Source organism: Mauremys reevesii, linkage group 12 (assembly GCF_016161935.1).
Source record: "Mauremys reevesii isolate NIE-2019 linkage group 12, ASM1616193v1, whole genome shotgun sequence".
In the NCBI taxonomy this organism is placed as follows: domain Eukaryota; kingdom Metazoa; phylum Chordata; order Testudines; family Geoemydidae; genus Mauremys; species Mauremys reevesii.
Window position 1 is genome coordinate 46,489,402 of NC_052634.1, and position 69,840 is coordinate 46,559,241.

General features: G+C 54.2%; 9 non-coding genes across 9 annotated transcripts; 4 read left to right on the forward strand and 5 right to left on the reverse strand.

The window, feature by feature from the left end:
* Positions 1 to 12,246: 12,246 nt before the first annotated feature.
* Positions 12,247 to 12,319, reverse strand: TRNAK-CUU. The gene has a single exon. It is a non-coding gene; the product is annotated as a tRNA-Lys (tRNA).
* A 10,433-nt stretch (positions 12,320 to 22,752) lies between these two features.
* On the reverse strand, positions 22,753 to 22,834 carry TRNAS-AGA. The gene has a single exon. It is a non-coding gene; the product is annotated as a tRNA-Ser (tRNA).
* Positions 22,835 to 44,956: 22,122 nt separating this feature from the next.
* On the reverse strand, positions 44,957 to 45,028 carry TRNAC-GCA. Its single transcript has one exon. It is a non-coding gene; the product is annotated as a tRNA-Cys (tRNA).
* Positions 45,029 to 51,003: 5,975 nt separating this feature from the next.
* LOC120375975 lies at positions 51,004 to 51,119 on the forward strand. The gene has a single exon (XR_005586903.1). It is a non-coding gene; the product is annotated as a U5 spliceosomal RNA (small nuclear RNA).
* A 1,914-nt stretch (positions 51,120 to 53,033) lies between these two features.
* On the reverse strand, positions 53,034 to 53,195 carry LOC120376207. The gene has a single exon (XR_005587112.1). It is a non-coding gene; the product is annotated as a U1 spliceosomal RNA (small nuclear RNA).
* A 3,667-nt stretch (positions 53,196 to 56,862) lies between these two features.
* Positions 56,863 to 56,978, forward strand: LOC120375999. Its single transcript, XR_005586926.1, has one exon. It is a non-coding gene; the product is annotated as a U5 spliceosomal RNA (small nuclear RNA).
* A 1,938-nt stretch (positions 56,979 to 58,916) lies between these two features.
* LOC120376180 lies at positions 58,917 to 59,080 on the reverse strand. The gene has a single exon (XR_005587087.1). It is a non-coding gene; the product is annotated as a U1 spliceosomal RNA (small nuclear RNA).
* Positions 59,081 to 59,834: 754 nt separating this feature from the next.
* Positions 59,835 to 60,020, forward strand: LOC120376449. Its single transcript, XR_005587326.1, has one exon. It is a non-coding gene; the product is annotated as a U2 spliceosomal RNA (small nuclear RNA).
* Positions 60,021 to 62,352: 2,332 nt separating this feature from the next.
* Positions 62,353 to 62,546, forward strand: LOC120376524. Its single transcript, XR_005587385.1, has one exon. It is a non-coding gene; the product is annotated as a U2 spliceosomal RNA (small nuclear RNA).
* The last annotated feature ends 7,294 nt before the right edge of the window (positions 62,547 to 69,840 follow it).

Here is a 69,840-nt window from a genome sequence, read left to right on the forward strand (position 1 = left end):
TACAGAGGTATTGCCCAGGTGAGGGACTGGCTAAAACACAGGCCTTGCTGTGAGCAGGATTCGAACCTGTGGCTGGGAACCCTATTGGATTTTAGCTCCAACACCTTAACCACTCAGCCATCAGCACAAAACTGCCCCCATGCCAGAGAAACTGCTAAAGAATCACAATGTCCAGGCTTGAAGTCATCTGAACTACAGAATTCCCACCACAAACCTGGCTCCCAAAGCACAGGGGGGATTTGGGGTTTGTTCTGTTTGCTTAGCCATGTCCAGTAGCTCATGCTCCAATACGTCTGTTAGTCTATAAGGTGCCACAGGACTCTTTGCTGCTTTTACAGATCCAGACTAACACGGCTACCCCTCTGATACTCTTAGTGACACCCTCCGATGGATCCCCATCCTCCACTCGCCGTGAGGTAGGTAGGAGCGGATCATTATTATCCCTACTTGAAAGAGGGAGAAGTTAAGGCTGAGAAAGGAGAATTGACTTGTCTTAGGTCACACAGCCAGCCAGTGGCAGAGTTGGGAATAGGACCCAAGAGCCCGGATTTTCAAACTAACCATCAGAACTTGAATTTCACACATTGAATGACCTGAATAAAGTGCTCTCAGATGAGCTCCACACCAACAACAGTGCACAGTAATTATTCAGCAAGTATTTGAGGAGAACTGCAATGTTAGAGAGAATCATGAACTGCTCAGAGACCATTAATGCAGCGAAGCAGCAAAATTTGTCAAACATATAACAGGTTATGACTTATTTCCTTGGTCTTAAAAGAGAACAACAAGGACCTGAGTCTCCTCCCTGTCAATAACCCCCTGCTCAGCCAATCAGGGTAGAGACTGAGGACGGGAGGCTAAGGGTTCTCACCAGAGAGCCCAAAGGATGGCCCAGGTCACTGATGGGGATCACTGCCCAAGCACTATTTCAGCCCCACATTTTGGGTGGACCTCCCACAGTGGGAGCTGCAGAGCACTCCCCTGAGACACACACACAGCTCCTGGTGTTGGGAGGAGAACAGGTGAAAGGACAAAAGAAGCAAGAGACAAAGAGAAAGGAGGAAGGGATGGATGGAGGAAAAGGTGAAACAAAAAGGACAAACCCTAATGACCCTAGTGGTTCTAAGGGACAAAATCCCAGGTGTGGAATAAAATTCTGCCTCTTAAGCTAATGTTTTCCATGCCTAAAATTCAACTGTCACCAGATGGACCAGACTGAACAGGTTTCAAACCTTGAGGAGGTTCTTATCTTCTAAACAGGGATGGTTGTTTTCTAGTAAAATCAGGAAAAGGGAAGGAGAAAACTCGAAAGAGGTTCCTCCTGGCGCTCACGTCCGTGAACCCGAATACTCTCTCAGTCCTCAAAGAGAGACCTCGAGAAGGAGACTTGCTGAAGCAAAGCCACAGGGGTCTCTGAGGTTTCCCTGGCCTCTCACCCCTGTCCTGCCTGGCTGATGTCAGCATCTCTCTGTGAGGTCACCACCTCCCCACCACCTTTGACCAATAGTCTGAGGTCCTGCAAAAAGCCTTTGTGATGTCACTGCCACACCCCTCCCTTGCTGTGCTAATGTCCTGCCCCTGGCCAGGCACTTTGGAGGTTTGAGCTACTCCCTGTGGATCACCCCATTCAAGGAGCGTTCGTTCTAGGAAGCAAGCCGGCTAGACAGGAAAACATCAGACACTGCTCCCAATGCTACACTCAGTTTTTCAGAAATTAGTCAACTTTATGGCCAGAAGAGACCATTAGAGCATCTAACCTGACTCCCTGCATATCACAGGCCTCCTGTATGACACAAGATCTACTTTTGGGGCAAACACATTCCAGAAAGGCATCTAGTCTTCATTAAATGACATCAGGAGATGATGAATCCACCACTTTCCTTGGTAGCTTCTTCCTGTGGTGAATCATCCTCGCTGTTGAATATTTGCGTCTTATTTGTAATATGAATTTGTGTTTTTTCACCTTCCAGCCACTGGGTCTTGTTGTGCCTTTCTCTCCTAGATTCAAGAGCCCTTTAATACCCCATCTTTTCTCTCCATTAAGGCCCTTCAACACTTCAGTGAAGTCACCTTTCAATCTTCTTTTGATAAGCTAAACAGGTTGAGCTTGTTCAATAGCTCACTAGAAGGCATTTTTCTCCATCCCTCAGAACATTTATTGGCTCTTTGGTTATCAGACTCCTGAACTGCAGCTGGATGTGGTTCTTGTTCTTCTGCACAGCACAGCTCCTGGAGAAGAGGGATCTGCAAATGTACATTCATATGATACCTTTGTTTAATTGATGAAAACATAAACTAGACACTTAGAGGATTGGAACTGATTTCAGCTGATGGACAGCTTCGCTAGGTTTTTATGCATTTGGACAGTGAAATGTTAAGTGTTTATATACATATCAAGGACCCCAGTATAGCGGAGCTCCTGAACATAATGGAGAATGGAAATGTACCCTTAGAGTCCATCTCTCCTGGGATAAAGATGGCAGCAGGGCTGGCCTTGGTCTTCTGACTTGGGCTCATGGAGCTAAAGCTGAGGGGCTAAAAACTGTGGTGCTGATATTTGTGTTCACGCTGAAGCCTGGGTTCAGAAACCCTCATGGGGCCTCAGAGGTTGGGCTCAAGCCCATATGTCTGCACTGTAATTTTATAGAGGTTGGGAGGGAGTTTAGTAAGTGGAAATGGTAAAACCGCATTGATGGGAGTGGAACACTGACCTATCAGCTCTTAACACCCAAACTTTCAGTAATTCTATTATCAGTACCTGTGAGTGTAATTTAAACCATAGGTCTATCTAGCTCTGAATCTTGTCTTCCGACAGTAGCCAATACCAGGTGCCCCAAAAGCCACTATCCACAGCACCACTGGGAGTTGAACCCAGAATCTCCTGTTTACAGAACAGGTGTTTTAATTAGCTAAGCCACAATGCTTGATGTTACTTAAAACATCGTGTCTGCCCACACCTGACTCTCTGCCAATCCCCACTGGGCCCTGACAAGTGTTGTTCGTGTTTGGATTCTGTAAAGCAGAGGAGCAGGTGAAGTTTTGCTCCCATGGTTTGTGTGTGATTCTTTGGACAGGTCTACACTACCAAATTAGATTGGAGTAATTACATTACTTAGGCTGACAATGCAGTTATATGAACCTAATCCCTGTGTACATAGCAACTCAGCTGTCAGAACTTTCTGGAGCTATGAAAGGGGAGGGACCCAACCTCTGTAACAGGAATGCAGGGCAGGTGAGTTCACGGCAGGCATGGTGGGATACTGGTGGAGGCCCGTTATGGTGATATAATGACCAGCAGCATTTACACTGACAATTTGTCACTTTAAGTTTGCTGAACAAAGCTCTAGGCCTCTCGTCAAGGTGGTTTTATTTTGTCACCAAAACAGAGCAGTTTTGTCGCCAGAAGTGGTATTGCAGTGTGTGCACCAGCTACAAGCTGCCGACCGAGGGAGCGTTGTGTGTTTTTCACACACCTGAGCAATATAATGATGCTGAAATAACTTTGTAGTGCAGACCTGGCCAAAGATTCAGTCACACACACACACACACACACACACACACACACCTTGCAAGGAAAATGTCACCTGCTCCTCTGCTTTGCAGAATCCAAACACAAGCAAAGCTTTTCAGGCCCCAGTGGGGATGGCAGGGAGTCAGGTGTGGGCAAACACTGTATTTTAGCTACTCACAGGCGCCATGGTTTAGCTGGCTATAGTACTTGCTTTGTAAACAGGAGATCCTGGGTTCAACTCCTCATGGTGCCTTGTTGAGTAACTGTTGGGCTACCTGGTATTGGCTACTGTGGGAGGACAAAACATAGAGCTAGATGGGCCTTTGGTTCAGCCCAGTATGGCTCTTTAAATTATACTCACAAGGCACTGATAACAGAATTACTGAAATGTTGAGAATTAAGAGCTGATAGGTCAGTGGCCCAGCCTGTCACAGATGACCCCCCCTCCTCTGGGACAGGGGCAAGTCTGAGCTCTCACACCAAATGGCTCATTGTGGCTGCCAGAACCTGTGGGCAGCTCATCTAGTTTGCACTGAGGGTTGAGTTCTGCTTTGTGCACTGTGTGTGTGAATGAAAATCCTAGACTGCCCTTTGAAATAACGAAAACAGCAGGATGTGTTATTGTCCCTGCCCCAAAGCAGACAGAGCAATGGAGAAATGCCATTGAGTCCAGGGTAATACTCCACTGTCGTTCTACCTTTTTTGCTTGCTAAACTCCCTCCCAACCTTGAGGGCTCCCAGAGCCCGGTATTGAGCCTGAGCCGAGATGTCTACACTGCAAATTTACCACCCCACGGCCCTAGCCTGGGAGCCTGCACTGGCACAGGACAGCCGTGGGTGTTTCATTGCAGTGTGGACATAACCCAGCATTATGTCTACACTGCCATTAACACACCCAAGTCACTATTCTCAAACCCTGGTTTAGTTGATTCAGGCTTGTGGGGCTTGTGCTGCAGGGTTATAAAATTACAGTGTAGACACTTGGGCTTGAGCCCAGCCTCCAAGACCCCGCGAGGGGTGAGGGTCTCTGAGCCTGGGCTCCAGTCTGAGCCCCAGGAGCCCAAATCAGATCATCCAGGCCAGCCGGGCCAGTGGGATTTTATCACAGTCTAGATGCCCTCTCAGGGTATGTCTACACTGCAATGTAAGCCCAGAGTTAGCAGAAGTCATGTCAGCAGCCCCAACACATAAACTTAAACCACGAGAGAAAGACCCACCCCCAGATAAGCTGGGCAGTGTCCTTCTCCCTACGGTTCATAAGTCCAGCAACCAAAAGTCCTTTAACATGAGCCATCCCTGCTCTGCACCCCACTCACAGCTGTTGTCCTTAGTCAGTGCAAGCCCAGAGGTGCCTCTGTAGAGTTCACCTGCCATCCTGGGTGGAAAAGGGGGAAAATAAGAAGGCCCCGTACTCACTATGTTGTCTAGGGACTCACTCATCCCTCCACAGCCACCCTGTCCTAATGTTGGTCTAACACCTAAATTTTAGTGTTGAGACCCAAACCCCAGCCCACTTGGCTTTGGAACCCATGTCCCCTGCCTAGCAAGTGCTATTGAATTGAGGGTGAGTCCCTCCATCGGGGTCTGCCAAGCACAGTTGTGCTGCCCTTGATTCACACAACAAGGATAACAACCCTTTATTTCTCCTGCCCCTATAACATGGATACTGGGAATCCAACACCAGCCAAAAGTGATCACTTCAGCAAACAACCCAACCTATTTCCAACATACTGTAAAATCCACATGCACACTAACTGTCTTGTCCAGGCTACACTGCAGGGGCTATTCACAGGTGCAACCCCACTACTGATCAGCACAGGAGTTTTGACCTGCTCCGTTTCTGACCTGGGCTGGTTCACCCCTCCTTAGGCAACCTGGGGACCCCAAGCTTCCCCAGGATCACCCTATTGATGCTGAACTTAGTGCGGACACCCCATCGGCACAGCCCCCTGCAGCCCAGAACTCCTGAGCTCAAGCGATCCACCAGCCTCAGCCTCCCCAGGCGCTGGGATCACAGACACCAGCCATGGAGCCCGGCTTGCTTTGCAGCTTGGCAGCTGGAGTTTTAAACTCTGCTTGTGAGCTCTGTGCCTTGGCCAGACAGGGACAGCCTGGAACTGGGAAATGCTCCTGCTCCCCCCACCCCCGTCTCATGTTGAGCTGCAGGCGCCGCTGTCCTGCCAGGTAAGATCCTGGATGTTTCGGTGCCCCCTTTCCCCGCCCAGGTGTCCGGGTATCTCTGCCCCCCATACAGAATCCTGGATGTGTGGGTGTCCGTCCCTCTGCAGAGGATCCCGGAGTGTGGATGCCCTTGTCCCCCCCTACAAGATCCTTGGTGTGTGGGTGCCACTCTCCCCCCCAGCAGATCTCTGGTGGGTGGGTCCCCAGGGTGTGAGTGCTCCCATCCCCCGATACAGGCTGGGGGGGGAGGGTATAACTGGCTCTCCCTGTCCTGCCCAGGCGGTGCTACAGCAGCTGTTCACAGGGGCAGCAACCCCACTGTCACCCTGCAGCTTTAACCTGCTCCAGGGGTGACCTGCTTCACCCTCCTGTGGGAGCCCGGGGACCCCGAACTTCCCAGAATCACCTGATTGATGCCGAGCTTAGCACAGACACCGGCTCAGCCTGGCAGGGAGCTGCCCTGAGCCCTGACAATCAGCTTCCCTCCGCCTCCTGCTGCACAGCGAGGATCCCACGCGAGAGGCTTCGTGCCCAGTTTGTTCAGGAGCGTCCCAGGCTCCAGCTGTAAACTCTGCTGGTCAGTTCTAACCTTTGGCCACACGGGGGTGGCACTAACGGTCCCATCTAAACGCTGTTTGCGTTCGGCCCTTCGGATCGCAGATTGTAACCCGCGGGCAGATCTCTGAGTGCAGCCAGATCCCTCCCCAAACTGAACACTGAAGCAGCAGCTCCCGTTGGAAAGATCAGGATTTTTGCCTTTAAAAACAAGGGAAATGTCTCCAGCGAGAGACTGAAGAAGCTCAATTGATTTCATTGACTCCATGAATGTTCCTCTGTGTCCCCCTAGGAGTCACGCCCCACATTTTGGGAACCACTGAACCCTACTCGCTAAGCAGGGGCTAGTGATGCCAAAGCCCAGGGAAAGGGAGAACAAGTGCGGGACCCCCAGCACTGGAGCCATGTGAAGGGGCTGCAGGAGAGGGGCAATGGCTGGTGGCACAGGGAGTTAAGAGCAAAGGGGGCACAGGAGGGGGCAGGAGTTAGGGGTGAAGGAGGTGCAAGGGTTGGGAGCGCAGGAGCTAGCGGTAAAGGGGGAGGGGATCATCCAGGGGCAATGGGGAAGTGCCAAAGTACAACTTTGCCCAGGGCACCATTTCCCCTAATGCTGGTCTGAGCAAACAATTGGAAATGACCCTTCAGTGAGACCAGAACCATAGTGTAGAAAAGCCCCTTTGTTACGTGGTGGTGGCTGAGGGCTTAGGGAGATGGGTTAAAAAGCAACAGCCACTTGTCTGTGGAGGTTTGATTCTTGCTTGCTGGGCAAGGCTGGGGTGTGGTGTCTCCATGGCTGCACTTTCAGTGTCAGATCTGCCACAGGGAGCCAAGTCTAGACGTATTCAGAGGCTCTATGCCAGGGTTTCTCAAACTTCCTTTCACTACAACCCCTTTCTACCAAAAAAAAAAAAAACTTACTACATGACCCTAGAAAGATGCACCAAGCCCCTCTACACTGAGCACAGGCAGAGGAGACAAAGCCTGAGCCCTGCCCCAGTTAGGGGAGGGCAAAACCAGAGCTTGAGGGATTCAACCCTGGGTGGTGGGGCTCAGACTTTTGGTTTCAGCCCCAGGCACCAAAAAGTCTAATGGCAGCCCTGGCGACCCCATTAAAACAGGGTTATGACCCACTTTGGGTCCTGACACAGTTTGAGAACCACTCCTCTATGCTGAGGGGAGAGAGTTTTCCTGTGGGTGCAGTTAATCCACTTCCCAAGAGGTGGCAGCTATGTCAGTGGGAGAAGCTATATCGGTGGGTGTGCAAGCTGTGGTGTTTGCCACATTTAAGAAGTTTAATCAAACCCCATTTTGAAAACCACCTGTGGTCTGGGAATGGCAAAGGACCTCGATGAAGCAGGGTCTGTCCTTCAAAGTGCTGGACATCATGATTCCATAGCCCTGTTGTCATGGGGATATTGCTCAGTGTTAAAGTGCTTAACTGCAGTTTAAGTAGTCATCAGTTAAAACCCCAGTGTTCTCTTATAACCCTCTTTCTTTTTTTAAAAAAAAGGAAAACATTTTCATTTCCATTCTCCATTATGTTCAGGGGCTCCTCTATACAGGAGTGCTTGATATCAATGTAAACACTCAACATTTCACTGTCCAAATGCATAAAAACCTAGCAAAGCTGTCCATCAGCTGAAATCGGTTTCAATCCTCAAAGTGTCAAATTATGTTTTCATCAGTTAAACAAAGGTATCATATGAATGTACATTTGCAGATACCTCTTCTCCAGGAGCTATGTTGTGCAGAAGAACAAGAACCACATACAGCTGCAGTTCAGGAGTCTGATGACCAAAGAGCCACGAAGTGTTCTGAGGGCTGGAGAAAAAAGCCTTCCTGGTGTTGGGAGGGGAACAGGAGAAAGAACAAAAGAAGCAAGAGACAAAGAGAAAGGAGGGAGGGATGGATGGAGGAAAAGGTGAAACCAAAAGGACAAACCCTAATGACCCCAGTGATTCTAAGGGACAAAATCCAGGGGCGCAATAAAATTCTGCCTCCTTAAGCTCGTGTTTTCCATGCCTAGAATTCAATGGTCACCAGATGGATCAGACTGAACAGGTTTCAAACCTCGAGGAGGCTCTTACCTTCTAAACAGGGACTTCTGTTTACTAGTAAAATCACTAAAAGGGAAGGAGAAAACTCGAAAGAGGTTCCTCCTGGCGCTCACGTGCCTGAACCCGAATACTCTCTCAGTCCTCAAAGAGAGACCTGGAGAAGGAGACTTGCTGAAGCAAAGCCACAGGGGTCTCTGAGGTTTCCCTGGCCCCTCGCCCCTGTCCTGCCTGGTTGATGTCAGCATCTCTCTGTGAGGTCACCACCTCCCCACCACCTTTGACCAATAGTCTGAGGTCCTGCAAAAGGCCTTTGTGATGTCACTGCCACACCCCTCCCTTGCTGTGCTATTGTCCTGCCCCTGGCCAGGCACTTTGGAGGTTTGAGCTACTCCCTGTGGATCACCCACTCAAGGAGCGTTCGTTCTAGGAAGCAAGCCGGCTAGACAGGAAAACATCAGATGCTGCTCCCAATGCTACACTCCGTTTTTCAGAAATTAGTCGACTTTATGGCCAGAAGAGACAACTAGAGCATCTTATTTGACCCCCTGCATATCACAGGCCTCCTGTATGACACAATAGCTACTTTTGGGGCAAACACATTCCAGAAAGGCATCTAGTCTTCATTAAATGATATCAAGAGATGGAGAATCCACCACTTTCCCTAGAAGACATTTTTCTCCAGCCCTCAGAACATTTGGTGGCTCTTTGCTATTGAACGAGCTCAACCTGTTTCGCTTATCAAAAGAAGATTGAAAGGTGATTTCACTGAAGTGTTGAAGGGTCTTAATGGAGAGAAAATATTGGGTATGAAAGGGCTCTTTAATTGAGCAGAGAAAGGCATAACAAGACCCAATGGCTGGAATGTGAAAAGAGATAAATTCATATTACAACTAAGGCACAAATATTCAATAGCGAGGATGATTCACGACAGGAACAAGCTCCCAAGGAAAGTGGTGGATTCTAATTCTAATTCCTTATGAATATTCTGTGTGTTTGTATGTGCAGGGGAGGAACATGCTATATGCCCAGAGGACTTTATTCCTCCAGCCTGCAAGGACAGAGGGGATGTCAAGGAGTTGCTCCTTCAATCCCCCGCCACAGAAAGACCCTTCTTAGGAAAGGCAAAATCCTGGAGAGAAAGAGTAACACTGAACAAGACTCCAGAGAGACAGATTTTTATAATCACAGTGACGAGTTTTTCACCTGACCAGGGACTTGAACCCTGGACCCTCAAATTAAAAGTTTGATGCTTTACTAACTGAGCTAGCCAGGCTCACATATGAAAGACACAAGTTGGTGCAGAGATGAAGCTAGTCAAGAAAAAGAAAGTGAGATGGCCACAATAGGGGAAACCTGCTGCCCTCTCTCTCTTCCCAGCCCTGGCCTGGCTGGGTATTAGTGCTGGTTGAAAAGACGGGAAAATATCGACATCTACCAGCCATTCATAGCTGTACAAGACTCAGGCACAATACAGAGGTGCCCATCTGTAAGTGCCAAATGGTTGGATTGGCTAATGCAGCCTGTAGATGTCCAGGGCACACTGGGATATAGAGCCAAGTGTCCATCACCATCATCATTTCAAAGGGATAATGATAATGATGGGAAGGTTCACAACTGACTCAGCAGTTGCATACAAAGGTGCACGTTTGGCAGTTACGTTGGCTCAGGTTGGCCACCGCAGTCTAGATTTAGAAGTTACAACATTTAAACTTGAAAGAGGGGCCAATTTCTCCATTATTTCCCACCTTTACATCCAAACACGATGAAGGTAGCAGATAGAGCCAGAGCAGGTTGTCTATGGGACCAAGTATATTCAGAGTATCCTCGACAGAGGTTTGTTCAACCTGTTCTTAAAAACCTCTGAGGACAGAGACACCACAGACGCCTTTGGGAGCCTATTCCAGAGCTTAACTGCACTCAGAGTCTGACATTGGTGAAGTAGGAGGCTGAGAAAACAACACTGGCTCTCAGAGAACAACAGCCCTTCCTGGTCTTTTAAGCAGTAGGTTCTGGTGTTTTAACAGCCATGGCCTCAGTTCAATTCCCCTAAAACGAGAAGTTTTTCAATGAAAATCTCCATTCATTTTGCATTTGAAATGGAAAGGAAAAGAGGGCTTCTTGTCCTTATCAACAAGGCAAAGAATGGCTTTTTTCTCAGTAAATATTTTTAAAAGGTGCTGACTTGACCTGAAGATCTCATTTCATTTGTATTTACAATGGAATGATTCTCTCTAGGATAGACAGAAATTCTTCAGCTAGACTTGGATTCCACGGGAATACGAGAAGCGATTGTGTCTAACACCTGCCTTTTTTTGGACAACAGTGATGTCTAGGTTTTCCATGGACATTTCCCTTCCAGCACCTCAGGCCCCATCCACCAATACAAGAAACTGAAATGCACAGAAAGTTTCTCACCATAGGATTCAGTGACCAGGCCGGGGGGGAAGTTTTGCCATTTGAAGATGTTTGAATTCCCTCCAACTTCTCTCCTACAAATGCTGAATAGTTGGTGGTGTAATGTTACAGGAGAGGTTGAAATTAGGCTATTTCGTCAGATAGAAGACAGTGATTGTGTCAGCAGTGGGATGTGAATGGAGCCTAGAGCAACAAATGACAGTGTTAGAGGGCTTATTCCTTCACCCTCTTACTTCCCTGGTCCTTCTCGCATGACCAGAGAGCAGCAATACCCGAAGTCCAAAGGCGCAAACAATTCGATGTTTATTGGGGTGAACGTCCAGCAAGCATGATTCCAGTTTCCTTCCTTAGTGTCCCCTTCCCAGCTCTGACACCACAGAGCCTTGCCTGTGTCCCTGTTTCTGTTCCCATCCCCTGTTCCCATTTCCCCCTGTAGCAAAACATGATCCCAATTCCCCCATCCCCAGTCCCAGTTCCCAATTCCCCCCAGCCTTCCTGACTGACTGCAGACTATATAGTAAAACCTGAGTTCTGCTTAGCTATGCCTTAACCAATCATTTTACTGAAATGTAACTAACCAATCCTAATATACTGTAACGTGATTATCTAACCAATTATATTCCACCACCTTCATTGGTTTACACCCAACAAAATTAATTATACAGCAGACAGAAACAATCACAGACCCAGACAGAGACCATGCAAATAAACATACAAAACAATACAGAAGGGAGGATTTCACAACTACATCTATACAGACATAAGGGTTTTCCAGCTGCGTCTATTGATAAGTGAGTTCTTGCCAGACAGGATGCTACCAAACTAAGTTTCCCTTTCTCTGGAGGTGATGGAATATCAGGACAGGATTGTATTCCTAACAGCCCAATCGCACCTTATTTCAATGTGACTAGTTGGGAATGTGTGAATGTGACCATACACTTCCCAGCTTATGGCTGCCTTTGCTGCTTAGCCGAAGAACCAGGCCTCAGACTGTCACAGTAAGAGAAGGCGATTCCACAGACAGACAGTGATTTTTTATTCTTTCTTTTATACCTTTATAACTTGCTAAGTGATAAAAATACACCTAAATTCTTAAAGTACAGGCCTTTGCAGACTGGCCTGAATCTCTGTATCCTAACAGTCCTCGAGGTCAGGCAGCCTCTGGGTAAGGGGGTGGGGACTCAGATCCTTCCCCTGGCCAATTCCACCATGGTCGTGTATAAACCAGGGAAGTTCCCCACAATAGCCAGACCAGATGCCCCCTTTACACTTGTGCTCTGTCCTCATTGCTTCTCTCTCTCCCTTCCCCCCATCTCTGCTGCTCCCCCTCTGGGCTTTCTCAGCACCTGGCCCCACACAGCACTTCCTGGCAGCCAGAGACTGCGCTATCTGCACCTGCGGATGTGGCCTCTCCCCTGATTGCTAAGGAAAGGAAACTTTCCAGGAAATGGCCACAGCTTCTGGGAATCCCTGTGTGGCTGTGAACAGAGTTTGGCTCCTGGCACACAAGGCAACTTAAAAGCTGAGCATCCAGACAGGGGCTTGAACCCTGGACCCTCAGATTAAGAGCCTGATGCTCTACCCACTGAGCTACCTGGGCTTGTTAGGAAACATCTTCACCATTCACCACAAGAGTGAGCAGGCAGGCAAAGTGGGGGCAAAAAAAGTCCCAGGAACCCCTCCTCTTTTTCTGCACAGCCACTGCCTGTCAGCAGGATTCCTCCTCCTCCTCAGGGAGACTAAATCTCCCAACCTAGACAGCCGGTCCATCCACTGCACATCAATCCCCCATGCCTGAGCCTCCCTGCCAAACCCTGCACCTGGCCCATACAATTAAGTCTCACGTCTCGCTGGGGACTCGACTTGTGCCCAGAGTGTCTCAGCCCCCTCAGCAGATGACCTGAGAAACACAGTGTCCGGCTTTTCCAAAGAAGAGCTTAGATCCCCTCATCATGTGGCCTAAAGGATAAGGCATCTCCCTGTGGATCAGATGATTCAGGATTTGAGTCCCCTCGTGGTTGTGCTCACTTTGTGCTGCAAGTCCTGCTCCCTTCAGGGCTGGAACCTCTTCTTGGCCGCTCCGGCCAATGCTCTGGCTTCAGCTAGAGCCCCAGGAAGGAGTTGGGGGTTGGGCTTCACAAAGGCTGGGGCATGAGCCCCAGGTGCTTCCAGTCTCGCCTTTGCCCTTCCTCACTTGCCAAAGAAAATGGGCGGCTCCAATGCCAAAGTGAGCACCCTCAGAGGCCCAGCCCTGCTTTCCTACCTTCTTCTGATGTTGGCCACAGAGCATCAGCAGCTGCCCTGCAGGGGTTTGGCATGGTAGGGAGTCTCTGTGGCTGTCCGCTGGCCACACATAGGCATGGTCCTCCCCTCCTCTTGCCCTGAGTTGCTTTTAAGCCTTCCCTTGGAGCTGTCAGCACCAGCTGCCTCTGCTCTAGGTGCCCAGAGGAGGAGAGGTGCTGGGCTCCTGCCTGCCCAGCCCTGCTTCCTTCAAGCACAGTGGCAACTGCCAGACTTACGGGCACCAGGTAAAGCCATGAGAACCCCAACCCTGAGACACCAGTACCCAGCTCTAGAGCCCTGACCCACCACAGCCAGAAGGGAAAGACTTGTTCTCCTACAACTTGAGACAGGGAAGTTGAGCACTGCGAGCTCCAGGGCTTCACCACAAAGCAACACAAGGTCCCACTGAGATTTGAACTTAGATTGGAGGATTCAGAGTCCTGAGTGCTGCCCATTACACCATGGGACCAGCTCCTGCTGCTTTTTCTGCACATTGGTGACCCTCACGGGACTGGCTCATGTAAGGGACTGTTGGCCCCTTACTAAAACTTAGTGGGGTTTTTGGTTGGCTAGTTCCCAGTCCCAGTAGAAGGGGGAAGGGCCAATGGGAAATCAGGCCCCTGAGACTGACAGTCCCCAGGGCAATGGGGAGAGGCCAAAGCTCCAAGTTAGCCGCACTGACAGGTCAGGCAGTGTAATGAGGGAGTCACCAGGCCAGGGGGTCCCATCCTCCGTGGGAGCTGGAACTGCCTGGGCCAGAGTGGGGCAGAGCTAAGGAGAGAGCAGGAGCCCGAGAAGAGCCGGGGAGCAGAGCTGCTCAGGTGTAGTGCCAAAAATTGCTCCCTGTAGGACTTTGCTACCTGCAGCACTTACTGAGACCTGAGGTTGTTCTTATTTGCTTATTTAGCCTTGTCCTAATTGGCTAAAACTTGACAGTGGTTTCTCTAGCAAAGGCCAGTCCCTGGCCCCTTGGTCCAGACATCCTCATTCACACCAGGCTGGGGTGACCAGATGTCAAAGATGAAATATTGGGATGCGGGGGGCGGAGCAAAAAAAAATAAAAAAGCTGGCGGCAGAGCCAAAAAAAAAGCCGGAGGCTCCCCCCCCCCGGCCAGGCGGCCGTGAGACAGCCCCGGCTCCACCCAACTCTCGGCGCCAATCCCGGATACACCCCCACCTCCCCCATCCCCTCGCTCCTGGGCCCAGCCTGGGCTCCGAGCTCTGCAGCCGAGCCGTGCCCCAGGTCCCTCCTGCAGCTCCCGGGCAAGGGGCGAACCAGGCAGCCGGGCCCAGGCCCTCCCGGCAGGAGCATGTCTGCCCCACGTGTGTCTCCGCCCCCGACCCACATGGGTCCTGCCCGCTCCGCACTGCCCCCAGCCCCACTGCGCTGCCCTGCAGGCTCCGGGGCTGGAGCAGCCTCCGCGCTGCGCTCCCAGCCATGGCCACGGCCCGTGTGCAGACCTGGGAGGGAGGAGGATGCCGCCTGCTTGGGGAAGAGGCAGGGCCAGGGCGGGGATTTGGGGAGGGATCCAATGGGGCAGTGAGGGGGTGGGGCTGGGGGAAGCGCCAGGGCAGGGATTTCGAGAGGGATCCAATGGGGGAAGGAGGGGGCGGAGTCAGGGGGGTGAGTGTCCCTCCGGGCTCTGCCTGTGTGCTGGAGCAGAGGGCAAAATTGTTTGTTTGTCCAGTGTCCCGACCAAACATCGGTCGGGATGCGGGACAAACAAGCAAATATTGAGACAGTCCTGATAAAATCGGGACGTCTGGTCACCCTACATCAGGCTTCAAGTTGAGAATCATTTCCCCTTCCCGCTCTGTGGGAGGGGAGACTTTTAAACGCGCTCTCTGTGCGACTGCACATGGCTAAGCAAAGAGAACAAACCCCCAATCCCCCCTGTGCTTTGGGAGCCAGGTTTGCGGTGGGAATTCTGTAGTTCAGATGATTTCACGCCTGGGCATTGTGATTCTTTACCAGTTTCTCTGGCATTGGGGCAATTTTGTGCTGATGGCTGAGTGGTTAAGGTGTTGGCGTTGAAATCCAATAGGTTTCCCCTGCTCAGGTTTGAATCCAGCTCACAGCAAGGCCTGTGTTTTAGCCAGTGTCTCTCACCCGGGCAATACCTCTGTACAACCCCCTGAGACACACTCAATTCTCTCCCCACCCCAAGTAAATCCTGTTCTGCTCCTTTCATAGAGATCCCTGGGACACCACCTCACACTGTGTCCCTGAGGGGTCAGGCAAACTCTCAGCGCCTGAAGCCTCTGCCACCCACCTGGTGCCCCATAGATCAGCCATAGCCCTCGTTCTGCTCCTCTCTCTAGAGTGTGAAAGGAGCCAAGTCAGTGACTCCATGGGAGCTACGGGGCTGCAGAACCAACAGAGAAAAAGGTGATCAGCTGTTCAGTGGGGTGCAGGAGGGGCTGGCGGGGGATGGGGAGGAGCAGGGAGAGGAAGAGGTGGGGGAGGGAGAGGAATGGTGCAGGAAGGTGCAGGGTGGGACGAGATGGGACAGGGTGGGGGCTTGGGGGAAGGGGTGGAGTGGGGGCAGGGCCTAGGGTGGAAAGAGGGGGCTTTTTCACAGACCCCTCTAGGGCCGGCCCTGAAGGGAAGCACCGACTCTCACAGTGACAATAGAAGTGACCAGCATTGCGGGGGAGGCTGAGGGAGATCCGCACTCAGCAGGTCTCTTCTCTCCCCCACGGTGAGCCAGACACTGCTCTCTCCTGGCTCTCACTCTAGCAGCTGGACGCCAAGGAGCCATTTCCCCACGGGAAGTGCATTGAGAGCCCCTGTGGTGCTGGGGGGTTGGCGCTGCTGCTGCCTCTGGGGCCGGCAGTGGGGCTGATGTCTGCACAGACTCTCAGCTGCCAGGCCGGAGGGGGCACTTGGGACCTTACCAGACTGGCTCAGTGAAGACGGGGGGTTGACAGAGCAATACAGACGCTCTCCAGAGCAGGGAGCAGCAGCCGCCCATGCAGCCAGGCAATGAGCATTTCCCACAGCCTGGAGCCAAGGGGGAGGCGGCAGCTGCTGTTCCAGCTCCTCGGGGACAGACCCTGTCAGCCAACAGCCACTTCTTACTCCCCACAGCTAAGGGCGCCGGGTTCCTCCGGTGGGGGTGTGGAGCAGCCGTTCGTTTTCCTGTTCACACTCCTCTGCGGTGTGAAAATCGGGGAGGGGAGGCAGAAGCCCCACTTCCCTCCCGAAATGACACCCAGTGGGGGAAGCCAGGACAACGGGGTGGGGCGGCAAGTGGTGGCCAGACTCTCACCGCCAGGGTCTAGTCTAGCTCAGGGTCCAGCTCAACTTCCTCCCCGCGCCACTGGCCCCCAGTCCCCTTCCACTACCAGGTCAACCCGGGCACTAGGGCAGGAACGGGGTGAGGCAGCAAGTCAAGCTGAGCAAGGCAGGCAAAAGCGAGTCTTGTCTTCATGGGCTGCTCACAATGACGTCCTTTTTGTGTGCAACTGCTGCAAAAACCTCCTGGGCAGAGAAGCAACAGGCCAAAAAACTACTACACAGCTGCCAAAGTAGCTCAGTTGCGAGAGCGTTATTGTGATGATTTAAAGGTCCCTAGTTCAATCCCAGGCTTTGGCAGGCCCTTTCATCCCTATTTATGCAGGGGTGGATTGTTTTCTGGGAGCCCAGTGGTGCCTGCACCAAGGGTGAGTTCCTGAGCTTGGGCTCTGCAGTAGGAAAAGATACTGTGGGCTTCTGCTCCTAGTTGGCTGCCTGACCTTTAACAATGAGGGATGGGAACTGTCTCTCCTACATGAGTTATTGGTGGACCCAATATGGCAGGAAATGAGTGACGGAGGCTGGCCCTCATGGGGCCCCTGCAGGGCCTGGGGCAAATTGCCCCACTTGCCCCCCCTCTGGGTGGCACTGAAGGTGAGTCTCTCATCTTTGCTCTGCAGTAGGAAAACACAGAAGGGGCTTCTGCCCCTAGTTGGCCCATCTGACCTTTAACAAGGAGAGATGGGAGCTGTCTTTCCCAACATGGCAGGAAGAGAGCAAGGCAGGGTGACCCTCAGGAATGGTGCCAGAGGGCTGCTGGGCAGTAACAGGCAGGAATAGGGGATGAAAACTCCTCTGTGCAGCTGAGCGAGGGCAGTGCCAGGGAAGAGTCATCTGTGAAAATGGCCATGTGGAAGGTGGAACGGATTTGGGGGCCCAGGAGGCAGCACTTGATGTTCATTGCCTTTGAGTAGCTGGACTTAGACAGGGTGGGTGTTCATAAAATGCACATTAACAACTCTAGGGTAGCTTGATGGTGATTGGTGGAAGGGCCCATCTCTCTGGTCCTCCAGGCCAGTGAAGAATGATGGGGTTGGAGTCTTGTTCTTCACATTCATGGTGCGAGTACAGAAGGGGCTGGAGCTCCAACCAGGGGGGGCATTACTGGTGGGCTTTGTGCTCCATGGCACTGGTTATGGCTCTATTAGTGCGTATGGTCCCCAGTTAAGGTGTGAAAGGAAAGTTCTATGGAAGGAACTGGCTCCCTTCCTCTGGACCGCACGGTGTTTGGTGTCAGGGGGGATTTCAATTGTTGCACCGGCCTGAGGACTGCTGGTCCTGTTTTCCCAACTGTCAGAGGAAACTCTTCTATGATGAGCACTACCTGGCGCAGGTCTGTAGTGAGGTCGGCTTAGAGGACGTGTTTCTCCGTAGTGGAACCAGTGGAGGGTGGGTGGTAGCCTCCTATTCCTCTGACCCGAGCTCACACCAGCCGCAGAGGGGATACACCTTTCTGCGGGGACAGGCCAGGAGTCGCACTGACCGGATTTCCGTGAAGGAGAGCACATCGACAGCCCAGTGCAGGGTGGAGCCAATGGACAGTTCGGATCACACAGCTCTCACCGTGTGCTCAATGTGGGCAATTCCCTGACCCAGGGCAGAGGATATTGGAAGCTGAACATCCAGAGCTTGCAAGATAAAGGAGCAGGGGGGCGAGGCCTGGCGGTGTTGGCAGAACGGGAAAGCATCAGAGGGTTCTATGGCAACCAGGGGGATTGATGGGAGTCAGTGAGAGAGGAGTTGGGGGCTTTGTTCCGGTGGCCGGAGAAACACCACAACATTAAAGAAACCAACAGAGCCAAGTCCTGCAGTGTCACCTGTGGGATTTCCACAAGAGCATCCAGGCAGGGGAGCCAGTCAGCGTGTGACTGTATGACCAGGTCAAGCGACAGCTGCCTGAGTTCCAGCAGATGAGGCTGCAGCTGGCCGATATGAGCGGGAGCACCAAGTGAAGGGAGGGGTGGCCTCCCCTGACATTTTTGCAGCCTGCAAGGAATGGAGACAAAGCAGGGGGATGCAGGGACTCAGGGCAGGACCCACGGATCTGATAGTGCAGGACCACAGTCGCTGGAGGAGGAGAGTCCCATGAGAGGAAGCTGCTGGCGGGAAGCAATAAGTGCAGGGTGCAAACGAGCCAAGAGTGACAGGGGTCTAGAAAATAAACTAGCAGCAGGTCCCATGGTGTAATGGGCAGCACTCAGGACTTTGAATCCTGGAATCAGAGTTCAAATCTCAGTGATACCTCCTGGAAATATGCAACTTTGCTGCAAAGCCCTGGAGCTCAATTTGTTTGGCTACCCTCTCTCAGGGTGAACTAGAGTGAGTTTTTTCCCTACTGCTGGGTAACTGATGCCCACTGGAGATAGGTCTTTGGTCTGGCTGGTTCAATGGGCTGGCGGCTATAGGTTGGGGGTCCTAGAACTTAACAGTCTGGCTAGAGATTCCTGCGGGTTGACCATATGGTTGTTTCTCGCTACTTCACCTGATGTCCACAACTTTGGTCCCTGCAGCTGCCACACTCTTCCTCTTGCCCACATGGCACTTGAAGGAAGGAGGGCCAGGGCCAGGCTTCATAGTCAGGGCTAGGCAGGAAGGAGGCAGAGTCCCAGGCTGGAGCCCAGCACCTCTCCTCCTCTGGGCACCTGGAGCAGAGGCGGCTGGTGCTGACAGCTCCAAGGGAAGGCTTAAAAGCCACAGAGCAACCAAGGGCAGGGCAAGAGGAGGGGAGAACCATGCCTATGCGTGGCCAGAAGACAGCCACAAAGACACCCGGCCAGCCTGCTCCCTGCCATGCCGAACCCCCATTGAAGGCCACCCACACACGAGCATTCGTTCTGCGGCCAGCATCACAAGGTGGTTGCAAAGCAGGTGGGGCCTCTGACCGTTCCCACTCCAGGGGCTCCTTTTGGCGGTGGGGCAGGAGACATTTCCCCCAAGAGGCTTTTTCGCAGCTGCTGAGAAGCACAGAAGTACCCGGTGTTTGCTCTTGCGGTGAAAGGGGTTAATACGTTTAGGTGGCCTGGCTAGCTCAGCTGGCAGCACCTCTGGCTCTTACTCTGAAGGCTGAAGTTACAATTCCCTGTTTGGGTGCTTGGGGCTCCTCTTCAACAATACAACACACAATCTGCTTAAGCCCCCGCCCAGTAACCTGGGGAAACTAACCCTGGCCACTGGGTGCCTCTAAGAGGCGATACTTTCCCCACTCACAACCACTGAGTGTAGAAAAGAAACTTTAATAAAAAGGAGGAAAATCACCTTGTATTAACTTGGGAAAACACCACAATCAGGATTCATAACACAACACTATGAGCAAAACACCCACCCCACAGCATGCTGGGCAGTGGCCTTTTGCCTCGGGCTCCTAAATCCAGACACCAGAAGCTCTTTGGATGTGCCCCTCCCTTCACTGCACCTCACCCACAGCTGCTGTCCTGGGTCAATGAAACCCAGAGTTCACCTCTCACCTCCTGGGGGGAAAGCCCCTTTCTCCCTCCGCTGTCTGGCCACATTGCCGGCCACTTGCTGTTCCCCCCTGTCACCGCTCTGCTGGCCACCCTCTCTGCTCTGGAACGTCTTGTGGTCCCACCAGGAGCGGAACAGGCTCCCTAAAAGTAGCGGCCACCAGAGCCCAAACAGTAGCCCCATCCCTGCTACTCAACTCCACCCCCCTACCCCACCCCTTCTCCCCAAGGCCCCGCTCCTATGCTGCCTCCTTCCCCCAGACCCCTCCTCCCGCTCACTGATCTCCGTCCTCTCCCCACCCTCACTCGCCCTTACGGTCATTACAAAGTGGCAAGGCAGAGCCCTCCCATTTTTAAAAGTCCTGGGGTGTTGTTCCCCCTGTTCAGGCACCCCTGGGGCCCTGCACTTCACACAGCTCTCCCTGATTTCAGCTGTTAGTGAGGGAGCCTCACTGCTAGCGCAGACTGGGCAGTTTCTTGCATGAGAGACACTGTCCCAAAGCAGGACTAATGCTTAGAGCTGGTTATCAGTGATTTCAGATCCGTTGGTCTGCAGCAAGACTCTACATTGAGGGTACGTCCATACTACCTGCCCGGGTCGGCGGGTAGCGATCGACTTCTCGGAGTTCGATATATCGTGTGTCATCTAGACGCGATATATCGAACTGCGAACGCACTCCCGTCGACTCCAGAACTCCACCACCGCGAACGGCGGTGGCGGAGTCGACGGGGGAGCCGCGGACTTCGATCCCGCGCCGTGAGGGTGGGTAAGTACTTCGAACTAAGGTACTTCGAGTTCAGCTACGCTATTCGTGTAGCTGAACTTGCATACCTTAGCTCGAACCGCCCCCCCCCCGCCCCAGTGTAGACCAGGCCATAGTCTTAATCAGCTCTGTTATTACACAGGGAAGAACAAAAGGGTCAAATGGTACCTGGAACCCTTAAGAAGAATCCACCCCACCGAGTACAACACTTGTCGCTACCTGCTCTCAGCTCCACTGAGAATGTTTTGGGGGTCACTCCTTGCCTGTATCAACCTAGGGGACTGCGAAAATAACAATTAACAGGTGCTCCAGTGACACAATTGGTTAGCACACAATACTTATAGGGCAGTGCTGAGAGGAGCTATGCTGAGGTTGTGAGTTCAAGCCTCACCTGGAGCACTGGTTTTCATTAACCAAGTGGCTTCACCCCCTTATTTGGCCCTGTGGAATGTAGAATTCCAGCCCTGGGGACACTGAGGGAAGGGAGGAGTCAGAAATGCCCCCTTCAATTATTACCTCCTCTCCAGACCACAGGTCAGAATCTACAATCCTTTCTTCCCCACCAGCCCCTGTGCCAGGATCCCTTAAGCAGAGCCTAGAGTCCACCAGGGCATCTGTACTATTGACAAAGACTAAGTGACAGGGACAAAACACTCAAATCCCGCCTGGTGCGGGGAGCCAGGTTTGCTCTTCAAATTCTGTCGTTGGTACATTTCCAGGTCTGGGAATGTCCCCCAACAGCATTGAATGGGAAGCTGCCTGCAGAACAGTTACACTGCACAGAGCTCCTGTGGAGGAGGGGTGGGAATTAGTAACATTTTGAGGATCGTTTGGGAAATGAGCCTTTGCTGACAAGGTCTGTCTCTGTTCATATTTCGCCTTCAGGTGTTATGCTGAGGGATCTTTAGTACATTTTTGTGAGTTTAATAACTATCTCCTCAACTTTATTTACTCAACTTAAAAATTGGTGTCACTTGATTTTGCATCTCCTGTGAAAATACAACTGACACGTGTGGCTTTCTACAGGGGTCATGATGTTAAAGTTGGGAATTCAGTCTCTGTACTTCTCGGGGAGGGGTGTTGCTTTTTTACAGCAGCCTCACTGCCAGGCACAATGGGCTGTTAGCTGCACCCACGGTTCTTGCCAGGGGCCCCTGCTGAACCCTGGGCGGCTGCACTGCAGTGCTGGGGTGACTCTGCAGGGGGAGAAGCTGCTGTGAAGCAATGTAGAGCAGGTGCAGGAAGGAGACGGGGTCACTATTCACATTCTGAACTGCACAGTTTTCCAAATTTGGGAATAGATTCATAGATTCATAGACTTAAGGTCAGAAGGGACCATTATGATCATCTAGTCTGACCTGCACAACGCAGGCCACAGAATCTCACCCACCCACCCACACCAGTAACAAACCCTAACCTATGTCTGAGTTACTGAAGTCCTCAAATCGTGGCTTAAAGACCTCAAGGTTCAGGGAATCCTTCAGCAAGTGACCCGAGCCCCACACTGCAGAGGAAGGCGAATGTCCGAGAACAATTCTAGGGAAGGTGAATGCAGAGCAATGACACTGGAGATGCCCAGACCTCCAATGGGGGCAGCGTGGAAATTAATAATGGGAAGATCATTTGCAAAATTAGTCATCACTGACAAGATTTGTCTCTGTTCCTATTTCACGCTGTGGTGTTAGTTAGAGGAATCAGGACAGATTGTTACTATATTAATTAAACACTTAATTTTATTTAACCAAGCCAAAAACTCAGTGTCACTTATTTTTTCTCCCTCCTAGCAAGAATGAATTGAATTTCGTGACTTTCTGGAAAGTGCAGTGAGATTAAATGTGGGGAATTCAGTCCCTGTGTTTGTGAGCTGATGTTTTCCTCTCACAGGTCAGTGCCTGCATTGAAATACCAAGAGGGATCTAAGGGCTGGTGTACACTGGGCACTTCACTGGCAGAGCGACGTCTCTCAGGGTGTGACCCCCCCTCCCGAACCCATAGAGTTAAGGTGACCTAAGCCCTTGTTAGATAGTGCTAAAAGAAAGGACAAATTGTTTTGTCCATGTAGCTGTTACAAGGATGGGAAAACCCCTCCAGTCACTGTTTACTCCAAAGTGCTATAGCAGTGCCACAGCAGCGTTTTAAGTGTAGACAGAGTAAAACTAGATCTGGCTCCAGTTCGCACGTGGGATGCTCAGGTACTAAGACTACAACAATAATAGCACAGTGCTTGCGTAGTTGGCAGGATTCAAACCTGCACAGGGAGACCCCAATGGATTTCTAGTCCATCGCCTTAACCACTCGGCCACAGCTACTCAATTTACAGCTGTTTCACTACATCATGATTCTGTTCTCACAGAATTGTAAGTTTAAATTGTTTGCTCTGACCAGCTTCCCCACCACACTCATGGCTGCTCATCAGTGTAAGTGTCCTTGGCTGAACAGCGAGAATTCCTGCCCATTTCCCTTCCGGCTGGAGCATGATTAGAGTGTGTTTGTTTGAATGACATTGCTGTAGATTGTTGTTCATTCCCCACTCTGACAATTCAGACAGTCCCTCTCCCATTCAAATCTCCAGCACATCGTTCCAATAGCAGGGGGCAGGATTTCTCTGGGGCACTGAGGGCTGGTGCGTGAACTCAGCCTTGCATTCCACCCTTGATGTTTCATGGACTAACAACAGCAGCAGAAAGAAAGAGCTGAGCCAACATCTCCCTAGCAGGGATGCAGGTGCCACGTCCCCTCTGTCTGACCATCGCCATTGCAGGAGAGAAGGGGTCACTGGAATCGAATGCCCTGGCTCAGACAAGAGACACAGGAAGATGTTGCTGTTCATGGATCTGTGCAAAGGAAATTTTGTCTATGTGTGAAACAGGTCGGAAATGAAATGTCCACATGGTGGCCCAATGCTCTAGGGAATGTGGGTGAAGGACTCGGGCTGAGAAATGATTTAACAGGGGTTTGTTTCAATGTATTGCCCTGATTAAAATCTATGGCTAAAAGGCAGCCACTGTTGTTAGTACTTGTACCTGTGTAGGGACACCCCAGTGGGTGTCAAGTCCACTGCCTTCACCAGGGGCAGTCGATTATTTTATCAAGATACAAATTTCTTGGCCAAGGTCTAGACTCCAGAGAAAACAATACACTGCTGATAAGAGGAAGTACATCAAAAGATTTTGCAGCCACCATGGGCATAACTATGATGTGTCGTGTTTCACTCTTTATACCTGGCACCACCTCCTTTCCCTTTAGCCTTGTAGTTGACCAAGGGCAAAGCTGAACATCTCCTCAGATACCAGGGAGTGTTTATGTCCATCCCTGCGAGCTACACAGGGGTTTGATGTTGCTGTTTCAGTCCTCTGGCTCTGGCAGGATAAGGAACAATTCAGGCTGTCGCTGAACTGAAGGAGGAAGATCAGTTTTTGACCGGGAGAGGGACGCCTCCTCTTAAAGGGGTTTGTCTGGCTGGCAGTCCTGGTTCCCAGGTCTCGCCCGTGGGGCTCCAGCAGTTTTGGGACCGGGTCACTCCCTTGGCCCCACCGGCTGCCCCCAGGCGCTCCCCCCCAGGGGCCCCATCAGTGCAGCAGAGCTGAGCAGCATCTGTCTGCTCGCTCCAGTGGCTGCCGGCCCCTCCGCATGGCAGGGCAGGGTGGGGCTGTGCTTCTGCGCGCTGCCCCCACCCCGAGCACCTCTGCAGGCAATGGGACGCTTCGGGGGCGGTGTCTGGGGGCAGCAGCACACGGAGGCCCCCCCGCCCCCCCCGCTTTAGAGCCCCAGGTAGCTCTGCATCCCTGACCCCTTCCCAGAGCCTGCACCCGCACCCACTCCCCACATACCTCTTCCCACTCCCAACTCCTTTCCAGATCCTTCACCCCCTTCCCTCACCTCCCCAGCCCCCCAACTCTATCCCACAGCCTGCACCCTCTCCCTCCATGCCCCCAGCCCCAAACTCCCTCCCAGACCCTCCACCCCCTCCCCATCCCACACGCCCCCACCTGCCAGCCCCCACTCACCCGCCCAGAGCCTGCAACCCCACCCCTCTTCCTGTTCCCGCTACCCCCTGCCCCAGCCCAGAGCCTGCACCCAGCACCCAAACTCCATCCCGAGCCTGCACCCCAGAACCCCTCCCCCACCCAAACTCCCTCCCAGAGCCTTAGGCAGCTGAGGGGCAGAGTTTTGGGGGGCGGGTTCTGGGCGGTATGAGTGACATTATTGGCCACTGGGAGGACTGGAGGACTGGCACTGGCCCTAAGGTAAATTGTGGTTGAGACCCTGCCTTAAGGGATTGGAGCAATGCTGGAGAGACTGATGGGCAGGGAGCTGGGGAGCTGTGTGTGCCCCAAGGAGAGTTGTTGTTGTGCTCTGGTGACACAGAGTGGGGGTGGGGAGTTTGTAAGCTGTGGTGTTTGTATAGAAGAGAAAGTTTACTAACCCCCAGGTTAAAAAATGTCCCTGCTCTGGGCTATACATGACACTCTCTGTTGAGAGTATAGCTCAGTGGGTGAATGTTTCCCTACAGGGTAATGGGTTCCTAGCTCCAATCCAAGTGATTCCCTTTAAAAACTTTTTTGAATGAAAATCGATTTCCAGACCCATCTCCAGTATGTTCAGGAGTTCGCTGAATGGGGGCAGGGTGTTTGAAATGAATTTAAACACTCAGCATTTTCCTGTGCAAATGAATAAAGACCTAGCAGAGCTGTCCAGCAGCTGAAATCAGTTCCAGTCCTCGGCGTCTCTAAGAGGGACACTCGGTAGCTGAGGCAGGTGGGACACCTCTGTGGTGAGGACAGGTGAAAAAATGCTGGATTCAATGAAAGCTGAGCCCATAGGAGGGGAAGGTGAACGGCAGCACCACACAGGGTCATAACACTCAGACACGGGGCTTCACTGTCACTGCCCCTGTGTTTTCCATTATTTCTATCCTAAGGAACACACCCTCCCCCTCCCCCCCACACTGTCACACACAACCTTCTCCCCTTGAGCCCCACCCCACCCCCTCTCCCCCCACACGCCATGGGACACAGCCTCTCGGTGACTCACCCAGATGGGGGCTTGTCTCTGCATCTCCCCAACAGGGGAGCAGAGAGCCGAAAGGGCCACAGGAGACCAATGGAGCTAGGCAGGGATAGAAAAGACTTCCCCTCCCTTCCCCTCCCTTCCCAAGAGTCCCATTAATCTCACCCATGAGATATTCCAGCACCAGGTGGGCTCAAAGCACCAACCTTCCCCTCAGCAATGGAAGGGGGAACCAGCTCTATCACATGGAATGAGGCTCCCCACCTCTGCTGCTGCCATCCTGCAGCCTTTAATATGGATTTGTTTTAGCTAATGCAACCCACCCACTCCGCTAATCCATCCATGAAACAGGGAGACAAGCTTCTGAAAGCAGGACTCAGTGGTGCAATGGGTTAGTGCCCAGTACTTACAGGGCAGTGCTGAGTGGAGTCATGCTGAGGTTGTGAGTTCAAACCTCATTTATAGCACTAGTTTCCTTTAAGCAAATGGCTTCTGCTAATCATTTTGCCCTGCAGAAAATACAATTGCAGCTCAGAAGACACCGAGGTCCCCTTGCTTTACAGAGAGCAGGGCAGACTCCACAGATCTACCAGGCTCTGCTCTCCACCAGCCGCCTGTGTCAGGAGGGGTCAGGCAGAGCCCAGAGCACTGCCCCCGACTCCCCCTCAGTCTTTGCTCCCCAAACCACCTGTGTGCTCACCCTCTTCGCTGTGAGACTCAAACCCTGCCTGGCTTTCTGTATGTTGGGGTTTTTTGTTGTCTGTCATGTTGATGTGCATGTGGGTCCTGTGTGATTTTTGTGGATGCCTTGCATAGTTTTGTGTGTGTGTGTATGTGTGTGACTTTTGCATGCAGATTGGTTTTTTGCTAAGTATTCTTTTGGTATGTGGTTTTTGTGCTTTCTTGTTGTGGGCTTTTGCTGTATTTTTTGGTGTGGATTTGTTCTATGTTTTGTGTGGCTTTCCCTTATGCGTATATGGCTCTGTGTGCTGTGTGGGTTTGGTTTTTGTTTATGTCTGTGTGGGCCTGTGCAGTCTGTGATGTTCTCTTTCTCTCTAGTTGTCTCTCTGTTTGTATCTTCATGTGTAAATTCACTGGAACTTTTCAAACTCTCCACAGCTTTGCCAATTTTCACCAGGAATTTTACTCATTAACAAATTCTCACTTGTTCCCTACCAGTTGGTGACCATTGCCCCAGGGGCCTGTCAGTCTCAGGGGCCTGATTTCCCATTGACCCTTCCCCCTTCTATTGGGACTGGGAACTAGCCAACCAAAAAAACCCACTCAGTTTTAGTAAAGGGCCAACAGTCCCTTACACAACCTGGGCCTGTGAGGGAGGGAGAGCGCAGTGGTTTGAGTATTGGACGGCTAAACCCAGGTTTGTGAGCTCAGTCCTTGAGAGGGCCATTTAGGGATCTAGGATAAAAATCTGTCTGTGGATTGGCCCTGCTTTGAGCAGGGGGTTGGACTAGATACCTCCTGAGGTCCCTTCCAAGCCTGGTATTCTATGATAGGGTCACCAATGTTCAGAGAAACTAGCACAAGCTGGTCCCATGGTGTAAGGGTTGGCATGCTGAAATCTGAGTTCAAATCTCAGTGGGACCTTATGGTAAATCCCTGGAGATCCAAGTGCTTTCCTGTCTCCAGCTGTCTAAGAATGAGTTGTTTACCTTGTGCTGAGTGACTCATACCCACTGGAGCCAGGTCTTTGGTTGGAATGGGGTCTAGAAGTGGCTATGGTTTGACTGGGTGTTTGGGATTTCTGATGCCCACAAGTTTGGCCCTTGTGCTTTCTACCACACTTTTCCTCTTGCCCACATGGCGGTTGAAGAAAGTAGTGTCAGGGCCAGGTTTCATAGTCAGGGAAAGGCAGGAGGGAGGCAGAGTCCCAGGCTGAAGCCCAGCACCTCTCCTCCTCTGGGCACCTAGGACAGAGGTGGCTGGTGCTGACAGCTCCAAGGGAAGGCTTAAAAGCCAGAGAGCAACCAAGGGCAGGGCAAGAGGAGGGCAGGACCATGCCTATGCATGGCCAGCAGACAGCCACAGAGACACTCAGCCAGGCTGCTCCCTGCTCCCTGGCATGCCGAACCCCCACTGAAAGCCACCCACAGCCAGCTGCTGATGCTTTGTGGCCAACATCAGAAGACAGTAGGAAAGCAGGGCCAGCCCCCCTGGTGGGGCCTCTGACCGTTCCCACTCCAGGTGCTCACTTTGGCAGTGGGGCAGGAGATTTTACCCCAAGAGGCTTTTCCCCAGCTGGTGAGAAGCAAAGAAACACCCAGGCTCCCATAGGGGCTATGTAGCAAGTACCCTCCAGCACAGGGACAGGCGCACACTTGGAAGAGGGAAACTGCTCCACACGCTAGCCCGGGCAGCCGCCCATTTTCTTTGGCAAGTCAGGAAGGGCAAAGGTGAGACTGGAAGCACCTGGGGCTCATGCTCCAGCCTTTGTGACGCCCAACCCCCAACTCCTTCCCGGGGCTCTAGCTGAAGCCAGAGCATTGGCCTGAGCAGCCAAGAAGAGGCTCCAGCCCTGAAGGGAGCAGGACTTTCAGCACAAAGGTAAAATTGCACACGCACAACCACGAAGGGACTCGAACCCTCAATCGCCTGATTTGAAAGTCAGATGCCTTATCCATTAGGCCACATGATCAAAACTTTTCCAAGCACTTATTTGGAAAAGGCAGACACTGTGTTTCTCAGGTCCTCTACTGAGTGGGGCCGAGACTCTCTGGGCACAAGAAGTCGAGTTCCCAGCGAGATGTGAGACAATTCTCTGCAGCCAGGTGCAGGACTTTGGCAGGGAGGCTCAGGCATGAGGGATTGGGGTGCAGTGGACAGACCAGCTATCTAGGTGCTTAGATTTGGTCTCACTGAGGAGAAGGAGGAATCCTGCTGACAGGCAGTGGCTGTGGAGAAAAAGTGGGATCTCCAGGCTGCTCAGGTCTCCTTCTTCCAGCTCCTCATCTGGCTGAGCTGCTCCACCGGCCTGGACAAGTCCTCTGCATGCTCAGCAAATAGCCCAAGAGCCATTTCTGCCCAAACCTGTGCTGGGGGGTGAGCGTCTGTCTTCCCTGTCCCATCTGCGCTAGAGCAGACCACTAGATCGAGAGAGACAGTCAACAACTATTAAGGCTAAGATTATATAAAGGGGGTCACAGAATCTGTGACTTTCAGAGATCTCAGTGACATTTTCCACCTCAGCCCTGGGGCAGCAAGACTGGAGCTGTTGGCTGGTGGGGGCCCCACAGCTATCAGCCACCAGTGTCAGAAGGGGCTCCCACAGGCCCATGCCACCATGGATGGACCCCACAGCTCCCAGCTACTGTGGGTGGATCACAGAGCTCCCAGCCACGGGGGGTTGTGCCGATCGGGTGTCTGCACTAAGTTTGGCATCAATATGGTGATCCCTGGGAAGCTTGGGGTCCCCAGGTTGCCTAAGGAGGGGTGAACCGGCCCAGGTCGGAAACGGAGCAGGTCAAATCTCCCGTGCTGATCAGTAGTGGGATCGCGCCTGTGAGTAGCCCCTTCAGCTTAGCCTGGGCAAGACAGTGAGACACGGTCTCTTTTTAGACACCCTCCATCCCCCACAGAGACTGTATGGGGGGATGGGAGCACCCATTGTGGGGACCCTGAACTGGTGGGAGGGAGGCACCATGTACCAGGGATCCCGAAACGCGGAACAGGGACACCCACACACCAGGTGTCTTGCAGCAAGAGCTGCAGTCTTGATTTACAAACTGCAAGTGATGGGGAATTTACCACCTCCCTTGCGGAGCTTGTTCCACTAGATAATTAGCCTCACGGTTATAAAATGGTTATTTCCAGTTGGCATTTTCTGACATCGACTACAAGCCCAGGGGGTCTTGTTCAGTGTTTGTCTGGTGAATTAAAGAACACTTTAAATCACATATTCCCCCCTCTGGGAATTTGTAAAATGTATTTAAAACAGTGATTAAATCGCCTCTTAACCTCCAGGCAATGAAATCAATTGAGCTTCTTCAATCTCTCGCTGTAGACAGAAGAGAACATGCACATTTTCCTTGTTTTTAAAGGCAAAAATCCTGATCTTTCCAATGGGATCTTCTGCTTCAACTGTCAGTTTGGGGAAGGATTTGGCTTCCTAGGTTATAATCTCCCGCTCGGTTATAATCTGCAGTCTGAAGGGTCAAATTTAGACGAGGCCATTAGTGCTGCCCCCGTCTGGCCAGAGAGGGGAGCTCACAAGCAGAGTTGAAAGCTGGAGCTGAGAGGGACCTGGCAGGACACGCGGGGCACGAAGCCTCTCACGTGGGATCCTCGCTGTGCAGTAGGAGGCTGCGGGCAGCTGATTGTCAGGGCTCAGGGCTGCACCTGCCATGCTGAGCCGGTGTCTGTGCTAAGCTCGGCATCAATCAGGTGATTCTGGGCAGTTCGGGGTCCCCGGGCTCCCACAGGAGGGTGAAGCAGGTCACCCCTGGAGCAGGTTAAAGCTGCAGGGTGACAGTGGGGTTGCTGCCCCTGTGAACAGCTGCTGTAGCACCGCCTGGGCAGGACAGGGAGAGCCAGCTATACCCCCTCCCCCAGCCTGTATTGGGGGATGGGAGCACTCACACCCTGGGGACCCACCCACCAGAGATCTACTGGGGGGGAGAGTGGCACCCACACACCCAGGATCTTGTAGGGGGGGCAGAGTTACCTGGACACCTGGGCTCCTGGACGGGGGATGGGGGGCACCAAAACATCTGGGATCTTACATGAGAGTAGAGAGGAGCCTGCACCCAGACATGAGACGGGGGCGGGGGAAGCAGGATGATTTCCCAGTTCCAGGCTGTCCCTGTCTGGCCAAGGCACAGAGCTCACAAGCAGAGTTTAAAGCTCCAGTTGCCAAGCAATAAAAGCAGCTGGGCTCCGTGGCTGGTGCCTGTGATCCCAGCGCCTGGGGAGGCTGGCGGATCGCTTGAGCTCAGGAGTTCTAGGCTGCAGGGGGCTGTGCCGATCGGGTGTCCACACTAAGTTCAGCATCAATATGGTGATCCCGGGGAAGCTTGGGGTCTCCAGATTGCCTAAGGAGGGGTGAACCGGCCCAGGTCAGAAATGGAGCAGGTCAAAACTCCCGTGCTGATCAGTAGTGGGATCACACCTGTGAATAGTCCCTGCAGCATAGCCTGGGCAAGACAGTGAGACACAGTCTCTTTTTACACAGACACCCCCCGCAGAGCCTGGAGGGGGGATGGGAGCACCCACATGCTGGGGATTCTGACTTGGGGTGAGGGACGCACCCAAGCAACACGGATCTTGAAAAGGGGAACAGAGACACCCACAGATCCTGGATGGGGGCAGGCAGGGGAAACCACACACTGGAGCTAGTTCATGGGGTGGGGGACAGAGACACCCACCGGAGATCCTGGATGGGAGCACCCACATGATGGGGATCTTGAACTGGGAGGAGGGAAGCACCATGTACCAGAGGTTCTGAAGGGGGAACAGGGACACCCACAGACCAGGTGTCTTGCAGCAAGAGCTGCGGTCTTCATTTACACCCGGCAGTGATGGGGATTTAACCAATTCCTGCACAGAACTTGTTCCACTAGATAATTAGCCTCACGGTTAAAAAATGGTAATTTCCAGTTGGCGTTTTGTGACATTGACTGCAAACCAAGGGGGTCGTGTTCAACCTTTGTCTGGTGAATTAAAGAACCCTTTAAAATCAGATATTCCCCCCTCTGGGAATTTTTAAAACTGTGTATTTAAAATCAGTGACTAAATCCCCTCTTAACCTCCAGTCAATGAAATCAATTGAGCTTCTTCAATCTCTCGCTGTAGACAGAAGAGACCAATGCACATTTTCCTTGTTTTTAAAGGCAAAATTCCTGATCTTTCCACTGGGATCTTCTGCTTCAACTGTCAGTTTGGGGAAGGATTTGGCTTCCTGGGCTATAATCTGCCCGCTGGGTTATAATCTGCGGTTTGAAGGGTCAAATTTAGATGAGGCCGTTAGTGCTGCCCCCGTGTGGCCAGAGAGGGGAGCTCACAAGCAGAGTTGAAAGCTGGAGATGGAACGGACCTGGCTGGACACGTGGGGCACGAAGCCTCTCGCGTGGGACCCTCGAGCTGCAGGCGCCGCTGTCCTGTCAGGTAAGATCCCGGATGTTTCGGTGCCCCCTTTCCCCGCCCAGGTGTCCGGGTACCTCTGCCCCCCATACAGAATCCTGGGTGTGTGGGTGTCCGTCCCTCTGCAGAGGATCCCGGAGTGTGGATGCCCTTGTCCCCCTCTACAAGATCCTGGGTGTGTGGGTGCCACTCTCCCCCCCTAGAAGATCTCTGGTGGGTGGGTGGGTGCCCCTGTTCGCCCTTACAGCATCCCTGGTGCACGGGGGCCTCCCTCCGTCCCAAATCAGGGGCCCCAGGGTGTGAGTGCTCCCATCCCCCGATACAGGCTGGGGGGGGTATAACTGGGTCTCCCTGTCCTGCCCAGGCGGTGCCACAGCAGCTGTTCACAGGGGCAGCAGCCCCACTGTCAACCTGCAGCTTTAACCCACTCCAGGGGTGACCCATGCGGGTCGGGAGTGAGGGGCACCAGCAGAGCTGAGAGTCTGCAGGTCAGGACTGGGATAGCAGGGGCTGCGGGTTGGGAGTGAGGGGCACCGTCAGAGCTGGTTGACGCCTAAGGGGCTGCGGGTCGGGAGTGAGGGGCACCAGCAGCGCAGTAACTGGGGAGCTCAGCGAGGAATCGAGGGGGCTGTGGGTCGGGAGTGAGGGGCACCAGCAGAGCTCTGGGTGTGGAGATCAGGATTAGGATAGGAGGGGCTGCGGGTCAGGAGTGAGGGGCAGCAGCAGAGCTGTGAGTCTGGAGGTCAGGACTGGGATAGGAGGGGCTGCGGGTCGGGAGTGAGGGGCAGCAGCAGAGCTGTGGGTCTGGAGGTCAGGACTGGGATAGCAGGGGCTGCGGGTCGGGAGTGAGGGGCACCGGCAGCGCAGTAACTGGGGAGCTCAGAGAGGAATCCAGGGGGCTGCGGGTCAGAAGTGAGGGGCACCGTCAGAGCTGGTGGACGCCTAAGGGGCTGCGGGTCGGGAGTGAGGGGCACCAGCAGAGCTGTGAGTCTGGAGGTCAGGACTGGGATAGCAGGGGCTGCGGGTCGGGAGGGAGGGGCACCAGCAGAGCTGTGAGTCTGGAGGTCAGGACTGGGATAGTAGGGGCTGCGGGTCGGGAGTGAGGGGCACCGGCAGCGCAGTAACTGGGGAGCTCAGCGAGGAATCCAGGGGGCTGCGGGTCGGGAGTGAGGGGCACCAGCAGAGCTGTGAGTCTGGAGGTCAGGACTGGGATAGCAGGGGCTGCGGGTCGGGAGGGAGGGGCACCGGCAGAGCTGTGAGTCTGGAGGTCAGGACTGGGATAACAGGGGCTGCAGGTCGGGAGTGAGGGGCACCGGCAGAGCTGGTGGGGGAATAGGGGGCTGCGGGTCAGGAGTGAGGGGCACCGTCAGAGCTGGTGGACGCCTAAGGGGCTGCGGGTCGGGAGTGAGGGGCACCAGCAGAGCTGTGAGTCTGGAGGTCAGGATTGGGATAGGAGGGGCTGCGGGTCGGGAGTGAGGGGCACCGGCAGAGCTGTGGGTCTGGAGGTCAGGACTAGGATAGCAGGGGCTGCGGGTTGGGAGTGAGGGGCACCGTCAGTGCTGGGGGGAACCAAGGGGCTGCGGGTCGGGAGTGAGGGGCACCAGCAGAGCTGTGGGGCTGGAGGTCAGCACTGGGATAACATCCAGCCTGATGGTAAGTGATGCCCAGCTGAGCCCATGGCCAGTACGTCCTGCTCCACCCACGGCCGGGCTGGGAGTCAGGACTCCTGGTTCTTCTCCCCAGCTGTGGCAGGGCAGTGCAGGCTAGTGGTTAGAGTGGGGGTTGGGAGCCAGGGTATCCGGGTCCCACCGCTGGCTCTGGGAAGGGAGTGGGGGCCAGTCTTGTGCACCCCCTGGCTTGAAGTGGTTTCCATCCTGTGCAGGGTTTACAGGTTTGTTCACTGGCTCTCAGCACCTCCCACTATACAAATTGTCCCAGTGCCGCGGGGTCTAGTGGTTAGAGCAGGGGAGGCCGGGAGCCAGGCAGGGGCGGTGGGTATAAGGGGCCCGGGGAGGCACCTGGCCTGTGCTCCACCCAGAGGCCCTGCTCCCAAAGGGGTCCTGAGGGGGGCGTGTGGGCGGGGCTGAAGGGGCGTGTGGGCGGGGCTGAAGGGGGAGTGTGGGCGGGGTGGAGGGGCGTGTGGGGGGGGCTTTGGCAGGAGGAGGCTGAGTGGCAGCAGGCCTTGGGGCAGGGCCACAGTCCGGGCCCGCCCAGCCTCCCCAAGGGGAGGAGTCCCAAGCTGCCCATGGAGCCAGGACTCCTGGGTTCTATTCCTGGCTCTCCCACAGACTCCCAATCTGAGCTGGTGCAGCCCATCGCGCCCTCCCTGGTGCCTCAGTTTCCCCCGTGTGAGACGGGTCCCAGTGTGAACGGCTGCAGCGCCGTGGAGAATCTCGTCCCTTCTCCTGGCGGCTCCTTGGTAGCCCTGGGGAAGCAGCCAACTGCTGCAGCCCCTGGCTCCCGTCTGGGCAGCCCGGGGTGGGGGTGGGATCTGGGCAATGGGAGGAAGGAATCCCCCCTTCCCCCACCCCACCCCGGGGACATGGGGGGAGGCTGGTGCTGCGGGGGCAGGGAGTCCTGCAGCCCTCGCAGGGGAGAAGGGGCAGGCTCCCGGCTTGGCTGCTGATGGGGGGGGGGGCACTGGTGGACTGGGGGCTCCCCCCAGCGGGGTGTAGATGGAGCACGGCCTGCTGGGAGCGGACGTCTCCTCTGGATGGGGGAGGGTGACACTGGCCAAATTGTGGAGCCCTGTCCCCAGACAAGGGAGGGGCCTCTCAGCCTTGCCGGCTCGTCTCTCTTTCACCAGGATCGGCCCAGCACCTGGCCTGGCCCAGACCCCCTTCCTCAGCGCCAGCAGCTGCCCAGTGTGGGGCGGGGAGCGGCCGGGGGGTGGGGGCCTCACAAGCCCCCCCCGGGGCGCAGGGATGGGGCACTGGGGGGCAGAGGCTGCGATGGGGGGAGGTGGGTTGGAGAGATGTCAGGGGGTGAAGCTGGGACTCCGGGGGGGAATGGGGCAGGCTGCAGGGAGGAAGTGCGGGGGGGCCACCGAAGGGGAGCTGGGGGGCTGGGAAGCTGCGGGGGGGACACAGCCCGGGGGGGTAGTGGTGACACCGCAGGGGGGGCTGCTCAAGAGGCAGTGGGCTGGGGGGCAGGGCGGGAGCTCGGACACGGGTGGGGGGGTCAGGCTATTGCGGGTCTCCCTGTGAATGGCACCAGACTGCAGGGAACCCCACGGCCGGCAGCCCCCCTGCTGGGGGGTCTGGTCAGTGCAGCCCCCCCCCGCTGCACCCTGCTGGGGGCTCTGGTCACTGCAGCCCCCCCCCCGCTGCACCCTGCTGGGGGCTCTGGTCACTGCAGCCCCCCCCCGATGCACCCTGCTGGGGGCTCGGGTCACTGCAGCACCCCCGATGCACCCTGCTGGGGCTCTGGTCACTGCAGCCCCCGCTGCCCCCTGCTGGGGGCTCTGGTCACTGCAGCCCCCCCCCGCTGCACCCTGCTGGGGGCTCTGGTCACTGCAGCCCCCAACCTCACACTGGAACTGGGCGGGGGGGGGGAAGGTTTCTTCTCGCGCTCCCATTGGTCAGGGCTCTGCCTCCTCTTCCTATTGGCTGTCTCGGGAGAGGCGGAGTTTCCGAGAGGGCGTCACGTGGCCTTGAAGCGTTCGCGAGGCGGCTCCTGAGCAGCCCAAACACCCCCCCGAGCTCCCCCTCCCCCACTGCCGCCCCTCCCCCACCCTGCCCCGCCCCAAACCCCCCCCGAGCTCCCCTCCCCCACGGCCGCCCCTCCCCCTCACTGCCCCCGCCCCCAACCCCGAGCTCCCCTCCCCACTGCCACCCATCGCCCTCTCTGCCCCTGCCCCAACACCCCCGAGCGCCCCCTCCTGGTGCCGCCCATCCCCTCTCTGCCCCGCCCCAAACACCCCCGAGCTCCCCTACCCCAGCGCCGCCCATCCCCTCTGCCCCTACCCCAAACACCTCCCGATCTCCCCCTCCGCAGTGCCGCCCATCTCCTCTTCTGCCCCCGTCCCCAACACACCCAGAGCTCCCCTCCCCAGTGCCGCCTCCCCTCTTCTGCCCCGTCCCCAACACACTGCGAGCTCCCCTCCCCCAGTGCCGCCCATCCCCCTCTCTGCCCTGCCCCCCAACCCCCAGGCTCCCCTCCCCAGTGCCGCCCATCCCCGTCTCTGCCCCACCCCCAAACACCCCGAGCTCCCCTCCCCAGTGCCGCCCATCCCCTCTTCTTCCCACCCCAAACACCCCTGAGCTCCCTCCCCAGTGCCGTCCATCCCCTCTTCTTCCCCCAAACACCCCTGAGCTCCCCTCCCCAGTGCCGCCCATCCCCTCTCTGCCCCGCCCCCAACACCCCCGAGCTCCCCGATGGCGCCCATCCCCTCTTCTGCTCCCGCACTCAAACACCCCTGAGCTCGCCTCCCCAGTGCCGCCCATCCTCCTTCTGCCCCCACCCCCAAACACCCCCGAGCTCCCCCTCCCCAGTGCCGCCCATCCCCTCTTCATCCCCCACAAATACCCCAGGCTCCCCTCCCCCAGTGCCGCCCATCCCCTCTCTGCCCCGTCCCCAAACACCCCGAGCTCCCCTCCCCAGTGCCGCCCATCCCCTCTTCTGCCCCCGCCCCATCATCCCCGAGGACCCCTCCCCAGTGCCGCCCATCCCCTCTTCTGCCCCAGCCCCAAACACCCCGCGAGGCCCCCTCCCCAGTGCCTCCCATCCCCGAGCTCCCCTCCCCAGTGCCGCCTCCTCCTCTCTCTGCCCCGTCCCCAAACACCCCCGAGCTCCCCCTCCCCCAGTGCCGCCCATCCCCCTCTTCTACCCCCGCCCTCATCATCCCCCCGAGGACCCCTCCCCCAGTGCCGCCCATCCCCCCTCTGCCCCCGCCCCGAAACACCCCGCGAGGCCCCTCCCCCAGTGCCTCCCATCCCCTCTGCCCCCGCCCCAAACACCCCCGAGCTCCCCAGATGCCGCCCATCCCCTCTTCTGCCCCTGCCCCAACACCCCGCGAGGCCCCCTCCCCAGTGCCGCCCATCCCCTCTCTACCCCGCCCCAAACACCCCCGAGAACCCAATCCCCAGTGCCGCCCATCCCCTCTTCTGCCCCGCCCCAACACCCCCAAGCTCCCCTCCCCAGTGCCGCCCATCCCCTCTTCTGCCCCGCCCCAAACACACCCCGACACTGCTCCTGGTTTTGGGAGGGGAACAGCAGAAAGGACAAAAGAAGCAAGAGACGAAGAGAAAGGAGGGAGGGATGGATGGAGGAAAAGGTGAAACAAAAAGAACAAACCTTAATGTCCCCACTGATTCTATGGGACAAAATCCCAGGTACGGAATAAAATTCTGCCTCCTTAAGCTCGTGTTTTCCATGCCTAGAATTCAACGGTCACCAGATGGATCAGACTGAACAGGTTTCAAACCTCGAGGAGGCTCTTACCTTCTAAACAGGGACGGCTGTTTTCTAGTAAAATCAGGAAAAGGGAAGGAGAAAACTCGAAAGAGGTTCCTCCTGGCGCTCACGTCTGTGAACCCGAATACTCCCTCAGTCCTCAAAGAGAGACCTGGAGAAGGAGACTTGCTGAAGCAAAGCCACAGGGGTCTCTGAGGTTTCCCTGGCCCCTCGCCCCTGTCCTGCCTGCCTGATGTCAGCATCTCTCTGTGAGGTCACCACCTCCCCACCACCTTTGGCCAATAGTCTGAGGTCCTGCAAAAGGCCTTTGTGATGTCACTGCCACACCCCTCCCTTGCTGTGCTAATGTCCTGCCCCTGGCCAGGCACTTTGGAGGTTTGAGCTACTCCCTGTGGATCACCCCACTCAAGGAGCGTTCGTTCTAGGAAGCAAGCCGGATAGACAGGAAAACATCAGACGCTGCTCCCAATGCTACACTCAGTTTTTCAGAAATTAGTTGACTTTATGACCAGAAGAGACCATTAGAGCATCTAATCTGACCCCCCTGCATATCACCGGCCTCCTGTAGGACACAAGAGCTACTTTTGGGGCAAACACATTCCAGAAAGTCATCTAGTCTTCATTGAATGACATCAGGAGATGGTGAATCCACCACTTTCCTTGGTAGCTTGTTCCTGTGGTGAATCATCCTCGCTGTTGAATATTTGTGTCTTATTTGTAATATGAATTTGTCTCTTTTCACCTTCCAGCAATTGGGTCTTGTTATGCCTTTCTCTGCTCGATTAAAGAGCCCTTTTATACCCAATCTCTTCTGTCCATTAAGGCCCTTCAACACTTCAATGAAGTCACCTTTCAATCTTCTTTTGATGAGCTAAACAGGTTGAGCTCGTTCATAGCTCACTAGAAGGCATTTTTCTCCATCCCTCAGAACATTTATTGGCTCTTTGGTCATCAGATTCCTGAACTGCAGCTGGATGTGGCTCTTGTTCTTCTGCACAGCACAGCTCCTGGAGAAGAGGGATCTGCAAATGTACATTCGTATGATACCTTTGTTTAATTGATGAAAACATAAACTAGACACTTAGAGGATTGGAACGGATTTCAGCTGATGGACAGCTTCGCTAGGTTTTTATGCATTTGGACAGCGAAATGTTGAGTGTTTACATTCATATCAAGCACCCCCGTATAGTGGAGCTCCTGAACAGAATGGAGAATGGAAAAATAAATGTTTTCCTTTTTTTAAAAAAAAGAAAGAAGGTTATAAGAGAACACAGGAGTTTGAACGAAGGACCACTTGAGCTGCAGTTAAGCACTCTACCACTAAGCTATACCCCCATGACAACAGGAGTATAGAATTGTGATCTCCAGGACTTTGAAGGACAGACCCTGCTTCATTGATCTCCGTTGCCATTCCCAGACCACAGGTGGTTTTAAAAATGGGGTTTGATTAAACTTCTTAAATGTGGCAACCACCACAGCTTGCACACCCACCGATATAGCTTCTCCCACTGACATAGCTGCCACCTATTGGGGAAGTGGATTAACTACACCCACAGGAAAACTCTCTCCCCTCAGCATAGAGCAGTGGTTCTCAAGCTGTGGGTCAGGACCCCAAAGTGGGTCATAACCCTGTTTTAATGGGGTCGCCAGGGCTGGCATTAGACTTGTTGGGGCCTGAGGCTGAAACCAAAAGTTTGAGCCCCACCACCCAGGGCTAAATCCCTCAAGCTCTGGTTTTGCCCTCTCCACACTGGGGCGGGGCTCAGGCTTTGGCTCCCCCCTGCCCCTGCCTGGTGTGGAGGGGCTTGGTCCCTCTTTCCAGGGCCATATAGTAAGGTTTTTTTTTTTTTTAGCTGAAGGGGGTTGCAGTGAAAGGAAGTTTGAGAAACCCTGGCATAGAGCCTCTGAATATGTCTAGACTTGGCTCCCTGTGACACCGTGGGTGATCAGACACTGAAAGTGCAGCCATGGAGACACCACACACCAGCCTTGCCCAGCAGGCAAGAATCAAACCTCCACAGAGAGATGCTTGTTGTTTTTTAACCCATCTCCCTAAGCCCTCAGCCACCACCACTTAACAAAGGGGCTTTTCTACACTATGGTTCTGGTCTCACTGAAGGGTCATTTCCAATTGTTTGCTCAGACCAGCATTAGGGAAAATGGTGCCCTGAGCAAAGCTTGTACTTTAGCACTTCCCCATTGCCCCTGGACGATCCCCACTCCCCCTTTACCGCTAGCTCCTGCACTCCCAGCCCTTGCACCTCCTTCACCCCTAACTCCTGCCCCCTCCTGTGCCCCCTTTGCCCTTAACTCCCTGTGCCACCAGCCACTGCTCCTCTCCTGCAGCCCCTTCACATGGTTCCAGTGCTGGGGGCCCTGCACTTGTTCTCCCTTTCCCTGGGCTTTGGCATCACTAGCCCCTGCTTAGTGAGAAGGGTTCAGTGGTTCCCAAAATGTGGGGCATGACTCCTAGGGGGACACAGAGGAACATTCATGGGGGCACCTCAGGGTCTGAGCCAGCCCCCATGGAGGGAGCAGCACTGAGCCCCACTCTGTCCCAGCTCTTCCCCAGCCCCACCCTCAGCCTGGAGCTCTAGTGCCCAGCTTGGCCTCGACCCCCTTATCCCTGTCTGCACCCCTCTCCCCAGCAAGCAACAGCCCCACTCCCAGCCTCGGTTTCCGACTGTGGTTTCCGAGGGTCCACAGCCATGGATAAGAGGGCACAGAGTGAAATGTTTGGGGACCCCTGGTTTAGGATGATGTTCTCAATGGCTTCTATGCAGTCCAATAAAAGCTATTCCTCACCCACCCAGCCCTCCATCAGGAGGGACTAGGTATGTTCTGCTGCCCCTCACTCATACAGGAAGGATAATAACATTTCATTCCACTCAATGCTAAAGTGATTTGTAACCCACCAGCAGCCAAAACTGGTCATTTTGGGAAAGTGGCTCCATCATGCTGCATAGCTATGCAGAGTAGGTGTGTCTGTGCAAACACGGTCTGTTCCTGAAGTCTTTCCCCCAGCTCCTCACTAGATGTGAGGGGGGAGCTCATTCAGCCCCTGCTTCCGCTTAGTATTTCAAAACTCCTTATTGTCCCTATCTCTGCTGGCCTTAGATTTCTCCACCTGTCCCTTCCTTGACAGTTCAAGTGAGGTGGCCAAGTGGTTAAGATGGAGGACTGTTAATCTATTGTGCTCTGCATGAATGGGTTCAAATCTCCTCATCAGATGCATTTAGTTTTCACCCCTCCTTTATAGACAACCATCTCCCCCTTTGGTACAATAACAGAGCCAACAGTGTTGCTTCATGCAAACAAAAACCTCAGAAACTCAGGACCCCCTCTTGCTTTAAATAAAATGTCTAAATCCCAGATTTCTTTTAAAGAAATTCTCTAGTCCCGTATTTCTTAGTTTTTATCTCAAAAGGGAACATCCTCATCATCTCCCCCAAACACCCTGGGACCTGCCCAAATTATTAAAATACCCTCAACCCGAGCAAGTGAACCAGAGCTAGTGTCTAGGACAAGCTGTTCTGAAGTAGGCAACTCAACATTTTCTCTGCTTCCCTTGGCAAGTTCTGACTGAGAAAACAAAATTCCCCAAACTGAAAATTTTCTGCTGAAAAAACAATACTAGTCTGTTTGGGGACTTTGGTTTGAAAGTATTATTGTTATTATTCTCTTCTGTTTCTGAGTCAGTTCAGTTCAGTCTTTGTCCTCCAGGTGTGTTTCCAGCTGCTGAGTTGTGGGGGAGAGAGGCCAAGTCATGATGTCTCTTCCCCTCTTTCATAGCTTCTTCCAACTTGCTAGGAAGCTCCTTTGCTACGATGTGAGTCAAGCAGTGTCCATTGTCGCTGCGCTATCTCGGAGAAGCCTGCATTGTACACGGTTCCTGGGCTAGTCCTTGGGAGTGTGGATCCCTTCAATGGGCCAGCAGCGAGTCTGGCTCCTCCACTGTCACACCTGAAAGGCTGGTGGGGGGCATTTCCCAACCTCATAATGTATCTCAGTAACACACACAGAGCAAAACTTCATAACTTCCCAACCAATGCGAGCACACACAATCCAACCCGATATTAATGTTCAACAGATCAAGACTTTTTAAATGATACCTCACCAGGCAGACTTTGTACAAACCATGTCATCGTTATATGAGTGGTGAATATGGGGCTTCCAGGTGCTGCTTTGAGCACAGCGTGCCACACCTGGGCTTACACTGCAATGGAGACGTACCCTTAGAGTCCATCTCTCCAGGGATAAAGATAGCAGCACAGCTGGCCTGGGTCATCTGACTTGGGCTCCTGGACGTAAAGCTGAGGGGCTAAAAACTGGTGCAGATATTTGTGTTCACACTGAAGCCTGGGTTCAGAAACCCTCACCCCTCGTGGGGCCTCAGAGGTTGGGCTCAAGCCCATATGTCTGCACTGTAATTTTATAGAGGTTGGGAGGGAGCTTAGCAAGTGGAAATGGTAAAACCACATTGAGGGGACTGGAACACTGACCTATCAGCTCTTAACACCCAAACTTTCAGTAACTCTATTATCAGTGCCTGTGAGTGTAATTTAAACCATAGGTCCATCTAGCTCTGAATCTTCTCTTCTGACAATAGCCAATACCAGGTGCCCCAAAAACCACTCCTTAAGGCACCCCTGGGAGTTGAACCCAGGATCTCTTGTTTACAAAAAGCAGTATTTTAACCAGCTAAGCCATGATACCTGCTATTACTAAAAGCATTGTCTTTGCCCACACCTGACTCTCTGCCAATCCCCACTGGGCCCTGACAAGTGTTGCTCGTGTTTGGATTCTGTAAAGCAGAGGAGCAGGTGAAGTTTTGCTCCCAAGGTGTGGGTGTGATTCTTTGGACAGGTCTACACTACAAAATTAGGTGGGTGTAATTGCATTACTTAGGCTGACAATGCAGTTCTATCAACCTCATCCTGGTGTAGATAGTGGCTCAGCTGTCAGAACTTTCTGCAGCTATGAAAGGGGAGAGACCCAGCCTCTGTAGCAGGAATGCAGGGCAGGCGAGTTCATTGTGGGATACTGGTGGAGGCCAGTTATGGTGATATAATGACCAGCAGCATTTACACTGACAATTTGTCACTTTAAGTTTGCTGCACAAAGCTCTAGGCCTCTCGTCAAGGTGGTTTTATTTTGTCACCAAAACAGGGCAGTTTTGTCACCAGACGTGGCATTGCAGTGTGTGCACCAGCCAAAAGCGTTGTGGAGCGAGCGTTGTGTGTTTTTCACACACCTGAGCAATATAATAATGCTGAAATAACTTTGTAGTGCAGATCTGGCCAAAGATTCACAGACACAGCTTGCAAGGAAAACCTCACCTGCTCCTCTGCTTTGCAGAATCCAAACACAAGCAAAGCTTTTCAGGCCCCAGTGGGGATGGCAGGGAGTCAGGTGTGGGCAGAGAGTGTGTTATTGCCACAGGCAGGCACCATGGCTTAGCTAGCTAAGAGCTTGTTCTGTAAATAAGAGATCCTGGGTTCAACTCCCAGTGGTACCTTGTTGATGAACTCTTGGGTGTACTTGGTATTGGCTACTCTCAGAGGACCATACACAGAGCTAGATGGGCCTCTGGTCCAGCCCAGTACAGCTGTTTAAATTACAGGCACTGATAACAGAGTTACTGAAAGTTTGAGTGTTAAGAGCTGATAGGTCAGTGGTCCAGTCCCCTCAATGCATTTTTACCATTCCAGGGGAGCAACCACGGCAGTTCTGGGGAGAGCTCTGGCTGCCAGGGGATCCAGCTAGGAGAGGGCGTGCTGGGGGCTCTGGAGGCCAGTCCAGTGGGGCTGTCAGAGGTGGCTTTACCAGTGGGGAGGTGCTAGGTCACATGTTGGTGGGGTGGGGAAGTAGGGACTACAGGATGTGAGGCTGGCTAAAATGAAACTGTCCAAAAAACCCTCCCCCTTTGCTCCAGCTAAAGGCCCTACTTTGGCCTCTCCCCCTTTCATAAAAATCTCCATATCTACCCCAGCTCTCAGAAACCCCCTTTCTCCCATGGGTATTTTCACAGTTTCTTCCTTTTTTCATGGTCTCGTACAAGTATTTTTGCCATGGAAATGATCAAGTACATTTAACATGAGAAAAACAATCAAACGACACATCTGTATCTCCTTCCTCAAGCATGGTGTGTCTCAATTTATCTATAGAAAAGTCTAGGCAGGCAGAGTCACTCCTATGCTGTTTAGGGGTGGGATAGCTCAGTGGTTTGTGCATTTGCTTACTAAATGCAGGGTTGTGAGTTCAATTATTGAGAGGCCCCTTAGGAATCTGGGGCAAAATCAGTACTTGGTCCTGCTAGTGAAGGCAGGGGGCTGGACTCAATGGTCCCTTCCAGTTCTAGGGGATAAGGTACCTCAATTATCTTTTTTTTCTTACTTCACATCAGACCCAGGACTTGCACCCAGCAGTTCTTGGGGCCGTGGGACAGAACTGAGCTTCACTGGCAGCAGTGAGCAAGGATGGTTGGGACTGAGCTGTCTGGGGAATATTTTAATCCTTATCTAATTTTCAGAGGATTAAATCAATGCGGCTTCCACTTCTCCATCTCTCCCAAGGAAATGATGTTTCTGTGCAAAGTACCCAAACCTTTTAACAATAAGAAGTGAAATGAAATGGCCACATGATGGCAACAGAACCTAAGAAATTTGTTATTCTCTAAGGTGTCACACGTACTCCTTTCAGAGTAGCAGCCGTGTTAGTCTGTATCCGCAAAAAAAACAGGAGTACTTGTGGCACCTTAGAGACTAACAAATTTATTTCAGCATGAGCTGATGCATCCGAAGAAGTGAGCTTTAGCTCACGAAAGCTCATGCTGAAATAAATTTGTTAGTCTCTAAGGTGCCACAAGTACTCCTGTTTTTTTACACGTACTCCTGTTCTTTTTGAGGATACAGACTAACATGGCTGCTCCTCTGAAACCAAAGTGATGAGAAGCCATGTTCTTGTTCAATGAGCATTGAAGCTGAAAAGGGAGATGTTTTTTTTTGTTTGATTTCTAGGCCCCCACCTCTAATCTACTAGACACCCCTTTCCTTCCACAGCCAGGAGTAGAACCCCACAGGCATGACTACTAGCCCCCCAACCCTGCTCCCTAGGAGAACCTCTGAGACCCCTCTGCTGGCCCCTCACCTCCCTGCTTGTACTGCACTTGAAACCCAATGGGGTTTCCTTGGGCAGTTTTGACTCACTCCCAGGAAGGGTGTAATTTTAGGAGCAGGTTCCAAATAGTGCAATTAACCAGCCAGAAGGGGCAGCAGATGTCAGTGTAGGAGCCATTGAAATAACTCTGCACTTACTTAGAGGCAGACATAATGAGCTCTACGGTTGGTAAACGTACAGAGACTCTGCTGCTGCTCATGAACTGAGCAGCACATGACCTGTAAACAGCTGCCATTTGAATGCGTCTGAAAGTTACAAGGAACAACAATCTGTGTTAAAGGAAGGTTGACATTTATTAGCGCCCCAATTGATGCCATGTGCACAAAGAGAGGTTTGAATGTGTAACAGGGAGTTTGGTAAATCTTGGTTATTTTATTTTTCTAAGAGATTCCTGTCCACCCCCAGGAGAGTTTTCAGTCCCAATGGCAACTTACTTACCAAATGTAATACAGACTAGTCCATGCCTCCCAAGTGGATGTGGTTCTTGTTCTTCTGCACATTGTAGCCCATGGAGGCCAAGGACCTGCAAATGTGTCTTCACGTGCCTTTGTTTCATTGATGAAAACAAACCTAGACACTTAGAGGATTGGAACTGATTTCAGCTGGGGGACATGTTTGCTGGGTTTTTATGCATTTGCACAGGCAAACATTGAGTGTGTCCATTAATTTCAGGGATCCCTATTTAGTGGAGCTCCTGAAAATAGAAATATTTTTACTGAAAGAATGACTTTGTGAGGGGGCACTTGGATTTGAACCAAGGACCACTTGATCTGCAGTCAAACACTCTTCCACTGAGCTATACCCCCATGACATTTACACAGCCAAGTCCATAATCTTAACGATTTTGAAGGACGGGCTCTGCCTCAGAGAGCTCCTTTTCTATTCTCAGACCACAGGGGTTTTAAAAATGGGGTTTGATTAAACTTTATATATACATGTAGACACCACAGTTTGCACACCCACCAACATAGCTTCTCCCAGTGACATAGCTACCACCTCTTGGGGAGATGGGTTAACTGCACGGACGGGACAGCTCTCTCCCCTCCACTTAGAGCAGCTTCATTATTTATGAATAGGTGGGAAATAACCCCCTGAATGGACAGCAACCAATGTATCAGATATTGCTGTGCCTGCATTCAATATGGGTAACTGGTTATATTGGGCTGGATTAGTAGGAGCGTTGCCAGCAGATCGAGGGAAGTGATTATTCCCCTCTATTCAGCACTGGTGAGGCCACATCTGGAGCATTGCGTCCAGTTTTCACGCCCCCCCCCACTACAGAAACAAATTGTAGAGAGTCTAGGGGAGGGCAACAAATCCTGCCAACTACAGAGGAAGTTGTGGTTCTTTAGTTTCAGTGGAGCTGGGTCTTGTCTCACTCTTAAACTATGTCTACATGAAAGAATAATGTGGCTTTAGTTAAAGTGTTTTAATTGAACAGCTGTTGCATGTCCACCCTATGTCCCTGTGTCACCAGAGCACATCCATGCTAGCATCTCTTGGATTGCCACAGAGAGCAGTGCATTGTGGGTAGCTGGCTGCAGGGTGCTTTGGGAAAGGTTTGCAATGCCTCACGGGCTGCATCGCATGATGCAGGTTTCTATCCTATCAGGTTTCTATTAGGTTTCTTCTAGTAGGATGCCCATTGGTCCATGGGCATCCTACTAGATTGCCAGCTGCTTTTCAACTGCAATGTGCGTGGTGGGGTAGAGAGCATGTGTGTGGGGGGGAGAGACAGTGTGTGCATTGCGGAAGAGTGTGTGTCGCACACTGTCTCTAAGTTCAGACAGCTGCTGGAAGCAACCAGTCCTGAGACAGGGGGCCCGACATCAGCCCCCCTTCTCTCACTGGCTCAGCTCAGCACAGCACTCTCTGTCACACACGCACACACACTGCTGCCTGCTTAGCTCTGTGTCAGGGGTGCTGGAACAGGGGGTTTAGAGCACCATGGCCCCACCACGCTTTACTGGCTGTTAGGAGAAATGATGGAGGGGAGGAGGGTGCAGTCTTGGGGAAGAGGCGTTCTGTGGGTGTGGCCTCAGGGGGAGAGGTGCTGTGAGTGGGGTCCTTGGGAAAGGGTGTCATGGGGTGCCACAGTTTGGACAATGGTGCCCCCACTGTAAGGAAGCTTCTGCCACCCGGCTCTGTGTTGGCAGAGCGGGACAGAGCAGCATCCACGGCAGTGATTTGCTCCCGGGGCTTGGCAAGGGGCTCGGGAGGTGATTTAAAGGGCCCAGGGCTTCGGCCGCAGCAGGGAGCCCTGGACCCTTGAAATCACCAGCCTGGGGAAGCCGGGCCGGGCTGGCACACCATACCGGCTCTTGCCGGTACCCCATACCGGAACATACCGGCTTACTTTCACCTCTGGAAGGTCCTCACGTGGATCAATAACTGGTTAAAAGATAGGAAACAAAGGGTAGGAATAAATGGTCAGTTTTCAGGATGGAAACAGGTAACTAGTGGTGTCTGTACTGGGACCAGGACTAGTCAACATATTCATAAATGATCTAATAAACAGTGACCTGACAAAATTTGCAGATGATCCAAAACTACCGGCTTGCTTCCTAGAACAAACGCTCCTTGAGTGGGGTGATCCACAGGGAGTAGCTCAAACCTCCACAGTGCCTGGGCAGGGGCAGGACATTAGCACAGCAAGGGAGGGGTGTGGCAGTGACATCACAAAGGCCTTTTGCAGGACCTCAGACTATTGGTCAAAGGTGGTGGGGAGGTGGTGACCTCACAGAGAGATGCTGACATCAGCCAGGCAGGAGAGGGGGGAGGGGCCAGGGAAACCTCAGAGACCCCTGTGGCTTTGCTTCAGCAAGTCTCCTTCTCCAGGTCTCTCTTTGAGGACTGAGAGAGTATTCGGGATCACGGACGTGAGCGCCAGGAGGAACCTCTTTCGAGTTTTCTCCTTCCCTTTTCCTGATTTTACTAGAAAACAGCCGTCCCTGTTTAGAAGGTAAGAGCCTCCTCGAGGTTTGAAACCTGTTCAGTCTGATCCATCTGGTGACAGTTGAATTCTAGGCATGGAAAACACGAACTTAAGGAGGCAGAATTTTATTCCGTACCTGGGATTTTGTCCCTTAAAATCACTGGGGACATTAGGGTTTGTCCTTTTTGTTTCACCTTTTCCTCCATCCATCCCTCCCTCCTTTCTCTTTGTCTCTTGCTCCTTTCACCTGTTCCCCTCCCAACACCAGGAACGAGGTGTGTGTGTGTGTGTGTGTGTGTGTGTGTGTGTGTGTGTGTGTGTGTTGCGGGGGGAATGCTCGGCAGCTCCCACTGTGGGAGGTCCACCCAAATATGTGGGGCTGAAATAGTGCTTGGGCAGTGATCCCCACCGGTGACCTGGGCCATCCTTTGGGCTCTCTGGTGAGAGCCCTCAGCCTCCCGTCCTCAGTCTCTACCCTGATTGGCTGAGCAGGGGGTTACTGACAGGGGGGAGGCTCAGGTCCTTGTTGTTCTCTTTGAAGACCAAGTAAATAAGTCAGAACCAGTTCTATGTTTGATGAATTTTGCTGCTTCTCTGCATTAATTGTCTCTGAGCAGTTCATGATTCTCTCTAACATTGCAGTTCTCCTCAAATACTTGCTGAATAATTACTGTGCACTGTTGTTGGTCTGGAGCTCATCTGAGAGCACTTTATTCAGGTCATTCAGTGTTTGAAATTCAAGGTCTGATGGTTAGTTTGAAAATCAGGGCTCTTGGGTCCTGTTCCCAACTCTGCCACTGACTGGCTGTGTGACCTAAGACAAGTCAATTCTCCTTTCTCAGCCTTATTTTTCTCCCTCTTTCAAGTAGGGATAATAATGATCCGCTCCTGCCTACCTCAACACACTCACTCTTCCCCAACACACTCACTATCTCTCCCCACACACAGTCTCCACACTGCAGTTGAAAAGCAGCTGGCAATCTAGTAGGATGCCCATGGAACATTACACCATCGGACCAGCTCATGCTGCTGTCTCTGTGCATCGGTGACCCTCACAGGGCCGGCTTGAGTAAGGGACTGTTGACCCCTTACTAAAACTTAGTGGGGGTTTTGGTTGGCTAGTTCCCAGCACCAATAGAAGGGGGAAGGGCCAATGGGAAATCAGGCCCCTGAGACTGACAGTCCCCAGGGGCAATGGGGAGAGGCCAAAGCTTCAAGTTAGCCGCACTGACAGGCCAGGCAGTGTAATGAGGGAGTCACCAGGCCAGGGGGTCCCATCCTCCGTGGGAGCTGGAACTGCCTGGGTCAGAGTGGGGCAGGGCTAAGGGGAGAGCAGGAGCCCGAGAAGAGCCGGGGAGCAGAGCTGGGCAGCTGCAGTGCCAGAAAATGCTCTCTGTAGGATTTTGCTACCTCTAGCAGTTACTGAGACCTGAGGTTGTTCTTATTTGCTGACTTGTCCTAATTTGCTAAAACTTGACAGTGGTGGGGGATGGAAGCATAAAGGCTTCGTCCTCCAAGCGACCCTGCCTGGTGCACATCTGTATCTATTACCTCTTAATACCGGATTGTAAAAAATAGAGTGAGGTCATTTAAACATCATTTATTTTGCAGCTTCATTTACTGTGCTAACAATGTAGCATCCTGACACTGATACTTCTGCCCACGTGCCCTGTGGGTTGGATTCATTTTAGTGGGATGCGGGACATGTAGAAGATCATTTAAACGCTTAATTTCTTTACGGTTTCCCTTCAATATACTTCTCTGCTGGTTCAATTTCTGACCATTGCACGTCTATTGTATTTATTACAATAGCACAAGTAAGTCACACAAATGACATAGTCTAAGGGCTTGGCTACACTTGCAAGATACAGCCCATTAAAGCAGCCCCGGGTGCCCTAACTCCTGTGGTGTCCACACTGGCAAGGCACATGGAGCACCTGGGCTCTGCAGCTGGAGCGCTCCTGGTAATCCACCTCCATGAGAAGTATAAAGCTCACTGAGCCCTGCTGAAAAGCCCTGGTATTAGTGTGGACGACATGTTGCATCACTGCACTGTGTTTGGCATGAGGAAATGTCCCATAATCCCCTGAAGTCAAGTGCCCACTCTGGTCATTGTTTTGAAATCGGCTGCAGGCATGCGGATATCCCCTTTCAAAGCTCCGTTTCTGACAGCCGGCTGCTTATCTGCTCTGGGACAAAGCAACCATTAGTGTGGAATGCTGCTGTTGTGAGTGTGTGTGTGTGTGTGGGGGGGGGGTCTGCTGCTGTCCGAACACACAAGACAGCATGCTGACACACTCTCAGCCCCCAAACACACCGTTACTCCCCCCACGTACACACAACACACTTCCTGTCACACTCCACCCCGGCCCCCCATTTGAAAAGCACATTGCAGCCACTTGCACACTGGGATAGCTACCACAGTGCACTGCTCTCTGTGGTATTGGCAGAGCTGCTAATCTGGCCACTCCAGTGCGCTTGCAGCTGTCAGTGTGAACACACGGCAGCGGTTTCCCTGCTGTGGTTTAACTCCCAGCGCTCTACCTCTGCAAGTGTAGCCAAGCCCTAAATTTCCCAAACCAACTGAACTCAGTAACTGCCCTCCAGCACCACATGCAGGGAGTAAGGGCACCGTGGAGCACACGCCGCACTTACTGGCTCAGCCTTGTGCATGCTGGGGTAGCCACCTCCCCATTGATGAGACCTGGTCCCACCGTCTCCGTGGAGCTCCAGTCTGCCCTGCTGCCATCATTTGGATTACCGTGTCCGGTTTTGGGCCCCACACTGCAAGAAGGATGTGGAAAAACTGAAAAGAGTCCAGCATAGGGCAACAAAAGTGATTAGGGGGCTGGAAGACATGATTTATGAGGAGAGGCTGAGGGAACTGGGATTGTTTAGTCTGCAGAAGAGAAGAATGAGGGGGGAGTTGATCGCTGCTTTCAACTACCTGAAAGGGGGTTCCAAAGAGGATGGATCTAGACTGTTCTCAGTGGCACCAGATGACAGAACGAGGAGCAATGGTCCCAAGTAGCGGTGGGGAAGGTTTAGGTTGGATCTTAGGAAAACCCTTTTTCACTAGGAGGGTGGTGAAGCACTGGAATGGGTTCCTTAGGGAGGTGGTGGAATCTCCTTCCTGAGAGGTTTTTAAGGTCAGCCTTGACAAAGCCCTGGCTGGGATGATTTAGTTGGGGATTGGGTTGGACTAGATGACCTCCTGAGGTCCCTTCCAACCCTGATATTCCATGATTTGAAGCTGTTCCCGTGTATCAAGGTGAGCTGCAGCTCAGCGAACCCCAAGGATCTGAGCGAGGCGAGCTACTTTGCAGCAGAGGCAGACCAAGCGGCAGGTACAACGTGGGTCGCACCCGGCCGGCAGATAGAATCTCATGTGCGAGATCCCGGCTCCTGTTACTTTGCAAAGTGTGTGCGTTTGCTCCGGGTTTTAGCTGTGGGCCAAGTGCCCTCTGGCTTCTCGTCCGGGCTCCGTCCTCCATGCGCCTGGGCATCAGCGGGACTGTCTCAGGAGAGCAGCTGCCCCAGCCCAATCTCCGCCCAGCCGGGGAAGGAGCAGAGGCAGCCCGGAGAAAAGACTCCTTTGAGCGCCGGAGACGGCCGGAGCATCTTATTTGCATAGCCACAGTGCATTGCGTGCAGCGAAGCGAGTCCCTGGTCGAGGGGCTGGTTTTGCTCCCTGTGTCCCCGGTTTCGATGATCCAACTCGGGCTGCCAATCGGTTCAATTCCATTTCCTCTGAAAGCTCGCGGTGTAGCGGGCTGGGAGAGTAGTCACCCTGACTTTTGGGAGCGTAGGCGGTTGCCCCGGCAGCGCCTCTGCCACATGTTCTACATACTCTGCTTTCTCTTCAGTTCGTATAAATCTTTTGCCTTTTACTAAAGATTTCCGTGGAGAGGAATGTTGATGAGTTTGTACCCAATTTTTTAAGGCTTTGCTTTGGCAAGGCTGTTGCCTGCTGTTAGAAAAACAGAAGAGTGCTCCCTGAGCTGGTGTCACTGACTGAAGCTTTTCTATAGTATGAAAAAAGTATAGTAGGGGGCACCTGGCATTGGCTGCTGTCAGCAGACAGGATACTGGGCTAGGTCTTTAACTTGGACGGGTAGCTGGGAAGACGGTCAATCAGACAGAACCCGTTCGACAAACCTTTCAATTTCCTTGTTATTGCCTGACTCCTTTAATTCTTTTTCTTTTCCTTATTTCCCAGCAGACCGACTAGCCACCAGATTTGGGTGCTAGCAGAGGGACCTGACAAGCTCCTTCTTTTGGGCAGCGTTGAACATGCCAGGGCACAGTCAGCTTCTGGATGCTCATCTGAATGTAACGCCTAGCTCTCACCTTTATTTCTGTTTCTTAGCACTTTTGGGCCATCCATCTTTGGTCTGACCCGTAGGATCCCTGCATTAGGAGAGATGGCTAATTAATGAGCCCATAAACCTTGGAAATCAAATGAAACCTGAAGTCCGTAGAAGACCTCGAAAGGCCCTTGGGGGGTGGAGTGCGAGCTGAGGAAGAGTTCCCTGCACAGCTTACCTCTCCATTCTCGTTTTCCTGTCCTGAGCGCAAAAGCCAGGAAGCAGCTCCGGGTAGGGAGGGGATACCATATGTGTGCAGTGGTTAGACAGGAAACAGCAAGGAACTGGACTCGTATGGAGTGAAACTGTAAGCATCTTCTGTATGCCTGATGACTGCAGGTTTGAGAGAGTTATGTGGGAAGTGGAGGCTTTCGGTGGGCTTTCAGAGGAAATGTAATGGAAAGGCAGCCGAAAGTGGAATCCCAGGTTTTTAAACAATCCTCCACTAACACACCAAACAGCTCAGGTCTAGTTACTCATTGAAAATTAGAATAAAGTTACAGCAAGATTTCATCATAAATGAAGTCAAACCCTAAAGATTTCAGAACACAACTGCTATAAGGAGCCACGAGGAAGCAATACAAAGTCAACCTTGTCTCAGAGAAAGGCAGTTAAACAATTTCTCTTTTTAAAGCAGCATAATCTCCCCAAACGGAAGGGCACTGTTCCCGGAGAAGGGTCCTGGAGAGGTTTTCCTCGTTGGTGCGGCCATCCACCTCCCGAAAGGCGGGAGCTAGGTCGACGGAAGAATTCTTCCGACCAAGGCGCGGACTGATGTAGCCGTGCCGATTCGTTCCCGTGCAGCCCAGGCCCGAGGGTCGGTGCGTGCTGAACAGTTAAGTCAAAACAGCTCCGTCCATCAGAGGTGTGCAAAGGAAAACCGCTGCTGGGCGACACGGCCACGCCGCCCTAACCCACAGCGTAGCTAAAGGGCATTCGGGGAGGCGGTGGGTGGGCCTCAAGCGACGGAAAGCCCTCCTCCAGCATGGGGTTGTGACAGCCTAGTCTCCGTAGCACAGACAGGGTGGCCACCAAGAGACAGGAACAGACAGCGAAAGCCAAAGCGGCCCCAGGGCAGGGGCGAGGCTGCCTGTTGGACGAGGAGACCGGGTGGGACAGGCGTTTTGGACAGGCCGTCCTCCCGTCAAAGAGGAAGAGCCCGAGAAGAAGGGCCAGGCAAGAAGCTACAAGCAGGGAAAGAAGCAGAGCAGGCAGGCAGCTCCCTTAGAGCCAAGGAAGGCACCGGTCCAAGCCCCAAAAGCAGACTAGAGAGCAGATCAGCTGCAAAAGACTAGGAAAGCCAAGAACACAGAGAGACCCAAGCAAAGTTTCAGAGCTGAGCTTTGCTTACAAGGAGGAACGTGTGACAAAGATACCTAGAAGTACAGGGCCTGTGGAAAAGAGCACTCCCAAAGACCCAGAATAACAGCTGTTTTCCTGAGAATCTGCTTTGCAGTGCACTAAGCCTAAACAGCCCACTATCGGTTGTCTGTTGTTCAAGCCAATCACCAGGGAGAGCGCGAACGCAGTCCCCACTACCACAAATTATGCAGTTGAGTTTCCCGCATTTGGGGAAATCGCGAGGGTCAACACACCCGCAGTGCAATGGATGAGCCTCACCCTGGGAAAACCACCTTCGTGATCATGGTATCTCCCCTGCCAGGTAAGTATGAGTTCCTGCTGCCCGGCCGCCGCCCGCCCTCGCTCGCCCCGCACTTATAACACACGGGGCGGACCGCCGCGCCCCCACCGCCGGCCTCGCCCACACCGGCCCCCACTGCCGACAGCTGCCCGACCTGGCCCCGGAGACCGTCCCTTCCCACGCCGAGCTCCCGGTGCCAAAGTCGGGCCCTGCCTGGCAGCCTGCGTCCGCTCCCACGATGCTCTGCTCGCACACAGATCTGCATACCTGCTCACGCGGCTCCGCCCCTCCGCTCAGGCCCTCCCCTGCCCGCCCGGGCCGCCGCTCTTGCGTGCTCAGCTCTTTGAGCTCAGATGGGGTGTAGTGCTCAGATCGAGTGCGACAGACCTTAACTTTGCCATGTGAGGTTCATTCTAGCCCCATTACCTGGCTTGCTTATTTATACCTACGACTGTCTTTAACTGTTGTATGCGTGATGTACCCTCACTGCTTGCTGACTGTATCTTGAACTCACCCACAGTATACCCCACATTGGGGACATTGCACACTGTATAAGTTATGTGCTGTCCAATACCAAAGTACTAGCATCCCCCTATACTCTGTATGTCACCCCTGATGACCAGTAACTGATGTTACAAACTCTCTGTATTATCTATTCTTAAACATTTTCTAATAAACATTTAAAACTAAAGTTGCCCTATACTCTGTATGTCACCCCCGATGACCAATATCTGACATTTCAACTCTCTGTATCGTTCATTTTCAAATATTTTCTAATAAACTTTTAAATCTTGGCCTATCCAAGTGCTTGGCCGTGATCAAGTGTCTTGATGTTTTTGGTCTTTTGGCCTCGAGATGAAAACCTTGTCTGTGTCTTGGGAACCTTGAGGTAAAAAATTATCTAGGTTGTAGCGGGTCCCGTCCCGGGAAGCCAGGCCATCAGAGAGACGACGTGGCCCACCTGCTGCTGGGGAAAGAGTGCAGCTTGCATTTCGCTTCTCTCTCGCTCTCTCCCCACCGGAAGTTGGTCCAATACAAGAATGACCTCCTGCCTTGTCTCACGTCAGTTTCTCCTCAGGGCAGAAGGTCAGGTGTTGTCAGCCACTCTCCAGAAACTGGACGGCCACTCGATCCCTTTGTTACCTGCCAAGTGAGGCTGAGTGCACTGGCAGGCAGCGCCGTTTGAAGAAGTGGAAGATTGGACAAATGACCAGGAGGAGTATAAAAATATTGCTCAGGCACGCAGGAGTGAAATCAGGAAGGGCAACTCACGCTTGGAGTTGCAGCTAGCAAGAGATGTTAAGAGTAACAACAAGAAGGGTTTCTTCAGGAGGTTAGCAACAAGAAGAAAGTCAAGGAAAGTGTGGGCCCCTTACAGAATGAGGAGGCGACCTAGTGACAGAGGATGTGGAAAAAGCTAATGTACTCAATGCTTCCCCACCCTCCCCTTCGTGATTTTGTCTTCACGAACAAAATCAGCTCCCAGACTGCTGCTCTGGGCAGCACAGCATGGAGAGGAGGTGACCAGCCCTCTGTGGAGAAAGAAGTGCTTCGGGACTATTTAGAAAAGCTGGATGAGCACAAATCCATGGGGCCGGATGCGCTGCATCCGAGGGTGCTAAAGGAGTTGGCGGGTGTGATTGCAGAGCCACTGGTCATTATCTTTGAAAATACATGGCCATTGGGGGAGGTCCCAAATGACTGGGAAAAGGCTAATGTAGTGCCCATCTTTAAAAGAGGGACGAAAGAAGGAGGATCCGGGGAACTACAGGCCAGTCAGCCTCACCTCAGTCCCTGGAAAAATCATGGAGCAGGTCCTCAAGGAATCAATTCTGAAGCACTTAGAGGAGAGGCAAGTGATCAGGAGCGGTCAGCATGGATTCAGCAAGGGCAAGTCACGCCTGACTAACCTAATTGCCTTCTGTGAGGAGAGAACTGGGTCTGTGGATGAGGGAAAAGCAATGGATGTGTTCTTCCTTGACTTTAGCAAAGTTTTTGATACGGTCTCCCACAGTATTCTTGTCGGCAAGTTCAAGAAGTTTGGGCTGGATGAATGGACTATAAGGTGGACTATAAGCTGGCTAGGTCCTCGGGCTCAACGGGTAGTGATCAATGGCTCCACGTCTAATTGGCAGCCGGTCTCAAGCGGCGTGCCGCAAGGCTCGGTCCTGGGGCCGGTTGTGTACCATATCTTCGTTAAGGATCTGGAGAATGGCGTGGACTGCACTCTCAGCAAGTTTGCAGATGACGCTAAACTGGGAGGAGCGGTCGATACGCTGGAGGGTACGGATAGGCTACAGAGGGACCTAGACAAATTGGAGGATTGGGCTGAAAGAAACCTGATGAGGTTCAACAAGGACAAGTGCCCAGTCCTGCCCTTAGGACGGAAGAATCCCGTGCACTGCTCCAGACTAGGGACCGAATGGCTAGGCAGCAGTTCTGCAGAACAGGACCTCGAGGTTACAGTGGAAGAGAAGCTGGATATGAGTCGACAGCGTGCCCTTGTTGCCAAGAAGGCTAACGGCATTTTGGACTGTATACATAGGGGCATTGCCAGCAGATCGAGGGATGTGGTCGTTCCCGTCTCTTCGACGTTGGTGAGGCCTCATCTGGATTACCGTGTCCGGTTTTGGGCCCCACACTGCAAGAAGGATGTGGAAAAACTGAAAAGAGTCCAGCATAGGGCAACAAAAGTGATTAGGGGGCTGGAAGACATGATTTATGAGGAGAGGCTGAGGAACTGGGATTGTTTAGTCTGCAGAAGAGAAGAATGAGGGGAGTTGATCGCTGCTTTCAACTACCTGAAAGGGGTTCCAAAGAGGATGGATCTAGACTGTTCTCAGTGGCACCAGATGACAGAACGAGGAGCAATGGTCCCAAGTTGCGGTGGGGAAGGTTTAGGTTGGATCTTAGGAAAACCCTTTTTCACTAGGAGGGTGGTGAAGCACTGGAATGGGTTCCCTAGGGAGGTGGTGGAATCTCCTTCCTGAGAGGTTTTAAGGTCAGCCTTGACAAAGCCCTGGCTGGGATGATTTAGTTGGGGATTGGGTTGGACTAGATGACCTCCTGAGGTCCTTCCAACCCTGATATTCCATGATTTGAAGCTGTTCCCGTGTATCAAGGTGAGCTGCAGCTCAGCGAACCCCAAGGATCTGAGCGAGGCGAGCTACTTTGCAGCAGAGGCAGACCAAGCGGCAGGTACAGCGGGTCGCACCCCGGCCGGCAGATAGAATCTCATGTGCGAGATCCCGGCTCCTGTTACTTTGCAAAGTGTGTGCGTTTGCTCCGGGTTTTAGCTGTGGGCCAAGTGCCCTCTGGCTTCTCGTCCGGGCTCCGTCCTCCATGCGCCTGGGCATCAGCGGGACTGTCTCAGGAGAGCAGCTGCCCCAGCCCAATCTCCGCCCAGCCGGGGAAGGAGCAGAGGCAGCCCGGAGAAAAGACTCCTTTGAGCGCCGGAGACGGCCGGAGCATCTTATTTGCATAGCCACAGTGCATTGCGTGCAGCGAAGCGAGTCCCTGGTCGAGGGGCTGGTTTTGCTCCCTGTGTCCCCGGTTTCGATGATCCAACTCGGGCTGCCAATCGGTTCAATTCCATTTCCTCTGAAAGCTAGCGGGGTAGCGGGCTGGGAGAGTCGTCACCCTGACTTTTGGGAGCGTAGGCGGTTGCCCCGGCAGCGCCTCTGCCACGAGTTCTACGTACTCTGCTTTCTCTTCAGTTCGTATAAATCTTTTGCCTTTTACTAAAGATTTCCGTGGAGAGGAATGTTGATGAGTTTGTAGCCAATTTTTTAAGGCTTTGCTTTGGCAAGGCTGTTGCCTGCTGTGAGAAAAACAGAAGAGTGCTCCCTGAGCTGGTGTCACTGGCTGAAGCTTTTCTATAGTATGAAAAAAATTTAGTAGGGGGCACCTGGCATTGGCTGCTGTCAGCAGACAGGATACTGGGCTAGGTCTTTAACTTGGACGGGTAGCTGGGAAGACAGTCAATCAGACAGAACCCGTTCAACAAACCTTTTCATTTCCTTGTTATTGCCTGACTCCTTTAATTCTTTTCCTTTTCCTTATTTCCCAGCAGACCGACTAGCCACCAGATTTGGGTGCTAGCAGAGGGACCTGACGAGCTCCTTCTTTTCGGCAGCGTTGAACATGCCAGGGCACAGTCAGATTCTGGATTCTCATCTGAATGTAACGCCTAGCTCTCACCTTTATTTCTGTTTCTTAGCTCTTTTGGGCCATCGATCTTTGGTCTGACCCGTAGGATCCCTGCATTAGGAGAGATGGCTAATTAATGAGCCCATAAACCTTGGAAATCAAATGAAACCTGAAGTCTGAAGAAGACCTCGAAAGGCCCTTGGGGGTGGAGTGCGAGCTGAGGAAGAGTTCCCTGCACAGCTTACCTCTCCATTCTCGTTTTCCTGTCCTGAGCGGAAAAGCCAGGAAGCAGCTCCGGGTAGGGAGGGGATACCATATGTGTGCAGTGGTTAGACAGGAAACAGCAAGGAACTGGACTCGTATGGAGTGAAACTGTGAGCATCTTCTGTATGCCTGATGGCTGCAGGTTTGAGAGAGTTATGTAGGAAGTGGAGGCTTACGGTGGGCTTTCAGAGGAAATGTAACGGAAAGGCAGCCGAAAGTGGAATCCCAGGTTTTTAAACAATCCTCCACTAACACACCAAACAGCTCAGGTCTAGTTACTCATTGAAAATTAGAATAAAGTTACAGCAAGATTTCATCATAAATGAAGTCAAACCCTAAAGATTTCAGAACACAACTGCTATAAGGAGCCACGAGGGAAGCAATACAAAGTCAACCTTGCCTCAGAGAAAGGCAGTTAAACAATTTCTCTTTTTTAAAGCAGCATAATCTCCCCAAACGGAAGGGCACTGTTCCCGGAGAAGGGTCCTGGAGAGGGTTTTCCTCGTTGGTGCCGGCCATCCACCTCCGTGAAAGGCGGGAGCTAGGTCGACGGAAGAATTCTTCCGACCAAGGCGCGGACTGATGTAGCCGCGCCGATTTACGTTCCCCGTGCAGCCCAGGCCCGAGGGTCGGTGCGTGCTGAACAGTTAAGTCAAAACAGCTCCGTCCGTCAGAGGTGTGCAAAAGGGAAAACCCGCTGCTGGGCGACACGGCCACGCCGCCCTAACCCGCAGCGTAGCTAAAGGGCATTCGGGGAGGCGGTGGGTGGGCCTCAAGCAACGGAAAGCCCTCCTCCAGCATGGGGTTGTGACAGCCTAGTCTCCGTAGCACAGACAGGGTGGCCACCAAGAGACAGGAACAGACAGCGAAAGCCAAAGCGGCCCCAGGGCAGGGGGCGAGGCTGCCTGTTGGACGAGGAGACCGGGTGGGACAGGCGTTTTGGACAGGCCGTCCTCCCGTCAAAAGAGGAAGAGCCCGAGAAGAAGGGCCAGGCAAGAAGCTACAAGCAGGGAAAGAAGCAGAGCAGGCAGGCAGGCAGGCAGCTCCCCTTAGAGCCAAGGAAGGCACCAGTCCAAGCCCCCCAAAAGCAGACTAGAGAGCAGATCAGCTGCAAAAGACTAGGGAAAGCCAAGAACACAGAGAGACCCAAGTAAAGTTTCAGAGCTGAGCTTTGCTTACAAGGAGGAACGTGTGACAAAGATACTTAGAAGTACAGGGCCTGTGGAAAAGAGCACTCCCAAAGGCCCAGAATAACAGCTGTTTTCCTGAAAATCTGCTTTGCAGTGCACTAAGCCTAAACAGCCCACTATCGGTTGTCTGTTGTTCAAACCAATCAGCAGGGGAGAGCGCGAACGCAGTCCCCCACTACCACAAGTTATGCAGTCGAGTTTCCCGCATTTGGGGAAATCGCAGGGGTCAGCACACCCACAGTGCAATGGATGAGCCTCACCCTGGGAAAACCACCTTCATGACCATGGTATCTCCCCTACCAGGTAAGTATGAGTTCCTGCTGCCCGGCCGCCGCCCGCCCTCGCTCGCCCCGCACTTCTAACACACGGGGCGGACCGCGCGCCCCACCGCCGGCCTCGCCCACACTGGCCCCCACTGCCGACAGCTGCCCCGACGTGGCCCCCGGAGACCGTCCCTTCCCCACGCCGAGCTCCCGGTGCCAAAGTCGGGCCCTGCCTGGCAGCCTGCGTCCGCTCCCACGATGCTCTGCTCGCACACAGATCTGCATACCTGCTCACGCGGCTCCGCCCCTCCGCTCGGGCCCCTCCCCCTGCCCGCCCAGGCCGCCGCTCTTGCGTGCTCAGCTCTTTGAGCTCAGATGGGGTGTAGTGCTCAGATCGAGTGCGACAGACCTTAACTTTGCCATGTGAGGGTCATTCTATCCCCATTACCTGGCTTGCTTATTTATACCTACGACTGTCTTTAACTGTTGTATGCGTGATGTACCCTCACTGCTTGCTGACTGTATCTTGAACTCACCCACAGTATACCCCACATTGGGGACATTGCACACTGTATAAGTTATGTGCTGTCTAATACCAAAGTACTAGCATCCCCCCATACTCTGTATGTCACCCCTGATGACCAGTAACTGATGTTACAAACTCTCTGTATTATCTATTCTTAAACATTTTCTAATAAACATTTAAATCTATGCTGTCCAATACCAAAATGCTAATATCCCCCTACAACCTGTATGTTACTACCAATGACACGATAACTGACTCTTCAAACACTTTGTATCGTTCATTTTCAAATATTCTCTAATAAACTTTAAATCTGTTCTTATCAGTTGAATATCTGATATGTCCTTTATTTGAGGACTGTATATTAAACTGATTTTTGAAACAGGGGGCTGGAATAGGAGCTTGCTCTGTCCACCCCATGCATTGACCTGGTATTGCAGTGCCTCCAGGACCGGTGGTGCTTCTCCTTCTGGGGAGAATCTTCTGGTTAGAAAAGCAGAAAGAATTTTACTGTAATGATGCCCCTTTAGAGCAGATTTGTTCGAGTTGTTGAAAACAGATTGGAAACCCTTGTCTTCTTTACAATAAAATATTGTTATGTTTTCTTGGGGTCTAATGTTTTGTGAGGCTGTCGATAGATATGTGAGGTTCTTTGTCTTGCTAGAGGATTGTTTAAGGAGCTGGGATCCTTTTTTTCTGCGGCGAGTCTTTTCAACCGTTAGTATGAGGGATGAAGGCTTTCCGGGCTGTTGGGGAGATGGTTGGTTGGTTGGTTGTTTTGTTTGCACGCACAGGCAGAGACGGCGCTGTTTAAAGCTGCTCCCGTGCATCAGGTCAGGTTAGCTGCAGCTCACCGAACCCCAAGGATCTCAGGTGAGCTACTTTGTAGCAGAGGCAGACCAAGCAGCAGGTACAATGACGGGGTCGCACCCCGGCTGGCAGATACAATCTCAATGACCGAGAGACGTTTTCCGTTGGACCGTATGAACTCGAACCGTAAACTCACTGAATGTTAAATCTCACCAAATGAGGGTCAACCCAGCCCCATCATCGTATCCACTCGTTATACTCCACACCTGAACATAGCCGTCATATGAACAACCTACCCTCCTATCTCAGTGTCTGTACGTTGACCCGTTAACCTTTTACTCCCAATCGGGGCTATGGCAGATGATGTATTCCTTACGCCACCTGATCTTAAACTGAATTTTGCACCCCCTCAACAATCTGTACGTTATTCCCTGACCACCAGAAACTTCTACGCCTAAACTCTGTGGCCTACACTTTTAAAAACAAACAAACAAACAAATGAAAAAAAACCCCATCATCTTAGTAAAGTCAGAGGCTGCCAGGAGGTTCAACCTGCTGCTCACTGCAGGACCGATCCCCCACTAAAGGGCCCCCCTCCGGGGTTGAGCTTGCAACCCTGGGTTTAGCAGGCTAATGCTCAAGCCCCCGAGCTACCCCTCCCCCCTACGTTGACACTTTCTCGCGATCCCGGCTCCTGCTCCTTTGCAAGGTGTGTGCGTCTGCTCCTGGGTTTTAAGCCTGCTAACCCAGCGGGGGCCCGATTGCCCTCTGGCTTCCCGCCCGGCTCCCTCCGCCATGCGCCTGGGCGTCAGCGGGACTGTCTCAGGAGAGCAGCTTTCCCCCTCCCCCGCATCCCAATCTCCGCCCAGCTGGGGAACGCAGCCCTGAGAAAAGACTCCTTTGAGCGCTGGAGGCCGGCGGGGAACTCTCATTTCCATACCCACGGTGCATTGCGTGCAGCGAAGCGAGTCGCTGCTCAAGGGGCTGGTTTTGCTCCCAATGTCCCCGGTTCCCATGAGCCAATTTGGCATTTAAATCGGTTCAATTAAATTTCCTCTAAAAGGGAGAGGTTTAGTGGGGCTGTCGGTGTAGTTACTCCGACTTGAGCGGAAGGCGCCTTTCCCCTGGCAGTGCCTCTGCAGGTTGCTCTGGTTTCTCTTCAGATGGTATAAATCTTTTGTCTCCCTCTGCTTCCCCGCTCCCGAAAAGCAAAAGCAAAAGTAAAAGCACAAGCACAAGCACAGCTTTTCCTAGAGAGTAACCATTATGCGTTTCCGCCCCAGTTTTGTGAGATTGTTATCTCATGTCGTGGGAAGAAAGCAGAATGGGGGTCGGACTTTTGCGCCTTGAACAGAGCGGTGGTGTGTGTTTCCTTGACTAGCTGCTGCCTGTTTGTGGCTGGGAGGCAACCCTTACCGATGATGGCAGGGGGACAGCTCTCTCTTGTGTTCTGCAGTGATGCTGCAATTTTTTGTTGTGCCCCTCCCCTGCTGCAAACCAGGCAGGCAGGCTTGGTGGCCCGCGGAGGTGGGTCGAGCCCAGGTTTCCTTTGGCAGACGCCTGGTTGAGAACCGGTGCTGTATCCTATAGGGATCTTAGTCATCTCTTGTCTAAGCTGACAAGCCCTAATGTCTGTAGTCTCGTCTCATACTTTGGAAGCCTGCTATTTACCCCTTTCAGTTGTAAAAACTGACTCTTGATTCCTACCCTTTCTTTCCTATCTGCTAACCAGTTACTGATCCATGAGAGGGAGGGGCTTGAGCCGTCTGGAGTAGCTCGTGACTGTGAGTGGCAACCTCAGGGCAGACTGTTGAGAAGCAGGGCACCACCCCCAAAATGGTTGTACGTTCTAGACTGAGATTTCACCAAGTGTCAGATACTGGATGATGTGCCGTTTATGACTTTTTAAACCCAAACTTGCGATTTGGGGATAATTTAAGCGTTCTGTGCAGAGGACTAGAAATACTTTTATTAACCTGTAGTTTAGATCATTTTAACATTCGCTGGAATCACAGTTTTAAATCTGTTCTTATCACTTTAATAACTGATACTTCCTCTATCTCAGGACTAGCTATTACACTGATTTTTTGGAATAGGGAGACGGAATAGCAGCTTCCTCCATCCACTGCACACAGCGCCCCGTTATTGCGGCACTGAACCTCCAGGAACGGTGGGCCTCCCTATGGGGAGAATATCGTGGTTGAAGAGCAGCGAAGAAAAGTCGTGTTGTCTGTGTTACCATTTGGTTTGTACTAAGAGTATGGTTTCGAGTCATCTGTGACTCTTTCATCAGTTATTAGTTACATCTTATGATTAAGCCTCTGAGATGAAAGGCTGCTCTTGCAGATTTTACTTTGTCGTTGTTTGTAGGTCAGTTAAACAGCTGCTTTCTTAGTCTATTCTGTGTAGGTTCTTAAACTGCTCTCTTTAGTATACCTTCCAGAATTAATGGCATGGTTTGGCTCGTTCTTTCCCTCGTCTTCCCACAGAAGAGAAAATTTCCATCCCTTTTCCCATTGGGAAAATGCCACCCTCTTAACCTAGGAAACAGTCTCTGTAAATGTTTTGCCCAGACGAGGGCTAGTTCATAGGAGCAGAAGAGGAGGAAGGTTGTGGCCCTTTGAGTCACATTCCTAGCGTGACTCAAGGAAAATAATTAAAGGGAAAAAAAAGTGTGTGGGGGTATGAGCTCGGGGCAGCAGGTCAGTGGGTGGGTTTTTGTGGAAAGGAGGAGCGTACAGGGAACTGTCTCTTTTTTTTCTTTCTTTCTTTTTTTTTTAACAGAATTGTGTGTCAAGGGTTCTTGCTTTGAATTCTTCCACTGGAGTCATTTTAGGGAAGTGAGCCTCACTTAGAGTTACCTCGCTACGGTGTTCGTTGCGTGGCTGAGTGCTCGCCCCGGCGAGGTAGAAAGCGGTGGGGGCAGGGGGTGTGCGCGTGCCGCAAAGCCTGAGCATCGCTTCTCGGCTCTTTGAGCTAAGATCAAGCGTAGGGTCTCGAGATGAAAACCTGGTCTGTGTCTTGGGAATCTTGAAGAAACATTATCTAAAATTTGTATCTGTTCTTATCAGTTTAATCTCTTTTAATATGAGATTTCATACTGAGGGGACCTGACTATGTCTCAAGGGACAAACCCTGTGGCTCCTGCACTACAGCCCGGGGAACCAAGCCCTGTTCAGAAGCATTCTGCTGCCCTGCACAGGCTCCCAGCTATAGTAGCCCCTAGGATTCCAGGAACATTCCGAGCCAGGAAGTCCGAGGACCGAGGTGCTGTCGGAAGGAGCTCCCGTATCCCAAAACCGCTGAAGCGAGACCCCGCCACGCGGCGGAGCAGGCGCCATGCTCCCCAGCCACCAGTGGACAACACCGCTATCTGCTTGCCGCCAGATAAACTCCCATCTGCTCATCAGCAACCACAGCCTGAGAAGCCTGTTCCTGAGGACCAGCAGCTGAAAGGAAGCATCCCTGACGACCGGCAGCTTCAAGGAGCCCACCCCACTGCCGAGCGCCATCTGGAGGAACCTACAGCCTCACCATCTCTAACACCAGCTGGAGCCCATTCCCGCCCGCCTCAACTGCCGGAGGAGACGCCCACGGACCAACCGCTACTCCTCATGGGTAAGTGCCCCACTGCACCCCAGCCCCGGCCCCTGCTGGGGGACCCCCCCACAGCCCCCCTCCCAGGAGCTGCCTGCACTGCGCTGCTGCTGCAGGGGCTGCCTGAGGAGCCGCACCGCGTGCTCCGGCCACTGCCAGAGACGCGGAAGAGTCCCTGCCGCAAGCCCCGCCACGTGTCCCAGCTGCTGCTGCCCGGGGATCCCAGCCCCACGCCCCGGCTGCCGCGCGGCCAGATCGCTGCTTCCGATCCCCTGGGGGACTCCTGCCCCGCGCCCCGGCGGCTGCCCGATCGGCCCGGGGAGCCCCTCGGCGTGCCTCCGCTGCCGCTGCCCCGGGATCCCAGCCCACGCCCGGCTGCCGCCGCCTGATCGCCCGGGCAGCCCCTCAGCGTGCCTCCGCGCGGCTGCCCGGGGATCTCCGCCGGCCGCTGCCGAGCCGCCCGAGGATGCCAGCCCCACGCCCAGGCGGCCGCTACCGAGCCGCCCGGGATCCCAGCCCACGCCCGGCGGCCGCTACCGAGCCGCCTGGGGATCCCGCCCCACGCCCGGCGGCCGCTGCCCGAGCCGCCGGGGTTCCCAGCCCCACGTCCCGCATGCCACCGCTGCGTGGACTGCCCGGGACTCCTGTGCCCTGCCCCGGCGGCCACTGCCTGAGCTGCCGGGAGATCCCGGCCCCGCGCCCCAGCTGCCGCCGCCTGTTGGGCCCGGGGAGCCCCTGGGCGTGCCGCCGCCGCCGCGGCCCAGGGATCCCCGCCCCGTACCCCGGCGGCCGCTGCCTGAGCCGCCCGGGGATCCCAGCCCCATACCTCGGCGGCCGCTGCCTGACCCGCCCGGGGATCCCAGCCCCGCGCCCCGGCTTCCGCCGCCGCTTGGGCTGCCGGGAGACTCCTGTCCCCTGCCCCGGCAGCCACTGCCCGAGCCGCTGGGGGATCCCAGCTCCACGCCCCGGCTGCCGCTGCCCGGGGCTCTAGGGGACTCCTGCCCCGCGTCCCGGCTGTCGGCTTCGCTCCGGCAGCCTGAGGTGCCCGGCCACGTGCTCCAGCCACTAACGGCTGAGCTGCTGGGGGATCCCTGCCCCAGGCCCCAGCCGCCTGTGCGGTCTGGGGAGCCCCGCTACGTGCTCTGGCCGGAGCTGCCAGGGGATCCCTGCCCCACGCCCCGGCTACCGCTGTCGGAGGGGCTCTGCCGCACGTTCCTGCCACCGCTGCTCTGGCCGGGGGATCCCTGCCCCCTGCCCTGGCTGCCACTTCCCGAGCGGCCCGGGGAGCCTCGCGACGTGCCTGGGCAACTGCCGCCCGGCCCGTCAGGAGACTCCTGTCGGGAGCCCCAGGTGCCGCCACTCGCGGCACCTGGGGAGCCCCTTGATATTTTGCAGCAACCGGGAGTCTGCCCCCCCCGCGAACGCGCCGCTCCAGACCTCGCGAGACCGGACCGCCGACCGCCGATCGCTGCAACTGCCACGAGAGGCCTCTCCTGCCCTCCTGCGCCCATCAACCACACCCCCCGCAACCCAGGAGCCCCAGCTGCCGCGAGATGACCCCCCTGTTTTCCTGCGATGGCCGGACACACCCCCTGCACCCCAGGAGCCCCAGCCGCCGCGAGACGACTCCCCTGTTTTCCTGCGATGGCCGGACATGCCTCCTGCACCCCAGGAGCCCCAGCCGCCATGAGATGACTCCCCTGTCTTCCTGCGGTGGCCAGACATGCCTCCTGTACCCCAGCAACCCCTGCCGCCGAGGGGCAACCCCCTGCAGGACACCCACACCTCCCAGGAACTCCAGACACTGGGGGAAACCCCAAACACTCCCCGGACACAGCCACTGATGGAGGATGCCCCCCCCCCCACCAGCCGTGTGATGGAGGACGACCAAGAGGGCCCTAACGCTCCACAAAATGGCCGCCCCACCCTACACACTGTCTACCTCCAATACCCCCTCACTACAGACGCGCTCAACTGCCCCATCTGCATGCCGCCTCGCCGCTTTACTGAACTCAGAGGGCTCACCAGACACCTGAAGAGATGCCACGGCCTGTCCACCGCCTTCAGCTGCACCCTCTGCAGCCTGCCTTGCGAGTCCCAAAAGAAGTGCAAGGCACACCAGACCAGCTGCAAGAAGGCCCGCACAACAGCAACCCCGGCCTCGGTCCCCCGCCACCCTGTGCCCCAGCCCACTGCTCCCGGGCCGCAAAGAGCCAGAGGGACCCTGTCGACCGCCGCCCGGAAACCCACTCCAGCCCCCGAGCTGGTGGTCCAGGGCACTGCCGCCAAAACGACGGCTACTGTAGCAAGAAATACTGACCGAGCCCCGACCAACTGGAATCCCTTCACTCCCACCCAAGTCGCCCGGAAGCTCTCTGAGCTAAGGCGTCTCAGTGCCCCTTCCAACCAAGGTGACTCTGCCCCGAGAAGGGTCAGCGCTCCGCCACGCATGGCCGCCCGAGACCCTGCCGCTGGAGGCATCAATGCCGGCTCCCGACACACCCTGCGAGCACCAGCCACGAGGGTCACCAACACAACCCCCCAGCCTGCCCTGCGAACCTCACCCACCGGAGGAGCGGGGACCACACCTCAGACCGCCCCACACACTGCTACCACTGGAGGCCCCGCCGCTACGACCACACCACAGCACCAGACCCCCATCGCCAGACAGACCGGCACGGCCCCAAGAGACGCCAGGCCAACCCCGACCACCAGACGGCCGCATGCCCCCACAACAACCCCTCGGACGACAGCCACACACGGAAGCCCGGGCACCGCCCCTACACCCACTGATCTGAACCAAGTCACACCATCAACCAGCAATGCTACTACCCCACTGATGTCTACGCCTCAGGGGCCAACCGAGAAGTCCCCCGAGCCACAAACTAGGTCGCCTACCAACCAAACTGCGGACACAATACCCACGCAGGCCGAGGAACACGAGGATCGGCGGTCGACGACTAAACCAGCCACGCCCTGGCAGACCACCTGGATCGAGAAGCTCCAGGCAGCAGCCTCCTTCGAGGAATTCGATCTGCTCGTTAACAGGCTCACCCAGGAGCTGTCGGCAGAGACCGCCCCCAAGAGGACGCCTAACCAAGAGACCACCCGGCCAGGGGCGGCTCTACAAATTTGGCCGCCCCAAGCAATCATGCCCGGGAGGCGCCCCCGAGCCGCGGGAGCAGCGGACCTGCCGCGGGCATGATTGCGGAGGGTCCGCTGGTCGCGCGGCTCAGCTGGACCTCCCGCAGCTGCGGACGGTTCGCTGGTCCGGCGGCTCCGGTTGAGCTGCTGCAGTCATGCCTGCGGGAGGTTCAGCCGAGCCGCGGGACCAGCGAACCGTCCGCAGTCATGCCTGCGGGAGGTCCGGTCGTCAGGCTCCTGTGGACCTCCCGCAGGCATGACTGCGGCAGGTCCACCGGCGCAGCCTGCCGCCCCCCTGGGAAAGGGCCGCCCCAGGCGGGTGCTTGCCCCGCTGGGCTGTAGAGCCGCCCCTGCACCCGGCCTACTTTCAAACGACCCGCCCCGAATCGCGCCACCTCCACCAGAAGAGCCGGAAGAAGGAATGCCAGCCACCGCTACGACCCGGCAGCAGCTTCCAGGATCCAGAAGCTGTACAGATCGAACCGCCTCAAGGCCGTAAGAGAGGTCCTTGATGGTCCCCCGGCATACTGCACGATCCCACCCGAGCGCCTCTACCGCTACTTCCTCGGAGTATTCGGCGGCACGCCCAGGAACGACGCGCAGCGCCCGGAGTGTCTCCGTCCGCTGCCCCGCGTCACCAACGCAGACGGGCTAGAGGCTGACTTCACACCCAAAGAGGTGTCGGCGCGGCTCTCCAGAACCAAAAACACCGCGCCTGGAAAAGATGGCATCCCCTACGGCCTACTCAAGAAGCGAGACCCCGACTGCCTAGTGCTCTCCGGCATCTTCAACCTGTGTCGGCGCTTCGGCCGGTCGCCCACCTCCTGGAAGAAAGCCATGACAGTCCTTATACACAAGAAGGGTGAGAGAGATGACCCCAGCAACTGGAGACCCATCTCCCTCTGCTCCACGATGTACAAGCTGTACGCCAGCTGCCTGGCAGCCAGAATCACAGAGTGGGCGACGACCGGAGGAGCCATCAGCCCGGCCCAGAAGGGCTTCATGCCGTCAGAGGGGTGCTATGAACACAACTTCCTGCTCCAGACCGTCCTCCAGACGACCAGGAGGGCGCAGAAACAGTGCGCGATAGCGTGGCTCGACCTGGCCAACGCCTTCGGGTCCATCCCCCATCACCACATCTTCAGCACGCTACGGGAGTTCGGGATGCCGGAGACCTTCCTTCGCCTGATCCGGGAACTCTATGAGGGCTGCAGCACCACCATCCGCTCGGTGGAAGGGGAGACCGCCGAGATCCCTATCCGCAGTGGCGTGAAGCAGGGCTGCCCCCTCAGCCCCATCATTTTCAACCTCACCATGGAACCGCTCCTGCAGGCGATCTCCGACGGCGCCAACGGCTTCGACCTACATGAAGAGAGGGTGAGCATCTTGGCCTACGCGGACGACCTGGTCCTGACCGCGGACGACCCCGAGAGGCTACAGAGCATGCTCGACACCATCGGGAGAGCCGCGGACTGGACGGGTCTCCATTTCAATGCCAAGAAATGCACGTCCCTCCACATCGACGGGAGCAAGAGGCACTCGGTGCTGACGACAGAGTTCCTCGTCCAGGGTGAGCCCGTCATCCCCCTGGCGGAGGGCCAGGCTTACCAGCACCTCGGCACACCGACGGGCTTCCGCGTCCAGCAGACCCCCGAGGACACAATCCGGGAGATCCTGCAGGACGCCGCCAAGATTGACGCATCCCTGCTGGCGCCATGGCAGAAAATCAACGCCCTCAACACCTTCCTGATCCCCCGCATCGCCTTTGTCCTGAGAGGATCCGCCGTGGCAAAGGTGCCCCTCAACAAGGCGGACAACAACATCCGGCAGCTGGTGAAGAAGTGGCTGTCCCTACCCCAGAGAGCCAGCAACGAGCTCGTATACATCGCCCACCGGCACGGGGGCGCCAACGTCCCCCGCATGGGAGACCTCTGCGACATCGCTGTCATCACGCACGCCTTTCGCCTCCTGACGTGCCCGGACGCCACGGTCAAGAACATCGCGACGACCGCCCTGCGCGCCGCCACCGCGAAGCGTGTCGCCGGATCCCCCTCCGACCAAGATGTGGCCGCCTTCCTGAACGGCTCCCTGGATGGAGAATTCGGCCGATTCAGGGGCGACGTCGCCTCGCTGTGGTCCCGCGCCCGCAACGCCACCCGCCGACTGGGAAAGCGACTGGGCTGCCGCTGGGTATGGAGCAAAGATCGGCGAGAGCCAGGAGTCCTGGTACCGCGGATCGGGACGGAAGACAACACCATCGTCAGCCCTGGAGCCAGAGGCATGCTGGAGAAGACCCTGAAGGCCGCCGTCCACGCGCTCTACGTGGACACCCTGAAGAAAAAATCTGACCAGGGCAAGGCCTTCGAGGTGACCAGCAAGTGGGATTCCAGCAACCACTTCCTCCCCGCAGGCAGCTTCACCCGATTCGCCGACTGGCGGTTCATACACCGCGCCCGGCTGAACTGCGTCCCTCTCAACGGAGCTGTCCGCCACGGGAACCGGGACAAACGCTGCCGGAAGTGTGGCTACGCCATGGAGACCTTGCCACACGTCCTATGCAGCTGCAAGCCCCACGCCAGAGCCTGGCAGCTGCGCCACAACGCCGTCCAGGACCGCCTGGTGAAGGCCACCGCCCCGCACCTGGGAAAGATCACCGTCAACCGCGCCATTCCCGGCACCGACAGCACGCTGCGCCCGGACATCGTCGTCACGGACGAGGATCGGAAAAAGATCA